We start from the raw sequence: 64,919 nt of genomic DNA on the forward strand, positions 1-64,919 counted from the left end.
TCCCATCTTCGCGCTTGACGATCAGGATTTCTTCTGTCGTGTTGTCTCCCCGCTTCTGCTTGCTCAGCCTCAGCAGAAAACTCCAGACGCAAATCAACACCTAATAAGTCGCCCATATCAGGTATTGCTCCGGGTACATTCCATTGCGGAGCAAATGGGGCGTTAGGTGTTGCCATGGGGGCATCGTGCTGCTGCGAAGGAGTCATAGTGGGCCATGAAAAATGAGCTTGTGTTTTCGCAACACCACCGAACGAATGTTCGCTCGCAGAAGTATCAGTGTGATGACCTTCAAAAGGATACTGATACATCTGTGAAGGATATTCGGAAAATGTTGCTGGCATGTAATACATTCCATGACCACGCTCCATCATTTGTTGGGAATATTGTTCCGCTTCAACAAGCTCCCTTCATCTGCCTATGCCCCGAGTTTCAACACTTGACTGAAGAATGTGAAACTCTTGTGCTGGAAATTCACGCTCTTATGCTAGACCATGTGACACTAGCTCAGTGATTCTCTCTTGCTCTTCTGATATAATCGCTAACTTATCCACATAAGGCGCGAGATCATCAACTGTCCATGTGTTCCTCCCTTGTGGTGACACCAAATACTGTAGAGTCTCCACAACGTCACCCTGTAATTAGTAGCGTCAACAAATTAATGCTCATGCTTAACAAAATAATTGCAAGTTAAACATTGAAAAATAGATACATACCAATGCAGCTGTGTTTGCATTGTTTGGGTCGACAAACATCTTTGTTTTACGCCTATACCACACCATGTAGTCCGAGTTATAACCCAGTAGGCCCTCCTGTCGAGGATAAACGTCGACCATAAACTCTGCTCGATTGTTCCACTGACTAATCATTGGGGCCAACAGGTGGAACCAATTCTCATCTTGTTTGCCTTTGAGCGTTATTCCATGGAGATTCTGCGGTTGCGAAGGACACCCGGGAATAGGTTGTTGCAATCCAAGTTGTCGTAAAACTCTATCGGGTTGGTGCCACTCAACAACATGGAAACAAATCAGTGGCACCACCGCGAACCAGACTACACTTCCAACCACACAAATTGGAGGCAACGCTGCCATCACAATTGGTGTGTATGGCTCCCAGACAAACTGCATACAACAACACACTTGTCAATTTTCAGTTAAACATAGCATATTAAAATTTCATTTAACCAATACATTACGATGTTCTTACCTCATGTCGTTTCATCAGATCCAATTTGCGACGGAAAAGTCTAAGATCATCATTGCCAATATGCTGATTTCCACGTCGCAGCCACCTACAATAAAAATTAAATCATCATTGTCAACACGTTCCATCATTAAATATTTTCAATTCAAATCTAATTTTTTAAACATCAAACCTGTGTCCCAGTGGTTTATTTTCTATGACGGGAGGCGTCCTCTTTGGAGCCAAAGTCATGCATCGTTCCCATGCCCACATTTGGATTAAGATACACATACCTCCGATTGATTTAACTTTGTAATCGGTGGCGCTGCACATCTCTCTATATAAATACGCAAGCACGGCAGGTCCCCACGCATACGTGCTGCACTGTTCAAAGTCACGTAAAAATTGTAGGTACCTTAAGGAAACTCTGCTACTGGTTTTGTTAAAAAGAGGACACCTCCTATGAATCGAAGGATCCACGCACGGGTAAACCTTTGTAATTGTTCAACGTTACCCTCATCAATATTTATGTGAGAAAAATGGTGAGCCAACCAACTTAATTTGACGACACTGCCTTCAATTTCGCCTTCCTGTGGTCTGACTCCTAATAATTCTTCACACAAATCAGCCCAAACAAGATTTGTTGAACCAATTAATGGTGCCCTGTCAATACGCAGACCTAACAAAACTGACACATCTTGAAGAGTAATGGTTGCCTCTCCACATCTCAGGTGAAACGTGTGGGTTTCGGGCCTCCATCTTTCAATGAACGCAGTAATTAAGGCCGCATTTATCTTTAGGTATCCCATCTTCATGATCCAATAAAACCCACATTGGCGAAGCAAAGGAACAATTTCCTCTAGGATTTGTTCTTCACCTTGATACGTCGGGACTGCTCGTCTGATGTGTAGTTTCCTGTCTGGTTCCCTATTCCAAACATGTTCTGAAACATGCTTGGGTTGCATCCACAACACGTCACCATCAAGTGGACCAGACCTAGTTTGTATACTTGAGGGGCATGACGACGAAGATGCCATTGATCCTACAAAATAAAATAAAATACAATTAATTGACGATAAAAATTATACATACTCTCCAAATTTCAAATAAATAACGAATTATATTTTTCTAATTCCAAATATTTCAATAAAAAAATATATTACACAATCAATAAAATTTAAATAAATTTTACAAATAAATTAAAACAATATATATATATATATATATATATACAAAATTAATAACTTAAAATACTTACGAGTCAAATAATTTAGCATCAAATATTTAAACTACATGTAATGTACCATATAAAAAATTTAAACTAAACCTAATCTAAAATTAATAAGTTACGGAACATATAAATATTTTTAATTTACTATATAAAAGATTTTAACTAAACCTAATCTACCATATAAAAATTTAAACTATTTCTAATTTATCATATCACATATTTAAACTAGATGTAATGTACCGTATCAAATTTTTTAACTAAACCTAATCTAAAATTTATAAGTTACGGAACCTATAAATATTTTTAATTTACTATATAAAAGATTTTAACTAAACCTAATCTACCATATAAAAATTTAAACTATTTTTAATTTATCATATCAAATATTTAAACTAGATGTAATGTAGCGTATAATTTTTTTTAACTAAACCTAATCTAAAATTTATAAGTTACGGAACCTATAAATATTTTTAATTTACTATATAAAAGATTTTAACTAATCCTAATCTACCATATAAAAATTTAAACTATTTTTAATTTATCATATCACATATTTAAACTAGATGTAATGCACCGTATCAAATTTTTTAACTAAACCTAATCTAAAATTTATAAGTTACGGAACCTATAAATATTTTTAATTTACTATATAAAAGATTTTAACTAAACCTAATCTACCATATAAAAATTTAAACTATTTTTAATTTATCATATCAAATATTTAAACTAGATGTAATGTAGGGTATAAATTTTTTAACTAAACCTAATCTAAAATTTATAAGTTACGGAACCTATAAATATTTTTAATTTACTATATAAAAGATTTTAACTAAACCTAATCTACCATATAAAAATTTAAACTATTTTTAATTTATCATATCAAATATTTAAACTAGATGTAATGTAGGGTATAAATTTTTTTAACCAAACCTAATCTAAAATTTATAAGTTACGGAACCTATAAATATTTTTAATTTACTATATAAAAGATTTTAACTAAACCTAATCTACCATATAAAAATTTAAACTATTTTTAATTTATCATATCAAATATTTAAACTAGATGTAATGTAGCGTATAAATTTTTTTAACTAAACCTAATCTAAAATTTATAAGTTACGGAACCTATAAATATTTTTAATTTACTATATAAAAGATTTTAACTTAACCTAATCTACCATATAAAAATTTAAACTATTTCTATTTTATCATATCAAATATTTAAATTACATGTAATGTACCATATAAAAAATTTAAACTAAACCTAATCTAAAATTAATAAGTTACGGAACATATAAATATTTTTAATTTACTATATAAAAGATTTTAACTAAACCTAATCTACCATATAAAAATTTAAACTATTTCTAATTTATCATATCACATATTTAAACTAGATGTAATGTACCGTATCAAATTTTTTAACTAAACCTAATCTAAAATTTATAAGTTACGGAACCTATAAATATTTTTAATTTACTATATAAAAGATTTTAACTAAACCTAATCTACCATATAAAAATTTAAACTATTTTTAATTTATCATATCAAATATTTAAACTAGATGTAATGTAGCGTATAAATTTTTTTAACTAAACCTAATCTAAAATTTATAAGTTACGGAACCTATAAATATTTTTAATTTACTATATAAAAGATTTTAACTAATCCTAATCTACCATATAAAAATTTAAACTATTTTTAATTTATCATATCACATATTTAAACTAGATGTAATGCACCGTATCAAATTTTTTAACTAAACCTAATCTAAAATTTATAAGTTACGGAACCTATAAATATTTTTAATTTACTATATAAAAGATTTTAACTAAACCTAATCTACCATATAAAAATTTAAACTATTTTTAATTTATCATATCAAATATTTAAACTAGATGTAATGTAGGGTATAAATTTTTTTAACCAAACCTAATCTAAAATTTATAAGTTACGGAACCTATAAATATTTTTAATTTACTATATAAAAGATTTTAACTAAACCTAATCTACCATATAAAAATTTAAACTATTTTTAATTTATCATATCAAATATTTAAACTAGATGTAATGTAGCGTATAAATTTTTTTAACTAAACCTAATCTAAAATTTATAAGTTACGGAACCTATAAATATTTTTAATTTACTATATAAAAGATTTTAACTTAACCTAATCTACCATATAAAAATTTAAACTATTTCTATTTTATCATATCAAATATTTAAACTAGATGTAATGTACCGTATCAAATTTTTTAACTAAACCTAATCTAAAATTTATAAGTTACGGAACCTATAAATATTTTTAATTTACTATATAAAAGATTTTAACTAAACCTAATCTACCATATAAAAATTTAAACTATTTTTAATTTATCATATCAAATATTTAAACTAGATGTAATGTAGGGTATAAATTTTTTTAACCAAACCTAATCTAAAATTTATAAGTTACGGAACCTATAAATATTTTTAATTTACTATATAAAAGATTTTAACTAAACCTAATCTACCATATAAAAATTTAAACTATTTTTAATTTATCATATCAAATATTTAAACTAGATGTAATGTAGCGTATAAATTTTTTTAACTAAACCTAATCTAAAATTTATAAGTTACGGAACCTATAAATATTTTTAATTTACTATATAAAAGATTTTAACTTAACCTAATCTACCATATAAAAATTTAAACTATTTCTATTTTATCATATCAAATATTTAAACTAGATGTAATGTACCGTATCAAATTTTTTAACTAAACCTAATCTAAAATTTATAAGTTACGAAACCTATAAATATTTTTAATTTACTATATAAAAGATTTTAACTAAACCTAATCAACCATATAAAAATTTAAACTATTTTTAATTTATCATATCAAATATTTAAACTAGATGTAATGTAGCGTATAAATTTTTTTAACTAAACCTAATCTAAAATTTATAAGCTACGGAACCTATAAATATTTTTAATTTACTATATAAAAGATTTTAACTAAACCTAATCTACCATATAAAAATTTAAACTATTTCTAATTTATCATATCACATATTTAAACTAGATGTAATGTACCGTATCAAATTTTTTAACTAAACCTAATCTAAAATTTATAAGTTACGGAACCTATAAATATTTTTAATTTACTATATAAAAGATTTTAACTAAACCTAATCTACCATATAAAAATTTAAACTATTTTTAATTTATCATATCAAATATTTAAACTAGATGTAATGTAGCGTATAAATTTTTTTAACTAAACCTAATCTAAAATTTATAAGTTACGGAACCTATAAATATTTTTAATTTACTATATAAAAGATTTTAACTTAACCTAATCTACCATATAAAAATTTAAACTATTTCTATTTTATCATATCAAATATTTAAACTAGATGTAATGTACCGTATCAAATTTTTTAACTAAACCTAATCTAAAATTTATAAGTTACGAAACCTATAAATATTTTTAATTTACTATATAAAAGATTTTAACTAAACCTAATCTACAATATAAAAATTTAAACTATTTCTAATTTATCATATCAAATATTTAAACTAGATGTAATGTACCGTATAAAATTTTTTAACTAAACCTAATCTAAAATTTATAAGTTACGAAACCTATAAATATTTTTTATTTACTATATAAAAGATTTTAACTAAACCTAATCTACAATATAAAAATTTAAACTATTTCTAATTTATCATATCAAATATTTAAACTAGATGTAATGTACCGTATCAATTTTTTTAACTAAACCTAATCTAAAATTTATAAGTTACGGAACCTATAAATATTTTTAATTTACTATATAAAAGATTTTAACTAAACCTAATCTACCATATAAAAATTTAAATTATTTCTAATTTATCATATCGAATATTTAAACTAAATGTAATGTATCATATACAAAATTTAAACTATACATAATCTAAAATTAATAAATTACGGAACCTAAAATTACTTTTAATCTACTATATAATTTTTTTTAATTAAACCTAATGTATCATATAAAAATTTAAACTATTTCTAATTTATCATATTAATTATTTAAACTAAATATAATTACCATACCAAAAATTTAAACTAAATATAATGTACCATAAAAAAATTTAAACTAAACCTAATCTAAAATTATATTTTTTCAAAACCTCAAACTATTCTTAATCTACTATATAAACAATTTTAACTAAACCTAATGTACCATATAAAAATTTAAACTATTCCTAATCTACCATATAAATTTTTTTAACTAAATCTAATCTACTATATAAAATACAAAACTCAAACTAATAATATTAACAAATAAACTAACTCTAATGTATCCTATAATACAAATAATATATACATATAATATAAATAATATCAATATATCAAATTACAACTTAAAATTTATAAATAGCACCTAAACATACATAACATTAACATATAAAACAAACTTAACCTAAACATATTTAACACATAACACTTAAAATTTATAACCTAAACATGCATCAATTAAAATAAACTTACCAACAAGTTCCAAGCAGCAGAAACCAAAGATGCAAAGGAAGCAAGGAACCAACCAAAGCAAGCAAGCTTGGAGAAGGCTGAGCAAACGGGTAGCACAATGCAGCACGAGAACTGCATATAAAAGGAAGAAAGCGCTCCTCGTGATGGCGCGTTGAACCTGCAAAAGCAAGCCGCAGCTTCCAATGGCGTTTCCCTGCTTCCTGCAGCTGCAACAACCTGCTGCAGCACTGTGCCCTGTCACCTTGTCACCTGCGTCAACTGCAAAGCTAAAACGCCAGTCAAACTGGCGTTTCTGGAAACCATGCCCAACGCGCCAGTGGAGGTTGCGCGTCCCACTCCACGTAAGCACAAGGCGAACCCGCTGCTGCTATTAGCGCTTCCCTCTCCACGTGGCAGCTCCTTCGCGGAAGCGCCAGTGGTGGTGGCGCCATGCATGGCGTTCACGTACCAAAAGAGCACCTGCTGGTAATTAGTTTTGGAAGAACCCCATTTGGGGAATTGGTTTGTAAAACCGCATCAGTTAAGGATTTTTGCCACTTTTGGCCTGCCTCTATCAACCTACTGCAATTCTTCTCGGTCTTGGTATATTATTTAACTTTCAAGGGTTTATTGACTCGGTTGTAGATGCCTATTCAACTCAATAAACAATAGTAAGTTATTCAACTTCAACATGAGATGTTTATGAGTTTTATATATGATTAAATGTTCGCTTAAATATATTTTTAATTTTTAATAAATACTTATTTTTTGTATTTGTTTTTTATAAAAAATTTGTTTTGGGTTGAGTTTTTAGTAAAACATATTTTTGTTTTCTTTTTGAGAAATTAATGAATTTTGATTTAATACCAACTAATTACAAATAAAAAATTATCAATAAGTAAATATAAAATTTGTTAATTTATCGGGAGTTAAAAAAGTGTCATTGACTAAAAATAAAATTATTATTTTATTAAAGACTCAACGTAAAATAAAAATTTATTAAAAAATAAATATAAAAATTGAATAATTATTATGAATTAAAACATATTTAAACCTTAAATGTTTTGAAGAAATTATAAAAATAACTTACCAGATGTCTATGAGTTGTTTTTACCTTATTTTAATAAGGTGTATTAGATTCTGGAAAAAATTAATAAATAAGGTGCATTAGAAAGTTTAAGGAAAAACTTGTAATTTATATTAAAGAGTTTAATGATTTTTTTTATCTTGTTAGAATGTAAGTTTTATTAAAAAGGATATCTTGTTAGAATGTAAGTTTTTTTTATCCTTCTTCCTTAGTCATCCAATCCATCATATATGTTCATTAAAGAATTTAATGATGATATAATTTTATATTATCAATCTAATTATAAATTATGTCATCCAATTTTTTATATATGATTGAATTATAATTTAAGGATCATATAAAACTATTTCAAAAAACTAACTTTGGTTCACATCATACTAAATCACACTCTCAATTAAAAAGAAAAAATTATCTATAAAAAAGGAAAAGATTAAAAAAAACATAAAATTAATGGATTTACTAGCTTTTTGTCCCTAAGTTTTTTCTTTATTACCAACATAAGTCTGTACTATAAATTAGAGTGATCACTCATTTATTTGATGATATGACAAGTCTTTATTAGTTGATAGTATAAATTAGATAACAAAGAAAAAGATGAAGACCTTTAACCAAGTAAAATTTTATATTAAAAACTTACTTTATAAATTCAAAATGGTGTATGCACTAAAAAGACAGACAGGAAATCCAAAATTAATCCTTAAAAATAATACAGAATACTCTAAATTGTTATAAAATACAATTAAAATATCATTAATTATTTTACACGTACCCTAACAATAGCTTCAATCATGCACTATCGACCTTCTTGATAACTGCTCTCAAACTGACCTACATCTGGTTTGCTCGAAGAGGAAGCTGAGCTAGAAAGATGCTTTTTCACAAAAAAGGTTGGCTGCGTGGGAATTGGCATGCTTGCTGCCTCTATGTCGAGCATGAACAAAACATTTGACATAGTGGGTCGATCACTTGGTTCATCTTGTACGCATAAGAGTCCAATGACTGCACACTTAATGAATTCATTTTCGTTGCATGTTTCACAAAGAGATGGGTCCATTAAATCCAGTAGCTTATTCTCTGTCCATAACTTCCATGCCTGATACAATATGTCCATAGAAATTATTGGTAAGTCAACATATCGCTAAAATATGCATAACCCAAAAGTGAAACACAAGAAACATACATGACCCAAAAGGCTAGAAATTTGCTTGGACTGATAGAATCCAGTGTTCTTTTTTCCACTAAGAATCTCTAGAAGGACTACTCCAAAGCTGAAAACGTCGGATTTGGTTGAAAAGAATCCGTCCAAGGCATACTCTGGAGCCATGTATCCACTGCCAAAAAATTATTGTTATATGCACCAAGCATGTGTAATATATTAAACTCAGTAAATAAACAACGACACATTTACAATCAAATATACTTGGTGAACTTACTAGGTTCCCACTACTCTCCCTGTACATGCTTCAGTTTCTTTTCCCCCAAATATTTTGGCAAGACCAAAGTCTGATATCTTTGGATTCATCTCCTCATCTAGAAGAATGTTGCTGGTTTTCAGGTCTCTATGAATCACTCTCAATCTGGAGTCTTGGTGAAGATACAACATGCCTCGCGCAATGCCTACGATTATCTCAAATCGTATTGGCCAATCCAGGAGTGAAGTTCGTGTCGGGTCTTTCAAGATATACATTTCACATTTCAAATTAAGAACAAGGTTAGTGAAATTATGATTGTAATGGTTGAAGAGCACTTCAGGGAAGTTGTATGATGGAATATGTGATACTGACCAAATATAAATGAGTCCAAGCTCTTGTTTGGCATGTATTCATAAAGTAGGATTTTTTCATCTCCTTCAATGCAATAGCCCCTGAGTCTAACAAGGTTTCGATGCTGAAGTTTTGCAATCAAAATAACCTCATTCTTGAATTCCTCTAAGCCTTGAGTGGAAACACTTGAAAGCCTCTTTACAGCTATGTCTTGACCTCCAGGAAACGTTCCCTGGATTAAGAAAATTCATATATCATGAGGAAATTTTGCGTGTACTCAATGCTATTGCTAGATTGGTAATGAAAGTTAAATGAACTGAATCGATCACCTTATAAACAGGTCCATAACCTCCTCTTCCAAGCTTGTTAGAATCTGAGAAATTATCTGTAGCTGCTAGAATGCTTGCATAAGTATAACAGGGTACTTCAATTCCTTCAATGTCCTTTTCTTCTAAACTTCCTAAGCCTATCAAACCTTTCACTTGTCTTTCACTCTCGTACAAGCTCTCCTGAATTTGGGTGCTTGCCCGATCTGAAATCAGACATATATACATACATACATACATATATATATATATATATATATATATATATATATATATATATATATATATATATATATATAAAACCTTGATTACATGTGTGAAGAAAAAAATATTTTAATTCAACACGAAAAACTAAACTCTTACCAGGCTTAGGGGCATTTTTCTTTCTCCGCACAATTGCAAGTACTATTATGCATGCCAGAGTAATAGTGCTTATTAAAATTATTGTAAGAATCAATTCCAGTCGTTTGTATGAACGATTGCTCGGTGGCTCTGCAGTTCATTTAACATTGTTTTAAAATTCAACGGAGTTTGGAAAATTCAGGACCAGAACTAATCTCTGCTACACTCGGAACAGTAAGATATTCATAAGCATACAGAAGAAAATCTCTAAAATGTTGCTCTTATTTGGAATTGAGAATTTGATCAACAATGCTTTCCAGGAGAAGGTAAGGCATGCTAGTTAAATAAAATAATTCTGATCTAGCAAACCTTTATGGTATTAATAGAGGAAAACAGAAAAGTGTTGAAGAGACGTTTAATAAAATGCTAACCTTGGGTGCAACTCATGATTGAGTTGTTCCACCTATATTTTAAATCACAATGGCACCTGGTTCCTCCTTCACTTGTTTCTCTGCATGTTGAATAGGGCCAATTCATGCAGTCCATAGGCCTATTACAGGGAGGTTCTGGTGCTGGTTGCCAACGGAATAAAACTCCAACATCTGGTATGCATTCAGCTACATTAAATGGAAAGTTAGGTGTGTTACTTTGATCTCTTCTGGAACTACAGGAATATGAAGCATTCGTATGAATGAAAAACGTTCTGGTATCTTCTTCGATCCTAGTAACCTGGTATGATATTCCTTTGGGTGTCATGAAGTTAACTTGGCCTGTCGATTTGGTACAATTGAACTTGTTGTACATGGGATCTCCACAGTTTGGCCCAGTGCTTAGTGGATAAGGAATCTCATATGTCCCGCAAGGTTCACACGTTTTGGCAGTTGGTGCTGCACAACAATATATGTAATTCAGTGATAATAAATCATGTGGCAATCATAATTTTCATCTGTTTTTTGCAGTATGTATTTGTGTGCGTGTGTATCCAAAATAAAAAAGTGCCCCAGCACACCGCTAATGATTTTTTGGTTTACCAAATTAGGAATTCTGTGTTATGTTACCTCCCTAGTCGCAACTATTAAGTATTAAGTTGGAAACAATGTGAATCAATATGTTTACCAAATAATAGATGAATTACCTATATCTGATCTCTTAACGAGGATAGAAAGATCACGGCCACGATCGTACTCCTCTACAAGAGAAGATAAATTCTGTGTCCAGATGTTGCATGTAAAGGGACTGCGATCACCGTATGTAGACGTATGATATGAATATGCCTGGCAAAGGGGACACTTGCTAATGCAAAAGGACTGGCATTCTGCTTCTGTTTCTGTAAAAATTTCATGGTCTGGGTTTCCTACTTTTATGTTGGTTAAGTTGAGGAATGTGACGTCGGTGTTGATACACGATGTTGATTTTCTCACACACCCATGTCCTTGGAGCTCTCCCTCAGGAATGGGAGCGAATCCTGGTAAACATTTGCAGCCAATATGGTTATTTCTGTTACATATGCCAAAGCTCCCACAATAATCATGAATGTCGCACTCGTCAGCTGGCCCCCACCAGCGCTTTTCCCATTGCCCTTCATCCTCATCCCACTTGAGAAATTGTAACTCCCCACTGGAATTCATTAGCAGCCTCGATTTCTTGTAATTGTAAGGCTTCGATGTATAGACGGTTTTGTTTGAAAAATTGTGCGACCTAGTACCCCGGGTGGTGGTGTTGCCCAACAAATTAGATACTACTTGGGAATTAACATCTCTGTCGAGTTCGTCAAGGTCCCAGTAGATTTGTGATAGCTTTTGCACTGCGAAGCTTCCCCTCTCGTCCTCTGGAGCCATCGTAAAGGTGAAGTTCCCAGGTGCCGGGTCAGTGGAGTTTCTCCATGAAGTCAATGCTACACTTGCATCCATTTTCATGCCAGGAAGAAACGTGTCTGTTGGGTGTTGAAAGCTCTGCCACGTGTAATTACTCCTTCCCAAGTTATCGTCCATAAGTACTAGGTTCCCTGATTCTAGGAGCTTCACTGTTCTGTTTGTAGACGAATATGCTTCGATTTTAGAGGACCAATAACTTTCTGATGATGCACCTTCTATCACCAGATTTCCATCCTCTGCAATTCGAAAAACACCACTAGAATCTAAAACAGGCTTGTCTCTATTGGCAACCCATACCACTGTTTGTGGTTCCAACCCGTGATACCATATCCCCAAGTAGCGTTTTACAACACTGCTGCTACCACTTAAAGGAAAGAAACCAAGCTCAAATGTGCGGTTAGATGAAACAAGGTTCTCCAATGGGTTCGTAGTTATCTTCTGGCCAGCCTTCAAAGTATCTCCAGTGGAACAGAGTTGGAAGTATAACACCAAAGAAAAAAGAGAAAAGGAGAACAGAACCTCATCAGTTCTCATGTCTAATACAAACCTTCTAATTTTGATAGCTAGTGTCCCTTTGATCCTTCTCAAACATTTGAAACCAAATGCTATCAAATCAACTAGTATTCAAACCTCTTGTTAGGTGCCATTGTTGACCCTTGCATGAGGTATACTATAAATTATAAGCGTAGTAACTACTGGTGAAAGGAGAGAGGGAGGAGAAAATAAAACAAAAGCAACGAAGAAAGAAAGCATTGCTAATTAATGTTTTCGCTTATAAAATTATTACCTGATGGCTTATAATTCAAACTATGACTTAATCAATAAATTGATAATTAATGTTTTCGCTTATTTAATTATCAATTAAATTTTGAAAGCATTGCAATTGATGATCAATATACTAATATTATAACTTAAAAAAAATTAAAGCTTAAATATGTTTTTCAAATTTAGGTCCTTTTGATTTTTATCCACTGATTTATTTATTTTATTAATTTCAAAAATATTATTTTTAGTCTATTCTATGGTAAAGAATCGCCACATTAATTATTGTACATTTAAATTGTCAAAAATCAGTCAAGAGAGACTAAAATTTGAAAGGAGTTTATTTTTAAATTGAGGGATTAAGAAAGGTAAATTTAAATTTGAGAGAACAAAACTAAAAATAACCTAATTTGAAGGACAAGAACCCAGTTAAACAAAAAATTAATAATCAAAACATTCAGGTGGAGCATCTCCTCCTAGACAATAAAGAAAAAAAAAACGAGAAATTACCAACTTCAAATGGGCAGACTAGAGAGTTTTTAATTTACACGGTGTAGTTAAGTTTTCTAATTTTTACTTCTTCCGTTTCTAATTATTAGATTTTATTAAAAAATTATATTTTTTTATAAGATTATTTTCTAATTTCTAGATATATTGATTATTTTTTTCATACATACCTTTACTTAATTATTCTTTTTCCAAATATTAATAAAAAAATTATTAAGTGAATAGAGATGAGAAAAACATAATGTTGAAATACGAGTATAAATAATTAACTAATTAATTATTTTTCTTAACTGACCTAAATTAGTTAAAAGTTCTCATAGTTAGAGATGAAGGAGTAATATATTTAGAAAAACATTTTTTATGAGTCGTATTTTTGTGTTCATGAGTTTAAAAAAATACTAAAAGAATTTTTATTAATTTAAGCTTCGAGTGAAATCGAATTTCATGAAACTTTCAACAAATAAAAAATTAGACCAAATTAAAATTTTCATCTCCTCCAAGTTGTTGACAGTGTATCGTTGCTTGAGCTTTTCCTCCCTTGTGCTAGGATGCTCGAGGTTTGTTAAAACTTTCAACGACTTTGACTTGCATGCCGGCCAGTCACCCAGTCCCGTGTGGATCAGAGCTATCTTTTTCCACACGAGTTTTTTTTTTATTTTTCCTTGTAACATCAAGGGAGTGATCAACAAATTTAATGATGCATGATAAAATCTGTCTTACACGAATCATTAAATTGTTTATTCCGACAGGAGGGGTCATATTTTGTCAAATTATAGTACTTGATAACAGAAATATTGTATATGAAGTATCAAACTGGATTTTTTATGAGAGAATTTAATATCACATTTTAACCCATACTCATAATATTTAGACTTACACTAACTAGGTACAATAGTAGTAATTTAACTCCATTTTCTTGACTCATTGTACTCGATTCTCTTGACTGGGATAGTGATGACACGGTTCAACAAAAAGGTATATTAAAGTTAAAGTCTTTCGAAAAACGTTAATAATGTCGTTATTAGTGATATCAAGTCTTTCCACAATTATCATTGATTTGAAGTGACGTGTATAAAGGAAAATCATGCATTTTTATGTGGTACTGCTAGCGTCAATGGCATCAAAGTCATCGCCCAGTTCTACGCCATTCGTCAGTACTCGTTACCTTGTTACCTCACATTCGGTTGCCTCTATCATCCTAATATTTTTCTTCTTTGTCTTAAACTTAGCGGGGGATATTCGGTGGCCTGATACCATCACATAGGATTAGAATAGGTTAGATGAGACTTTAAAAGGTATGAGTCTAATTTACAACTGGGCTTATAATTTATTAAAAACTTATTTTGATTTGATATTTCTTTTTTAAAAGTCTAACCTGATCTTATAATTTTTTTAAAAACCTTTTTCAGATTAGATTTTTAATATTTTTTTGTTCTAGAGCAGGAACCTAATAGGAAAGTTAATAAAAAAGAAAATTTTAACAAAAATAGAAAAACCAATAAAAATAATGAGTAATATGAAGGAGCACATGACTCACCCAAAAAATTAATTGTATTCAAAAAATAATATAAGTATAAATTGGTACCCAAAAAATAATATAAATATATATATATATATATATATATATATATAGGTCGATCTTTCAGGTTTATAAGGTTTTTTAACAAACCTAAGTCTGATCTATTTAATTTAATAGGTTTTTAAAAAAAATCTGAATTTAACCTTTTAATTAAATAGGTCAGTTCAAGTCAAACTTTATGTAGACCAGATTGTAGACCTCTATAGATCGACCTGACATATTCTCACCTTTACCACCACAAGATTCGTGGCCCGTGATCTAATAATCTCATATTAAGTGAATAATAAAAAATATACTCATGAACAATAACAATCTCAGACAAATTAATGGTGATACCTCATAATTTAAGGTGTCATGAAATTTTAAATTCTCCATAATCAATTTTAATATATTAAAGTATCCATGTGTAGTACAATTATTTGTTGAGATCATAAATGAAATTTTATCCTGAACCACCAAACAATTATCCTTATCAACTCGATTGGCAGCCGTATATTGAATTGAATAGTTATTGGTAGCATTTTAGTATAGCTTAATTATTATTTTGAACATTTTATTTTTTTATTTATTTAATAATTAAGACACCAAATTAAACCAAATAAGTAAATAACAAAAGTCAAGTTAAACCTTCAAATTTTTATCAGTGATGTCTTGTTCGGTCAGGGTAAAGAGCAACTTTGAAGCATAAAGGGAAATATAAAGTTCCTTAGAAACATAAATCCAAAACCACAACCAGCGTAATTATTATCTGTTAAATAATTGATCTAATCTAGAAGACTAGAACAAGAGTTATAAAAAAACATTCATGATGTGACGTATTGCTGTCACAATAAAGAATTAAATTGAAAAGGTTAAAGAAATCACAATAAAATAAACAGAAAAAAAAATCATTATTTTTTTAATTAACAGGAATAAACACCTGAAGAGTTACATTATTAAATAATAACATCATATTTTAACTCCAAACTTTAAGATTTAAATTTAAGAATCTTCTTCTTATTTATATTACACTTAATTTTTTTTATTTTTATTCAATATAAAATTTTATTTCACACTTATATTTTAATATTTTTTCCTTCTCTCATTCAAGCAGGAGCAAGCAAGAACCGAGAACCGTCGGTCGTGTACCTTTGGGAAGTAGCTGTGATATCTTAATCTTTTTTGTAATAAATTTTCTAACTTGATTTATGTATGCCAATAATTTATACTGTTGATTTTATTGGTGCCTTTGTTTGACAAAGGGAATTCTAATGAATGAACTGGATTGCTTATACATTTTAACACTTCAAGTAAGTCCAATTTGTATCATTTGGGATTGATTTTAGTTTTAGCTGTTCTCTTTTCATAAATTTCGTTAAAATTGAATTTCTATGGTGCTTTTTGAAATATACTTGACCAAATCATTTGTTGTTGATTTTACAAATTACCTAGTTGAAATGGAACAGAATATTGAGACTGATTTATATTGTTATGATTAAGTGTCCCATGTACTAGATATGTTCCAATTTCTTACTAAATTGAAGTGTGCTGAATAATTTGGATATGCACTTAATCTTGTGATTTTTTGTTGGCAGTAGATTCCAAGGGATCTCATTTTGAGTCTATACATTGCCACTCATGGAACTTATTGGCACAGCTATGGATGTTAGACAAAAATTTATCCTTTGATATTACAAACTACAAAAAGAAACACAGGTCAATACCAAAATACAAAAAAATAAAAATCAAATTATATTTTCAATTATTGTCATGAAAGAGTTGTTTTATTTTGGTTCTTCCAAACTCTCACTCTTTCTCTACATGGTGTATCATATGAATTGGAAGAGATGAACTCAGATACATGTGCTATATATAAACATTATATCATTAAGAATGCATTTAGTAACCATTACCACTCATTAATGGTCTTTCAATAACGTTAAGACCAAAATTATTACATTCTTCCACTTGGTCCAAACATTTTGACTCAATGATTAAGTCAATGATCAATCTTCTTGAGAAATGAATATACCAATTATGGTGATAGTTCTTCTTATAAATAGTAATATCATTCATGTATTACAATATGCTCAATTTCCCAAGCAGTATACTCAAAGTGTTGATAAAACTTAATGAACAAACCCAATGTTTATTCTTGAATCAAAACATAATTTTTTTTTCAAATAAATCAATGTGCACCTAAATATGAGAAAATACCACAATATAAAAGTTTCAATTTTAACTTGTATGTATACAATCATAAAGTGGAACCAAGTCTCATTCTTTCTACATGATCCTTAAATTTAAACGATGACATGCCCTTAGTTAAAGGATCATCCATCATCAACTCTTTCTCTAATAGTTAAGTACTTAATGTCGATGTGCTTACTTCGACTTCCACTTTTGTTATTCTTAGCCATAAAGACAACAACTAAGTTATTACAGGAAATTCTCAAAGGTCTTGAAATAGTGTCAACTATCTTCAGTCCATAAATAAAACTTTTAAGTCATACACCATGTGATGTAGCCTTAAAACAAGAAACAAACTCAGCTTCCATGGTAGAAGTACAAAATTGATAAGTGTTTATATAGCTGGGTAGGTTACCTCCTTATGAATGAGTTTTTAAGGGGACATTTCGGATGTCTTTGCTGCACTTTAACATAATATCCCTCACTTTGTAGTGACAAGCCCTAGGACCTTTTGGATGTCTTTGTTACACTTTAACAATCATTGAAAATATAATTAAAATTAAATAAATGATGTTTTAAGAAAAATAACATTAAATAAGATAAAATTAATTAAATTTGTTTATATTTAAATTTAACTTGTAAGATTATTATTATTTTATTTATTTATATATATATATATATATATATATATATATATATATATATATATATATATATATAAGAGTCCAGAGAGAATTAATCAATGAATCCAATTATTAACAAACTAAGACATATGTAACTTACAGTCCTGTCAACAATCACAAATCGACCTAACCAGTGGCACAAGCAAACGAATCCAAAGGCATGCACAACATAGAATTAGCCAAAGCACTTAAGGTCTACGCATTTCGTCAGTACTCTCCCGGTCGTTATACCTTCGTCACTTCATTTCACTTTTGGCCAAGCATCACTATCAGCCTACTGCGTTTCTTCTTTGTCTTGGAATATTATTAAACAAAGTGAGGGTATCAACTTGTTGTAGCAGTCTACATTAAGTTGAATAGTTATTAGTATTTCAGTATCTGTATTGTACGTATAGCATAAATGTTTATTTACTTATAATTAAATGTGGGACTTTGAAAAAAATCAAAATATATAAAACCAATTCATATCTAATCCAATTCAATCCCCTTTAAATCCATTTAAATGGATTGATTTCATATTCAAATTCAATTTTTTAGATTTTAAATCCAATTCAATTAATTAGTTATTTATTTGGATTTTTAAATCCAATCTAATTTTTAGACGACAGCTGAAATGTTTTGGACAACTTTGATAGGGATTTTTTTTGTCAATATCATTAAGAGTTTTTTTTGTCAACATTGGTTGAAACCATTTCTTTATCGATGTCATCCAAAGTTTTACAACCAATATCAATCAAGGTTATTTTTCGATTAACATCAGTTAGAATTTTTTTGTGTAAATGTTTGTTGATGTTATTTTTTGGTCCACGAATGATAAGATTTTTTTATCGACCTTGGCTAGATTTGTTTGTCGACGTCACATGAGACTACTTCTGGCCGACTCAGCTCGAGCTATTTTTTGTCCAAAAACATCAACAAAAAATCTTATATATCTTTTGGCCCTAGAATAAAGTTTTTTACTTGTTCATCAAATTTTTGGGTGAATAAATGTCATAAGAAAAGAAACTTTATTAAAATAAATAAATAAATTTTTTTTTTTGTAATTACATTTTTAATAAAACATTCATTAAGGGATATATTTTTATGAATGATAAAATCTTGTATTTTCATTTACAAGATCTAAATTTTAGTATAATAAAAAATGTTATTAAATAATTTTGTATAATTATTTTATAATAATTTATTAAATATTTTTCATGACTAAAATGTCAAAATAAATGTAACTTTATTAAAATAAATAAATATTTTTTCTTGATTAAATTTCAACCAAATATTCATGGACCGGAAGAATATATATTCATCAATGATAAAATCTTATATAATTTATGGTATTTTACATAAAAATGTTATTGAATAATTTTGTATAATAATCATTATAAATGTTATAATAATTTGTCATGTTCTTTTCGAAGTAAAATATACATCAAATAAATTTTATATAAGAAAATAAAATAAAAATTAAATTCATATAATAATTAGTGTAAAAAATAAATTGCAAACGGTTGAAATAAATATATTATAATTAATGTAACAATTTAAAAAGATAAATATTATTAATGAACAATAAATAAAAATGATATTGATTGCATTTATTATATTTATAATTAATTAAGTTTTTAGTCCCTCAAATTTTTTATATTCCAATTTTAGTTCTTTAAATTCTTTTTGTTTAAATTTTTTGTTTCTTATTTATTTTTATTACTCAATATTAGTTCATGTTTTGTCCATTTTTAATCCTTCATTTATTTTGTATTTGAAATTAATTTTGAACAATAAAAATAAATAAGACTAAAAATAGATAAAACAAATTAAAGAGACTAAAAATGATGACAAAAAGTTAATGGATGATAAAAGTTGTCAAAAAAATTGAGGGACTACAAATATAATTAATCATTATTTATTATTTTAAAAGATTAATAAATATGAAATTATTATGTCACATCATTCTATATTATAAAATCTTATTTTTATTTATATTTAGAGATAGAATATATCATATAATAATAATAATCTTATGTGAGAATGATAATAATTAATTTTAATAGTTAAATTAATATAAAAATTAAAATTAAAATATATTAAATTCAAATTAAAACTCAAAAACAATACTATCCTTCTTCTCAAACATTTGAAATCAAATGCTAGTGAATCAAAGTAGTATTCGAATCACACATTTATTGGGTGCCATTAATTGCTGGCCACCTATACGATAGATAGACTTTACAATGGTCGTAACTTAACTCCGTTCACTTGACTCGAATGATTGATGATACATAATGTTCAACCAAAAAAAAAAAGTAAAGTTAAAGTAAAACGAAAAACTTTAATGGTGTCGTTATTAGTGATATCGAGTCTTTCCACAATAATCGTTAATGTTGGGTCGGGTATATAATGGAAATCTGCTATGATTAATACACATGTTTGATAGAACAAAGGAGAAAATGGGTGAAAGTTTTAAAAAAAAGGAGAGAAAAAAAAAAGGATTCCACATAGAATAAATACTTGAATAATATTTCACTCCTTATATATAAAGAACTCATTTTTTTGTTTTTTCTTGTCCTAGTTGAGAAGCATTTCCTCAACTTTTCTTTCTCTCTCTCATATTTCAGTCGATGCATTTTCGACAAACTTCTTCTTCTTTCTTTTTGTCGCTTTAAAATTTCGATTGGTTATAAGAATGACTTTTTAAGTCATACTTTTCGGTTGACTATAAGAGTGACTTTAAGTCATATTTTCGGTTGGCTATAATAGTGACTTTTCAAGTCATATTTTTCGGTTGGTTATTAGAGTGACATTTCAAGTCATATTTATTTTCGATTGGCTGTTAGAGTGACTTTTCAAGTCATATTTTCGAGTGGCTTTAGAGTGACTTTTCAAGTCATACAAAAAGGTGTAATTCTAGAAAAGGTTCCCTCAATGCAGTGGGAATCTTTTACAATGATTTGGGCTGTTTTATCCTGTGGACTTCGTGTTGATGGTCTGTTTGCACAATTTTTGACAGTGCCACGAAACATCTTAAAGAAAACGATATTGTCTACAACTCAATTAATAATTTTTTCGGTTTGCCATAAATTATTGTTATAACACATACATACTTATGTGATACTCCGAGTGTTAATGGCATATATATCTAAGTCATCGTCAAGACTCAAGACTGAAGGGCCACGCCATTTATCAGTACTCTCCAGGTCGCTATACCTTCATCGCTCTCACTTTTGGCCTGCCTCTATCAACCTACTGCAATTCTTCTCGGTCTTGGTATATTATTTAACTTTCAAGGGTTTATTGACTCGGTTGTAGATGCCTATTCAACTCAATAAACAATAGTAAGTTATTCAACTTCAACATGAGATGTTTATGAGTTTTATATATGATTAAATGTTCGCTTAAATATATTTTTAATTTTTAATAAATATTTATTTTTTGTATTTGTTTTTTATAAAAAAATTGTTTTGGGTTGAGTTTTTAGTAAAACATATTTTTGTTTTCTTTTTGAGATATTAATGAATTTTGATTTAATACCAACTAATTACAAATAAAAAATTATCAATAAGTAAATATAAAATTTGTTAATTTATCAGGAGCTAAAAAAGTGTCAATGACTAAAAATAAAATTATTATTTTATTAAAGACTCAACGTAAAACAAAAATTTATTAAAAAATAAATATAAAAATTGAATAATTATTATGAATTAAAACATATTTAAACCTTAAATGTTTTGAAGAAATTATAGAAATAACTTACCAGATGTCTATGAGTTGTTTTTACCTTATTTTAATAAGGTGTATTAGATTCTGGAAAAAATTAATAAATAAGGTGCATTAGAAAATTTAAGGAAAAACTTGTAATTTATATTAAAGAGTTTAATGATTTTTTTATCTTGTTAGAATGTAAGTTTTATTAAAAAGGATATCTTGTTAGAATGTAAGTTTTTTTTATCCTTCTTCCTTAGTCATCCAATCCATCATATATGTTCATTAAAGAATTTAATGATGATATAATTTTATATTATCAATCTAATTATAAATTATGTCATCCAATTTTTTATATATGATTGAATTATAATTTAAGGATCATATAAAACTATTTCAAAAAACTAACTTTGGTTCACATCATACTAAATCACACTCTCAATTAAAAAGAAAAAATTATCTATAAAAAAGGAAAAGATTAAAAAAAACATAAAATTAATGGATTTACTAGCTTTTTGTCCCTAAGTTTTTTCTTTATTACCAACATAAGTCTGTACTATAAATTAGAGTGATCACTCATTTATTTGATGATATGACAAGTCTTTATTAGTTGATAGTATAAATTAGATAACAAAGAAAAAGATGAAGACCTTTAACCAAGTAAAATTTTATATTAAAAACTTACTTTATAAATTCAAAATGGTGTATGCACTAAAAAGACAGACAGGAAATCCAAAATTAATCCTTAAAAATAATACAGAATACTCTAAATTGTTATAAAATACAATTAAAATATCATTAATTATTTTACACGTACCCTAACAATAGCTTCAATCATGCACTATCGACCTTCTTGATAACTGCTCTCAAACTGACCTACATCTGGTTTGCTCGAAGAGGAAGCTGAGCTAGAAAGATGCTTTTTCACAAAAAAGGTTGGCTGCGTGGGAATTGGCATGCTTGCTGCCTCTATGTCGAGCATGAACAAAACATTTGACATAGTGGGTCGATCACTTGGTTCATCTTGTACGCATAAGAGTCCAATGACTGCACACTTAATGAATTCATTTTCGTTGCATGTTTCACAAAGAGATGGGTCCATTAAATCCAGTAGCTTATTCTCTGTCCATAACTTCCATGCCTGATACAATATGTCCATAGAAATTATTGGTAAGTCAACATATCGCTAAAATATGCATAACCCAAAAGTGAAACACAAGAAACATACATGACCCAAAAGGCTAGAAATTTGCTTGGACTGATAGAATCCAGTGTTCTTTTTTCCACTAAGAATCTCTAGAAGGACTACTCCAAAGCTGAAAACGTCGGATTTGGTTGAAAAGAATCCGTCCAAGGCATACTCTGGAGCCATGTATCCACTGCCAAAAAATTATTGTTATATGCACCAAGCATGTGTAATATATTAAACTCAGTAAATAAACAACGACACATTTACAATCAAATATACTTGGTGAACTTACTAGGTTCCCACTACTCTCCCTGTACATGCTTCAGTTTCTTTTCCCCCAAATATTTTGGCAAGACCAAAGTCTGATATCTTTGGATTCATCTCCTCATCTAGAAGAATGTTGCTGGTTTTCAGGTCTCTATGAATCACTCTCAATCTGGAGTCTTGGTGAAGATACAACATGCCTCGCGCAATGCCTACGATTATCTCAAATCGTATTGGCCAATCCAGGAGTGAAGTTCGTGTCGGGTCTTTCAAGATATACATTTCACATTTCAAATTAAGAACAAGGTTAGTGAAATTATGATTGTAATGGTTGAAGAGCACTTCAGGGAAGTTGTATGATGGAATATGTGATACTGACCAAATATAAATGAGTCCAAGCTCTTGTTTGGCATGTATTCATAAAGTAGGATTTTTTCATCTCCTTCAATGCAATAGCCCCTGAGTCTAACAAGGTTTCGATGCTGAAGTTTTGCAATCAAAATAACCTCATTCTTGAATTCCTCTAAGCCTTGAGTGGAAACACTTGAAAGCCTCTTTACAGCTATGTCTTGACCTCCAGGAAACGTTCCCTGGATTAAGAAAATTCATATATCATGAGGAAATTTTGCGTGTACTCAATGCTATTGCTAGATTGGTAATGAAAGTTAAATGAACTGAATCGATCACCTTATAAACAGGTCCATAACCTCCTCTTCCAAGCTTGTTAGAATCTGAGAAATTATCTGTAGCTGCTAGAATGCTTGCATAAGTATAACAGGGTACTTCAATTCCTTCAATGTCCTTTTCTTCTAAACTTCCTAAGCCAATCAAACCTTTCACGTGTCTTTCACTCTCGTACAAGCTCTCCTGAATTTGGGTGCTTGCCCGATCTGAAATCAGACATATAAATATATATATATATATATATATAAAACCTTGATTACATGTGTGAAGAAAAAATATTTTAATTCAACACGAAAAACTAAACTCTTACCAGGCTTAGGGGCATTTTTCTTTCTCCGCACAATTGCAAGTACTATTATGCATGCCAGAGTAATAATGCTTATTAAAATTATTGTAAGAATCAATGCCAGTCGTTTGTATGAACGATTGCTCGGTGGCTCTGCAGTTCATTTAACATTGTTTTAAAATTCAACGGAGTTTGGAAAATTCAGGACCAGAACTAATCTCTGCTACACTCGGAACAGTAAGATATTCATAAGCATACGGAAGAAAATCTCTAAAATGTTGCTCTTATTTGGAATTGAGAATTTGATCAACAATGCTTTCCAGGAGAAGGTAAGACATGCTAGTTAAATAAAATAATTCTGATCTAGCAAACCTTTATGGTATTAATAGAGAAAAACAGAAAAGTGTTGAAGAGACGTTTAATAAAATGCTAACCTTGGGTGCAACTCATGATTGAGTTGTTCCACCTATATTTTAAATCACAATGGCACCTGGTTCCTCCTTCACTTGTTTCTCTGCATGTTGAATGGGGCCAATTCATGCAGTCCATAGGCCTATTACAGGGAGGTTCTGGTGCTGGTTGCCAACTGAATTTAACTATTCCAAAATCTTGTATGCAATCAACTACATTAAATGGAAAATTAGGTGTGTTATTTTGATCTCTTTTGGAACTACAGGAATATGAAGCATCCGTATGAATGAAAAACGTTCTGGTATCTTCTTCGATCCTAGTAACCTGGTATGATATTCCTTTGGGCATCATGAAGTTAACGTGGCCTGTCGATTTGGTACAATTGAACTTGCTGTACATGGGATCTCCACAGTTTGGCCCAGTGCTTAGTGGATAAGGAATCTCATATGTTCCGCAAGGTTCACACGTTTTTGCAGTTGGTGCTGCACAACAATATATGTAATTCAGTGATAATAAATCATGTGGCAATCATAATTTCCATCTGCTTTTGCAGTATGTATTTGTGCGTGTGTATACAAAATAAAAAAGTGCCCCAGCACACCGCTAATTATTTTTTGGTTCACCAAATTAGGAATTCGGTGTTATGTTACCTCCCTAGTCGCAACTATTAAGTTGGAAACAACGTGAATCAATATGTTTACCAAATAAGAGATGAATTAAGAAGATAGGAATTACCTATATCTGATCTCTTAACGAGGATAGAAAGATCACGGCCACGATCGTACTCCTCTACAAGAGAAGATAAAGTCTGTGTCCAGATTTTGCATGTAAAGTAACCGCGATCACTGTATGTAGACGTATTATATGAATATGCCTGGCATTGCGAATCGGGACACATGCTAATGCAAATGGACTGGCATTCTGCTTCTGATTCTGTAAAAATTTCATTGTCTGGGTGTTTACGCTGGAATTTGGTAAACAACCGCTAGTCTAAGTTAATTGATTGCGAGACCAACTAGTGAATCTCAGGAGCATGCCATTTGTGTGTATTTGCATAAAATGTCAAGTTTTTGATGTTCATCGTTGCAACGAACACTTGATGGTTTTGAGGTTTGCAGAAAGTAAAATTATTTAACAGAAATCGAAATGCTGGAAGTAACTTGGCAAGGAAAGGAAAATTGCAGAATGTAGAGGAGCAGTGAGTTCATTCGATCGAATGAACCATTTAAAAGACAGGAATTATATAAAATGAAACGAAAATTGCATTCGAAATGTAAAGTTTACAGAAATTTAAAATGGTTCACAAACAAACATACATTCTCCTTGTGTACTCGTTTCTCTCTGCGCTGGGTACTTTGAGTGTATAAGGATTTGTATAAATGATTTGCGACCCTGAAATCTGACTAAAAAACTGTTATATATAGACATTCGAAAATAAACTGCCCTAACGGTCGAACACTATCCTAATGCCAAGTGTCCTGCCACGTACACCTTGCATGCACATAACTGCTCCTTAGAACGGTTACCCACATTGCTCGAAGTCGAACTGATTTTGTGAAGTTTTGTCAGAAATTGCGCTAAGTCCAGAAATCTGGCTGCCTTGACTTCGACTCGAGTATACACCAGTTCGAATCGCCCAATGATTCGAAGCCCTCTTTCTTGTCTTAGTCTTGTACTTCGTAAATACTTCCTTGCACCTGGGAATCTCTTTCAAAAAACTCTTTTTCCGATTCGAACAGAATCTAACCAAATTCGAATTTAGAGCATATTTTTAGCTCATAAAAAATATGGGCTAACAAATTGCCCACAAAAAATGTCTGCTTCGATTTGAGATCGAAGGAAGATGAGAAGTTGACATTTTTTCCCTCTTCTAACAGTTTCCCTGGAATGGCAACACGATGGCACGTTTAATGGTAACCGTCGCCTCGATCTCCCACTACCCATCATTAATTCCACCTTTCTAGGCAGAGTGGGACACGTGTCACGCTGGGGAGTTAAAAGGGAAATCTGATGTGATTGATTTCTGACCCTTGATTCTTATTATATTGTTTTTCCCCTTTTAAAGGCGTAACTCCATGAATAGCGCCAGAACTCCAAACAAAAAACCCCCTCAGCTTCTTCCAAAACCCTTCTTCTTCCTTGCTTCTGAAACCTTTCTTCTTCCTGATTCGTATCCATTATCTCCGGCGAGGCTTCCTTATTTTCAGATAACAACTTGCTACTCCTTTCATCATCAAACTCACCGAATCTCTGAGCTTTGACATTGTTCTCCGTGAGTCCAAGCTTTTACTCACTGATTCCATCAGTTATCAAAACCCTTCACGAGAAAATCGCCCCTTTTCAGATTTCTTATAATGTCGCAAGAATCAGCAGTTCCGTTTGCTGGGAAATGGCACCGTTTTACAGTCAGGAATGACGGAGAGAAGGTGGTCCCAGAACCACATGGTGACGCCGAACAAACAGAAACCTGGGAATCAGAGGTGATGATCCCTTTTGCAGTGGAAAGGACAGTTTACGCTTTCGGTGGACCTCTGCCAGACCAAGAGTCACTTTCGAGTTCAATGAACAAGGTATTTCCCTGCTACCCAACTTGCGAACCTAGGATTTTTGATAGTGAGCCTTATAACTTTAGTTGTTTAAGCAAACCCCACAAACTCTTTCGATCCGCCCCGTCAATAGCCCATAGGGATTACCTACCTTGGCTTGATCGAGTCGAACAAGCGTATGAAGATTTCTGGAAGACATATGGCATTTTTGATTTGATACAATTCTCTCGATCTGGTCCTGAATATCGACCAGAAATGCTGATAGCAGCTATGCACTTTTTCGAGTCTTCCACCAACACCTTTCAGTTTAAATGTGGTATGATGACCCCCACTCTCTTAGACGTAGCCGCCCTTACAGGCCTTAGGCCTAGCGGAGAAACGTATGATCCCACTAAATCTAGTGATAATATCAAGCTAGTATATAAGGAGAACACCTTTTCCAAATATATAGCTGAACACAAAGGACCGGTCGAAGAGGAAGTCTCTGATGAAGAGCATGTAGCCTTCTTGACCCTATGGCTATCTCACTACGTCTTTTTGCACAAAATCCTTGCAAGTAGCCAAAAGGTTTATCCCAATGGCATTACAAATTCATGAAGGTCAGAACTTTGGATTTGGACGCCTCTTGTTAGCAGTACTATACGAATCGCTTGGTGAGGCATGCGATGACCTGAAGAAATCGAAGGATGGGTCTTCCTTCTTAGTATCTGGGCCTATGTGGCTTCTCCAGTTGTGGCTTAATGCCACTTTCGAACAAGAAATGGGATTAATAATCCCACAAGATTATGCTGAAGAAGTTGCAAATCGCTCGATCGAAGGCCAGAGAGCACTTCGATTAACACCCAAGACCTTCGATCAAAACCCACAAAAGCTGTTCCTAAAGTACATGAGGATTTTTCTGAGCTTTGACAAGTTTCTTCCCCAACATGCTCCATTCATTAGTCGAGAGGTCGGCCCGGCCTGGTTCACTGACTATTTTCCTGATGTCGATCCGGACAATGAAGAAGAAGTGAACGAAATATGGTCATTTTACTTGAATCCACAGATCCTGTCTTGTCGTACAGGTGTTCAATCGAACTATTTAGGCTTGGTTGGATACCAGCCTAATTTGGTTTCAAGACAATTTGGCCTCTCGCAAATCCGTCCTAAAAGCTTGTTCGAAGATCCTCGAGATGTTATAAGAGGAGCCAATCTTTCAGAAAAAACTTTCAAGAAGTTTTTGAAGATTTCTCTAGATGAAAACTATAACCTGCATCCTTTTGAGTTCAACCATTCCCACTTCTGCACCATAGGGTTTGTTACCTGGTGGGAGAAATATTATTCGGGCCGTTCAGTTGGAGACACTACTATCATGATCTCCAGACTTGAGAGTGGTTTTACACAACCAACGGTCGAAAATATCCGCTCAAACCTTCAAGCTCGAGGTACTAACTTACTTTTGATTTTTCTAAATTGATATGTATTTTTGCCTTTTCTAATATTCTTACTTTCAGGCAAAACAATCATGACAAAGAAAATTGCTGAAACGTCTCGAGCTGATGTGAGACCCAAGAAACCCACTGGGGTGAAGATCCAAGAATGGAAACAAGAAGAGAAGGTAACTCTTCTGAACTTATCTTTTACTCTTAACGTCTTTGCCTCATATTTCTTTATTTTTTTTCAGAGTCAAAAGAAAGATGATAGCACTGAGACTACCACGACCTCAAAACGCTCGAAGCGTGTGGTCATCGAATTAGACGAAGAGAAAGATGCAAGTTTTATTTCTAATGTCAATATTATAACTCTCTTTCAAGTCTATATTCTGACATTTCTTTACCATCATAACACAGGAAGAAGAGGAAAGACCTCTCATAAGAAAAAGAAAATCACCTGCGACTTCGACCAAATCTGCTGACCAAACAGAGGCAGGCAATTCCCAGGCTCAAATGCCTAAGAAGAAAAAGAAAGTGAAGCAGGTCGAGCTTGAACCTTCTGTGACTGTCGAGGGTGGCGAGCCAGCCAGGAAGAAAAAGAAAAAGACCAAGTCTTCAAAAGAACAAGGTGAGAATCAACCTGTTGACGTCCAACCACCTTCGACTGATGTTGACGGCACTGAAGCAGAAACTACTCCCTCTATTGCTGAGATGGGCAACCCTGTCGAGCAACCGGACTTACCACAAGAACAACCTACCGTCGAGGTATCATTCTTAATGTAATTTTAATCATAGCTTATACGAAACTATTTGTTAACCTTTTCCATGACAATTCGAATCAGGTACAACAAAATGTTTCTGTAGAAGAAATACCCTCATGTGCTCGAACCTCTCCTGCTCCTGAGACGGATGCAGTGAATGTTGAGAAACAGGGTGAAGGTCAAGGTATTCGATCCAGCAGTCCTCATGGATCGAGTCAGAAAAGTTCATCTGAAGAAAACTTCTCCGATGAAGAGGCCATACAAGAGGCTGAAGCTGGAGGTTCGGACATTTACCCGGCGTCTTCAACCTCTAAGCTTTCCGCCAGCGTCAGGATCGCAGAAGAAACGTTCATTAAAATGCAAGACGAAGACCCAGCTGCAGCCCTTCGACTCCTGCTGAACACCAGTCAAGCCCACACCTCAAGTGAAAAGATTCCTGGTGCTTCGTCCTCATCTGATGCTGAAATAAACTCTTCAGTACGCCAAGATTGCCTGCTCTTGAGGTTATCAATGGAATACGCACGGGCAGACGTACTTAAATCCATTGAAGAGAACCCCTCTGCTGCTTTTGGGCACCTGAACTTTTTGAAGAAATTGCACAACCCCCTTACCTCTGATGAGATTCTAGGCAAAGTTATCCAAATCGAGTCCATTATCAATCAATTTGCAAGTACTGTGCAGAAAAAGCGCGAAAATGACGCCAGACTAGATGCCCAGAAACAGGCACATATCCTTTTGCTCGAGAAAGCCCAAACTGCTCAACATGAAGTCGAACGTCTCACCAAAGAGGCGAAAGAAGGATCTTCTGAGATCAAAGCCTGTGATGATAACATCTCTTCCTGGGAGGCAACTATTATGGATTTGCTGTCTCAGGTTGATGATTTAAGGCAGAAAATTGTGACAGAGCAGGCCAAACGCAAGGAACTCCAGGAGAAGGCCGCTCACTCGATTCAGAAACTGATTGCTGAAAAAGGGAGGGAAGGCCTGAAGGCCTTTAGCGCATCTCAAGCTGTAGCAGATGAGACAAGAGTTATGGAGGGTGCTGACCAGGTCTTAACTAAAGAAATGGCCACCTTGAAGAAGCTATATGAGGATTTGATCATGACTTAGTAGAACTTATGATTTTTTTTTTATTTCGAATTCTGTATTTCGATTCTACTCTTGATGTAATATTGACACATGCCCTTTCGTGGCAATTTTACTGTTATCGCCATTTTTATGTTTCCATTATTTCTGTCTATTCTATGCTTATTTTAACTTCGAGCAATGTTGGTTTATATTTTTTCAAATATTTACCATTTATACTCAAAGTACGTTTCTGAGGGGTTAATTCCTCTAATTCATAAGCACCATTCGAATAGATCTGAATTATTTTAAACGGTCCTTCCCAATTTGGGGACCATTTGCCCAAGGCTCGATCCTTACTATCCATGGGCAGGATAACCTTCCAAACTAAATCTCCAACATTAAAAGTTTTTGACTTCACTTTCTTATTATAAGCTTTAGCAACTCTTTCTTTTTGTTTAGTCAAATCTTCTAATGCTCTTAATCTCTCCTCGTCTAAATCAACTAACTCATCTGACATCATTTTCCAATAATGGTCGATTGGAATGTCCATTTGTTTTTGTACTCTGGCTGATTGCAAATGTATTTCGACCGGAAGTACAGCATCGTGCCCATAAGTCAGTCGAAATGGGGTAGTATTAGTTGATTCCTTAGGAGAATTTCTACATGCCCATAGAACTTGATCTAACGTTTTATTCCAATTTCTTGGCTTTTGGGCAATGTGTTTTTTAATCAAGTTAATTACAATCTTATTGGCTGCTTCGACCTGACCATTTGCTTGCGCGTAATATGGTGTTGAGGTTAATAATCGAAAGCCAGTTTTTTGGGCAAATTCTTTCATTTTTCGTCCAGTAAAAACTGAACCTTGATCAGTGGTAATTGTTTCGGGAATACCAAACCTATAAATAATATAATTTTGAATGAAACTAATTACTGCTTCCTGATCAACATTTGGCAAAGGGACTGCTTCGATCCATTTTGTAAAGTAATCGATACCAACTATAATATAACGCTGGTTCTTAGAAGAGGCAGGCTTGATTTCACCAATTAAGTCCAAAGCCCATCCTCTGAAAGGCCAAGGTTTGATTATGGAGTGTAACTCACTAGCAGGTAAATGCTGTATCCCTGCATGCTTTTGGCATTCCTGACAGCCTTTAGCAAATTCTATACAGTCTTTTAACATCGAAGGCCAATACAAACCTTGTCGAAATAAAAGCCATTTCATTTTATGGCCTGCTTGATGTGATCCACAAGCCCCACTGTGAACATGGGAAACTGCCAAGTATGCTTCTGATTCACTTAGACATTTTAGCAACACTCCTTCTGCAGTCTTTTTAAACAAATCATTTCCCACAATCACGTAATTTAAAGCCCTATATTTGATCTTTCGAGCCACATTGCCTATTGGATTTTCCAAATATTCAATAATGGACTTTCTCCAATCATTATCTAACATATTGTCAATGGCCAAAATTTGAATTTTTTCCTGAAGATCATTCATACTTTCATCTTCATTATTTTGTGGTATACTTGCCCCCACAAGTTTTGGCATTGGCAATTTAGTGCTTAATGGCTCTGGTAACACCAGTTTATCTCTTATTTCGATCAACTGAGTTAACTTTTCCTTCGACATTTTGTACCCTGAAGCTATTTGGGCTAAATCATTTGCTTCTCGGTTTTCTTGTCGAGGTACATGCTCAATGTTAATATAATCGAAATGATTCAGAAGAGAACTTGCTATAACAAAATATTTTGCTAAGTGTTCATTAACACATTTGTATTCTTGTGTTAATTGCCTCAACACTAATTCTGAATCACCTCTTATATTAACATTTCTTGCCCCCAGGCTAATTAAAATTTCAAGGCCTGTAATTAGAGCTTCATACTCAGCCTCATTATTAGAACAAAGCCCTTTGATTTTATATTTGAACTTAGTTGGAACTTTATTGGGGGATATTATTAAAACTCCAATTCCAGTTCCATGTTTGTGTTTCGATCCATCGAAATACAAAATCCAAGGCTCTGTATCGACATAATCTTGCGGCATCTCGATCAATGAATGATCTACAATAAAATCAGCCACAATCTGACCCTTAACAGATTTCAAAGGCTTGTACGTTAAAGAATATTCTGTTAATGCTAAAGCCCATTTTCCAATTCTACTGTGTAAAATCGGTTTTGACAACATGTGCTTAATAATATCATAATGAGAATACACATAAACATCAACAGGCTTTATATATTGCTTAAGTTTTGCACAAGAGAAATACAAACAAAGACAAAGTTTTTCTATGGCAGTATATCTAGTTTCTGCATCATTTAGTACACGACTAAGATAATAAATTGCATGTTCTATGCCATCATCATCTTCCTGAGCCAACATGCTACCAATGGTCTTGTCAGACGCAGCAATATACAACTTCATAGACTTGTTTCGACTAGGAGGCATTAACACAGGAGGCTTGATCAGATATTCTTTAATTTCATCGAAAGCCTTTTGATGCTCTTCATTCCATTTGAATGGTTCATCTTTCTTGAGTCGAAGTAATGGCGAAAAAATCTGAGCTTTGCCACTTAGATTCGAAATGAATCGCCTCAAGAAGTTGATTTTTCCTAGCAAAGACTGAAGCTGTTTTTTGGTCGAAGGAGGCTTCGTCTCAAGAATAGCCTTTGTCTTATTTTGATTTATCTCAATGCCTTTTTTATGCACCACAAAACCAAGGAAATCTCCTGCACGCACACAAAAAGCACACTTTAATGGATTCATTTTTAATCCATGTTTCCTCATTCGTTCGAAAGATTGCCTAAGATAATCCAAATGGCTATCTTCTGAGGAGGATTTGATGATTATATCATCAATATAAATTTGCATAAATGTGTCAATAAAATCATGAAACATGGAATTCATGGCCCTTTGATAAGTGGCCCCAGCATTTTTCAACCCAAAGGGCATAACCACCCATTCATAAGTGCCTAAAGCACCAGGGCATCGAAATGCTGTTTTCGACACATCATTTTCAGCAATAAATATTTGGTTATAACCAGAATAACCATCTAACATGCTTAAAAATTCGAAACCAGCTGCCGAATCTACCAACATTTCCGCTACTGGCATAGCATATTCATCTTTAGGTGTAGCATTATTTAAATCCCTAAAATCTATGCATACTCTAAGAGTTCCATTCTTTTTAATGACAGGGACTATATTTGCTAACCATTCGACATACCTGGCAGCCCTGATGAATTTACACCTCAGCAGCCTTTCGATCTCTTCCTTAATCTTGGACATGATTTCTGGTGCGAATCTTCTTGGTAGTTGTTTTACTGGTCTTTTTCCCTCCTTAATAGGTAACTTCATTTCGACCATTTCTCTGCTTAACCCAGGCATTTCGTGGTAATCCCAAGCAAAACAGTCTTTAAACTCTCTAAGAAGAGGCACCAGCTTTTCTTTTAAACTTGAGGTGATATTTGCACTGATATAAGTTGGCCTTTTAATCGAGCCATCTCCAATATCGACCTCTTCCAAAGGATCTTGAGCCTGCATCTTTGGCGCCTCACTTATGGGATTTTTCTCAAAACCCAGCGGCTCATCATCATAAATACAATCCAGTCTTCGATCCTTTGTTTCTTTGTTTTCATGATCTTCGATCTTGGCTTCAACTGCCATATTTTGTTGAGATTCAGCCTCAAAGGCCGTATTTAGTCTATTTTCGGCCATATAAGCCGTAATTCTGGCCCATGCAGTGACCTCAGTCATATTAATCTTCATATGTATTCCACCCAGTTGGTGGAATGACTCCATCTTCAGAGGGAACAGCATCAATTTCCTCCCTCTCCCATATAAACCCATAGGTAGGATGGAGTTTGACAGAGTGGACAACATTGTCACTCGATTCGACAACAGCCTCCTTGTCACCACAAGGTGCTATGTTAGCCAACTTTTTGTCAAAGGTTTGTGCAGTAACATTATCGACCTCTGACTTATAGAAGCTTTGATCCGCCTCTATATTTTCAACAATCCCATCCTCCCTCCAGATAATGAGCTTCTGGTGAAGGGTAGATGGCACAGCCCCAACTCCATGAATCCACTCCCTTCCTAATAGCAAGTTAAAATTAGCCTTAGACTGTATCACCAGGAAAAGAGTTGGTCGAACTATACTGCCTACAGCAACATCTACTTGAATGGCTCCCAAAGAATAGCCAGTTTTACCCTCATAATTCGAAAGCACAATGTTGTGGGCAGATAGATCAGTGTCATGTTTCCCGATCTTGTAGAGCATAGATCGAGGCATTAAGTTGACAGCCGCTCCTCCATCAATGAGCACTTTGTTGATTCCAACATTCTCAACTTTTGCTCTGATGAAAAGAGGTTTGAGATGACTTTTCATCTGAAAATCTGGCTTTTCGAAATAAGCTAATTGCTCTTCCACACAGCCATTATTCATAACATAGTAACATATTGGCTTTGGGTCAGCCATATCAAAATGATCGAACTCACTTTCGATCTCAGTAACTTCAGATTGGACATCATATTCAGATGGCAAGATAGATACCACACAGATGACATCGAAATCTGGCTCAGAATCCAGTAGATCCTCATCCTCCATCTTGTCTTCATCCACTGGAGGCAGGAGTCTCTCCTTTACCGGCCTCCTAGATACTTCTTTATACTGGCCCGTTTGTAGATTCTGTTGGGCCAATTTCTTCTGACGCTGGAACCTGCGCCATTGGGTCCTCGTCATAGGATTCTTTCCTTTGTAATTGTTCCTATAAGAGTACCTATTGGCCTCCTGTGGGCCAATTTGCTTCGTTCCACTCGAACCACCTACTTCCATAATCCCTTTGTTGAACCTTATAAGTCCCTGGTGCATCCATTTTTCGACCGGAATTGAACCAGGAGGAGCGAAAGTATTCCTTCGACCAGATTTCTGATTAGTATTCGACTGCACCATAACTCTTTTACCTTTATCGAAACGTTGGTTCTGCTTTGCCCCCTTGTTAACAACTTGGTATTTCTTGAGGCCCTCAGTAGCCTCCTTATCACATATTGCACTGCAGCGAGGGCAGAGCATCACAATCTTGTTTTCAAGTTTGCATCTGTTCAAGAAATCAATTAACTCCTCCTCAGCCTGAGGATACACAACCTTCATTTGTTCGTTGTAATCCTCTTCAGATATGTCCTGAACTTGCACATGGGACACCTCCATTGTTTCGACCATCATTATTTCTTGAGGTTCTGCATAAAGAGTTTCAGCAGCTTTGGATATTTCCGCATTTGCCTGAGCAACCTTTGGTTTCTCACCAAATTTGAGCCTCCCTTCGTCGAGAGCCTTTTGAACCAAATCCCTGAAAAGAACACAACGTGAGGTTTTATGGCCAAGGAAATTATGAAATTTACAATAACCCCTTTTCTTCTGTTGTTCGATTTGGGGTACTTTCAAGCCCTTAGGAACAACAATCTGGCCATCTGTGACTAATAAATCAAATATTTCATCACATTTAGTTATGTCAAATGTATAAGTTTTAGACACAAATTTATCATTTTTAGGTTCAACAGGGTTTTTTCCATTGGAAGGTCTAAGGAGTTTACAAACATAAGGAGGTCCAGGTTTTAATTCTGCTAAATCAACCTCATTGTCTTCGATATCTTCATAAATAATATCGAACTCCTGGTCACTGTCATTGGTTTCGACATATGCGACTTTTTCCTTCTTGTGGAATTTAGAATTTCTAGCCTTTTCAGCCTTTAATCGTTCGAGTTGTCGAACTCTATCAGCCAATTGAGCCATATCCCTTAAATACTGGGTATCTAATTTCTTTCTAATCGAATAATCTAGGCCACCAGCAGCCATTTCGACTAATTCATGTTCAGGGACTTGGGTGAAACACCTTGCCTTTAAGAGTCTGAATCTGTTCAAATAATCATCAATTGATTCAGGTGCCTTGCATCGAACGCTAGCTAACTCTTTAAGGCTGATCTTAGACTGTCCCATATAAAATTGCTCATGGAAAATCCTTTCCAATTGGTTCCAATTATGTATGGAATGAGGAGGAAGGGTTGTAAACCATGTAAAAGCATTTTTAGTCAAGGAATTAGGGAAAAATTTCATTCTTAAATTTTCATTATTAGCCAAATCCCCTGCCTCGACCAAATACCTAGCAATGTGTTCGACAGTGGACTCATTTGTCTCTCCTGCAAACTTAGTAAACTTAGGAATTTTTACACCCCTTGGTAATTCTGTCTGTAACACATACTCAGATAATGGAGACACAAAATTAGGCCTGTGTAAGCCTAAGTTCAAACCATTCTGCACCAAAATCGTTTCGACCATTTGGGCCAGGTTATTCTGCCTATCGAAACGGTTTTGTTGAATATTCCCTATTACTTCATCAGCATTTTGGTTCCTATTTACCAATACTATATCAGGGTTTGGTTCGACCTGTTGGACTGGTGGCTCTATGCGTGCCGCTGGTTGTGGTGCTTGAGCCATTTGTATCCCTGGGTTATTAGGCATCTGTATCTCTTGGACAGGCGCCTGTATTTGGATCTGTCGAATTGGTAGTTGCTGTATGGGTGGTGCCCCAAAAAAGTCAGCAATTCGACTTATTTGATTTGTTAACATTTGGTAACTGTCATTTGTATTTTGAATTAAGGGGTTAATAACAGTTCCTATTTGTTGTGTTAACATGTTAACCATATCATGGTTACTTTCATCCATTTGTTGTCTAAGTGACAAAACGGATGTATTGGTTAAATGTTGAGGAATTACCCTACCTTGATTGCCCGCTACAGATCCTGATGGAGAGGACATATTAAGATTCTCTATATTTGGTTGAGAGTTTTGCAACCCTGCCATCAAAGATGTAGGCATGCCATATAGAGGGTTTTGAGGCGGTCGAAAGGGACTCCCACTGGGATTCCCTAAACTAGGGTTATTCCATGGGGCAAAAGCAGACGCTGACGTGGTCGAACTTGCCAACGTCATGTTGGTCATAAGAGAAGTTACCCCCGTCTGATTCATAACCGTCGAAGCGGTCGAACTTATCGTGCCAACAGTTTGGTCAGGAATTGCTCCTATGCCAGAATTTATATTGGCATTACTGACAGATGTCTGCGTTGGTTGTCCCTCCATATTTGGAAGGTCATTGTTTCGATTACTTGGGGGTGGTCTAGTCATCCTTGTACGAGTTTTGAATTCTGTTAAGTGTGGAACAGATTTCCCACTTCTTAAATGCATACAAGATCAAAACAAGTAAGAATGCAATAAACCAACTGTTCTAAACAAAACTTTTTTAAAAAATAATTTTAAGCAAAACACAATTGACCGGTCCCACCGGGCGTGCCAATTTGTTTACGCTGGAATTTGGTAAACAACCGCTAGTCTAAGTTAATTGCTTGCGAGACCAACTAGTGAATCTCAGGAGCATGCCATTTGTGTGTATTTGCATAAAATGTCAAGTTTTTGATGTTCATCGTTGCAACGAACACTTGATGGTTTTGAGGTTTGCAGAAAGTAAAATTATTTAACAGAAATCGAAATGCTGGAAGTAACTTGGCAAGGAAAGGAAAATTGCAGAATGTAGAGGAGCAGTGAGTTCATTCGATCGAATGAACCATTTAAAAGACAGGAATTATATAAAATGAAACGAAAATTGCATTCGAAATGTAAAGTTTACAGAAATTTAAAATGGTTCACAAACAAACATACATTCTCCTTGTGTACTCGTTTCTCTCTGCGCTGGGTACTTTGAGTGTATAAGGATTTGTATAAATGATTTGCGACCCTGAAATCTGACTAAAAAACTGCTATATATAGACATTCGAAAATAAACTGCCCTAACGGTCGAACACTATCCTAATGCCAAGTGTCCTGCCACGTACACCTTGCATGCACATAACTGCTCCTTAGAACGGTTACCCACATTGCTCGAAGTCGAACTGATTTTGTGAAGTTTTGTCAGAAATTGCGCTAAGTCCAGAAATCTGGCTGCCTTGACTTCGACTCGAGTATACACCAGTTCGAATCGCCCAATGATTCGAAGCCCTCTTTCTTGTCTTAGCCTTGTACTTCGTAAATACTTCCTTGCACCTGGGAATCTCTTTCAAAAAACTCTTTTTCCGATTCGAACAGAATCTAACCAAATTCGAATTTAGAGCATATTTTTAGCTCATCAAAAATATGGGCTAACACTGGGTTTCGTACTTTTATGTTGGTTAAGTTGAGGAATGTGACGTCGGTGTTGATACACGATATTGATTTTCTCACACACCCATGTCCTTGGAGCTCTCCCTCAGACTGATCAGAACTGGGAGCGAATCCCGGCAAACATTTGCAGCTAATATTGTTATTTCTGTTACATATGCCAAAGCTCCCGCAATAATCATGAATGTCGCACTCGTCAGCTGGCCCCCACCAGCGCTTTTCCCATTGCCCTTTGTCCCACTTGAGAAATTGTAACTCCCCACTGGAATTCATTACCAGCCTCGATTTCTTGTAATTGTAAGGCTTCGATGTAAAGATGGTTTGGTCTGAAAAATTGTGCGACCCAGTACCCCGGGTGGTGGTGTTGCCCAACAAATTAGATACTACTTGGGAATCAGCATCTCTGTCGAGTCCATCAGCTGTCCAGTAAAGTTGTGAATGGTTAATCACTGCGTAGTTTAGTCTCTCATCATTGTGAAGCAGCTTAAAGGTGAAGTTCCCAGTTGCCGGGTCAGTGGAGTTTCTCCATGAAGTCAATGCTAAACTTGCATCCATTTTCATGCCAGGAAGAAACGTGTCTGTTGGGTTCTTGAAACTCTGCCACAGGTAATTATTGGTTCCCGAGTTATCGTCCATTAGTACTAGGTTCCCTGATTCTAGGAGCTTCAGTGTTCTGTTTGTGGACGAGGGTGCTTCAATTACAGAGGACCAATGCCTTTTTGACGCACCTTCTACCACCAGATTTCCATCCTCTGCAATTCGAAAAACACCACTAGAATCTAAAACAGGCTTGTCTCTATTGGCAACCCATACCACTGTTTGTGGGTTGAACTGATACCATATCCCCAAGTAGTAGTAGCTTTTTACAACACGGCTGCTATCATTTAAAGAAAAGAAGCCAAGCTCAAATGTGCGACTTGATGAAACAAGGTTCTCCATTGAGTTCAGAGTTATCTTCTGGCCAGTCTTCAAAGTATCTCCAGCGGAACAGAGTTGGAAGCATAACACCAAAGCAAGAAGAAGGAAGAAGGAGAACAGAACCTCATTACTGCTTCTCATATCTAATACAAACCTTCTTCTGCTAGCTGTTGTTCTTAATTGTGATCCTTCTCGTGCATTTGAAATCCATGAATGCTATCGACTAGTATATATTCGAACCTCACACGTTAATGTCATTGTTGATCACCTATACGATAGACTTACACTAGCTAGGTACAATAGTAGTAATTTAACTCCATTTTCTTGACTCATTCTACCGTGATGCTAACTCGATTCTCTTGACGGGTATAGTGATGATACGATTCAACAAAAAAGTATATTAAAGTTAAAGTCTTTCGAAAAACGTTAATAATGTCGTTATTAGTGATATCAAGTCTTTCGACAATTATCATTAATTTGAAGTGACGTGTATAAAGGAAAATTTGCGATGATGAATACATGCATGCATACAATAGTAGTAATTTAACTCCATTTTCTTGACTCATTGTACTCGATTCTCTTGACTGGGATAGTGATGACACGGTTCAACAAAAAGGTATATTAAAGTTAAAGTCTTTCGAAAAACGTTAATAATGTCGTTATTAGTGATATCAAGTCTTTCCACAATTATCATTGATTTGAAGTGACGTGTATAAAGGAAAATCATGCATTTTTATGTGGTACTGCTAGCGTCAATGGCATCAAAGTCATCGCCCAGGTCTACGCCATTCGTCAGTACTCGTTACCTTGTTACCTCACATTCGGTTGCCTCTATCACCCTAATATTTTTCTTCTTTGTCTTAAGTTAACTTAGTGGGGGGTATTCGGTGGTCTGATACCACCACAGGATCCGTGGCCGTGGTCTAATAATCGCATATTAATTGAATAATAAAAAATATACTCATTAACAATAACAACCTCAGAAGAATTAATAGTGATACCTCATAATTTAAGGTGTTATGAAATCTTAAATTCTCCTTAATCAATTTTAATATATTAAAGTATTCATGTATAATACGATTATTTGTTGAGATCATAAATGAGATTTTATCCTGAACCACCTAAAAATTATCCTTATCAACTCAATTGGCAGCTGTATATTGAGGTGAATAGTTATTGGTAGTATTTTAGTATAGTTTAATTATTATTTTGAACATTTTATTTATTTATTTATTTATTTATTTATTTAATAATTAAGACACCAAATTAAAGCAAATAAGTAAATAACAAAAGTCAAATTAAACCTTCAAATTTTTATCAGTGATGTCTTGTTCGGTCAGGGTAAAGAGCAACTTTGAAGCATAAAGAGAAATATAAAGTTCCTTAGAAACATAAATTCAAAACCACAACCAGCTTAATTATTATCTGTTACATAATTAATCTAAAAGACTAGAACAAGAGTTATAAAAAAAAACATTCATCATGTGACGTATTGCTGTCACAATAAACAATTAAATTGGAAAGTTACACTAATGAATAAACACCATGGAGAGTTACACGAATCATGACATTATATTTTAATCCAAAACTTTAAGATTCAAGTTTAAGGATTTTCTCCTCATTTATATTACGCTTAATTTTTTCACTTTTACTCGATGTAAGACTTCACCTCACATTTGTATTCCAACATTTTTTTCCTCTCTCATTCAAGTAGAGCAAGCAAGAACCGTCGGTCGTGTACCTTAGGGAAGTAGCTGTGATATCTTAATCTTTTTTGTAATAAATTTTCTAACTTGATTTATGTATGCCAATAATTTCTACTGTTGATTTTATTGAAGGTGCTTATAGCGTGCCTTTGTTTGACAAAGGGAATTAGGATGAATGAACTCGATTGGTTATACATTTTAACACTTCAAGTAAGTCCAATCCCTTTTCCATCATCGCTTCTATCCAATTTGTATCATTAGGGATTGATTTTAGTTTTAGCTGTTCTCTTTTCATAAATTTCGTTAAAATTGAATTTCTGTGGTGCTTTTTGAAATATACTTGACCAAATCATTTGCTGTTAATTTTACAAATTACCTAGTTGAAATGGAACAGAATATTGAGACTGATTTATATTGTTATGATTAAGTGTCCCATGTACTAGATATGTTCCAATTTCTTACTAAATTGAAGTGTGCTGAATAATTTGCATATGCACTTAATCTTGTGATTTTTTTATTGGCAGTAGATTCCTAGGGATCTCATTTTGAGTCTATACATTGCCACTGTTGGAACTTATTGGCGCAGCTATAGATGTTAGACTAAAATTTTTAACCTTTGATATTACAAACTACAAAAAGAAACATGGATCATTAACAAAATACGAAAAAACAAAAATCAAATTATACTTTCAGCCATTGTCATGAAAGAGTTATCTTGTTTTAGTTCTTCCAAACTCTCACTCTCTCTCTAGATGGTATATCATATGAATTGGAAGAGATGAGCTCAGGGACCAAATACACGTGCTATATATAGGCATTCTACCATCAAGAATGCGTTTAGTAACCATTACCACTCATTAATGGTCATTGCCACCCATTAGTAGTCATTCAATTTGGCTTCCCAATTCCAAAACTGATGGAGCTTTTTATTTTCCAAAACGTTCAGACCAAAATTATTATATTCTCCCAGTTTGTCCAAACATTTTGACTCAATGATTAAGTCAATGATCAATCTTCACTACTACAAAGCACACTTTTTACATCGGTCAAAAACAGCATTATACATCGGTGGTCAACCGATGTAGAATACGACGTCGTTGTTAGTGTTATGTTTCAACATCGTTCCAAAATCCACCGTTGTAGAAATACAACGTTTTCTACATCGGTCCTAACCCCACCACCGTCTTTGAAAAGTATTTATTGAAGACGTTGATGGATTCAAAATGACTTAGAAAGTGCTTAATTTACATCGTTGCAAAATTTGCGCACGTTGTTGAAGGTCGCATTTTTACATCGGTGATATTCAGGCCACCGATGTAGAAATTACATCTTCTAAGTCGGTCGTCCCTTGTTAAACGATGTAGAATATGTCCATTTCCGCATCGATGCTGACGTTAGAAACGATGTAGAAATATGGAGTTTCTAAGACGGTGCTGACGTCAGCACCGTCTTAGAAACTCCATATTTTTACATCGTTTCTAACATTAGCATCGATGTTAAATGTTGAATTACATGCAAATAAATTTTAGGTAAATTAAATCAATATTACAATATTATCAATATTGCTAATAATCAATAAATATTATTATATAATATTAAAATCAATATTTATAATTAGAAAACTATTTTATATGTTACTAATAATCAATAAATATATTTATTGATTATTAGTAACATATAAAATATTTTTCTAATTATAAATATTGATTTTAATATGAAAAGCTGCGTATTTATAATTACAATATTATCTAAGTAATAATAAACAAATATAAATAAACATTCATGAAACTAAGTATATAGTTGCTCAATTGAAAGATCCAAATAAAGTGTTTAATTACTAGTTTACATTTTAATAAGGATACATGTATGAGCCCCCCAATATTAACTTTGGCCGCATGCAACCTGAGTTCCCCATCATAATGCATCACAATACACTTCAATGTATGCAAAATTTATGATAATATTACACATGAAAACAATAATAAAGTCAGGTAACTTTATAATTACCAACTGGAGGTGTTCAGAATACTGTAAGGGCAATTGTATCATTGACCTAACGAATCACAAATCCACGATCCTTGAGATTCTCAAAAAGCTTCTCTAACTTTGTTGTCCTAGTACTTGGTGAAAAGTCAGCCAGAACAAGAACATGACTGGTCCCATAGTTTGCTGAATTGAAGAAACAATAATTATAACCCAAGTGTTTCAATACAATATCTTGTACAGACAAAACCTATCAGACATAATAGAGATGTTCACTTCAGGATAGAGATGTTCAATTCAAAATTAGAGTATGAATTGAATGCAATGCAGAGAAAATCATGCACGTTCCTATATATGCCTAAAAGGAAGAGAAGAAAAAGGGTACTATGGTTGGGCTAGTGAATGTCTAGAATATGGCATGGGGCAGTATATGTTGTGTCCTCGGAAAAATAGAGACCCAAGAACCGCAAACATCTCAATGTTAGTAATAGTTTTTATGGCTTTTTCTTTTGCATGCATCAACCTTTATTCCTATTCTATTTTATGGGCAGTGAGGAAAGCAAATTAAGGCTATGAAAGTTGTAAAAGGACAAGACATCATGCAGAGAGAGAGATACTTACAAAACGGAAACTGTTATGAGATTAGAGAGAATTTTGTCCTTAGAGAAAAGAACAAGTGAAACCACTACAAGAGGATATTAAGTAAGAAGAAGCTTCCATATAAGTCATTCAATAGGATTTACAAAATAAATTCTTTGCATATTGAGGAGATATTTCAAAGATATTATAAATACTTTGAATATTAAAAAAAGAACTATATATGATAGAATTTATGATGTAATAAAAAACTAAAAATATAAATAGAATGTTTAAAATAAAAAATAATTGTATGTATTTTTACTCAAAATATAAAGTATATTTTGAATTAAAGGCTTATCATTCAGTATGCTTTATATCTTAAACTACCTGGTCATGTGGTACGGATGATATGATAAGAGTCTAGCACAAATTAAAAAAAATACTAATTTACAATGACATGCACTTTTTTTTTTCCTCTGTTGTATCTTACACTAGTACTCATTTTGTTAAAACTTTGCAAGTTGCAGGTAAAGATTGGGAATTTCTTACAAGATTCTTTGTGTCTCCCTCTCTACCAAAACAAGCTCTGAGGTATGCATCTTTTTGGTGTTGGCAACAACTAGGGTGGTTGCAACATGCTCATTTATATCAGACACCAACAGTGGTGTGTTCATGCTCCCACTCTTTCTAAAGGCTGCTACAGACAACACTTGAGGATGGGACTTATTAGGAGTTAAAGAGGTAGCTTTTCCCAAAACATACAAAAATCAAACACAAAAGTCCAAATATAAATCTATTTAATGGTTGGTTTGATATTTAATATTGTTTAACAATAGAATTCCAAAGAAGCAATAAGAATCTATTTCAACATCATTAAATAATATTTGGTTGCTCAAAAAAGTAGAATGAAATAATAAAAACATAATCAAACAGAACATGGATGCCAAAACATCATTATACCAAAAGGGGTCACAGTAGAGTTGTGCAAAAGCAATCAATCAAGGATCAGATGAGAAGGTACCAACCAACCGATCAACTGTGATAGAACCAGACCCACAACAAACTTGTCAGGCCGAACACCTAGATCAAGCAAACAAATAGAGAGGGTGTTAATACTTGTATAAACATGTGTAGCAGGATCATAAACTACGTAATTTCAACCTTGTGCATTGCCCGTGACAGCAGTGACTGACACCCAATGGGATCATCAACATATGAACAAGATCCAACCTTTCTTTTGATGAAAAGAATACTAGAATTAAATGGACTATTCTTGTCTCCAAAATTAAATGACCTTATGTGTGAATTATTCAGCAGAATCAAGTTGCAAGTGAAAAATTGAAATGAGAATAGATATAACTAAATGGTTAAAAGTATATTAATATAAAATGATATACGAGTAATAAAGTACATGCTTGTTTAGTGTTGTGTTATTCAATAAGAATTATAGAATCTTACCTTATTCTTTCATTTTATTTGTTTCTTTAAAAGATAAATCACTCATTAAAATAATTAAAAAAAATTATGAATTTGCAAAATAATTAAACTTATTTAATTTTATATAAGTTCTTAGATTGTAATTTCAGTGTTATGTTACTGGTGTACAGTAAAAAGAAAAGGATATATTACCATGTATTTTATTAGTTTTAAATAGTAATAATTTACTTTCTAAAAAAACATTTTACCGTTGGATCCCCCTGCAGATAGCATCACAATGTTAGACCTTCATGATGTTCATAATCACTAAAAAGGCCAACTCAATTAATCACTCAAGTAGTGTAGTTGAAAATGATTTTTCACATAAACTGAAAATGTTACAGTCCATATACATACATTACTCAATTGATATATAGTAAGAATGATTTAGATATAATGACGTGAGGTTTAATTTACAATAAAGAAAACATGTAGTTTCTACTAAAGTAGCTAAAAACGAAGATGAATTAATTTGTGTACCTTGTGGTTGCGGTGGAGGTGGTGAAATATTGGAAGAAGACCTTGGGCGACAAGCACCTAGGAAAGCCGGATTGCAATTCGCTCGACAGCCATTGATATTGAGAGTTGTTGAATCCTCACAAGCCTTCTTAGTAGCCTCAGCCTCCTTGAAAGTCACCTTTTATATATATATTTACCACAAAGATTACAACATTAATTGATTAACATTTCTGATTACTATAGCTAGCTAGCTTTCAATATATGAGTCATGAATTAATTAATTTAATTACTTACAAAGCCATAGCCTTTGGATTTGCCAGTGTTTTTCCTCTCTAATTCTGCACCATTCAGTGTAGCTAGCTAGACTTAGATAAAAACAGGGCAACCCAATGGCCTCTACAATAAGGATAAATTATTAAACAACTGGATCTTACATTAATTTTCAGTTGATGCAACGCATCAAACATCTGATAGACGTCAAACATAGAGTAGCAAATTATCATGTCCGATACTTTTTTGAGCATATGATCAGCCTAAAACACAGATCATTAAAATCAGCTTTAAGTCAGGTTGGATCAAACAATATACCATAAGTCTCTAGTCAAAGTAACCTGATTGCCAAAAACATATTTTACTCCACAAGGATTTCCCAATATGGGGGCAAGTGACAGGTACTCCAATTTGATAAAAAGGGCAGGAGTAGGGATCAAAATGTAAGTATTAGTAAATGTTTGTTCATGTTCACAGATAATCTGATGGTTATAGCCTCCACAACTCAAACAATTTTTCAAACACAAATCTAGTGATGAATATTAGTAAATGTGAGTAAACATGACAATTGACACGAGAATGAGAGAAAATTATACCAATCAATAAACTAGACAGTCCTCTTAGTCTTGATGGTGGCAAAAGCAGCATTGACATCCTTAGGGACAACATCACCACGGTACATCAAGCAGCAAGCCATGTACCTGTCGTGCCTTGGATCACACTTGGCCATCATGCTGGCGGGATCGAACACGGCATTGGTGATCTCCGGCACCGACAACTGCTCATGGAAGAACTTGGTGGCAGAGATAACCGGAGCATAGGATGAAAGCATGAAGTGGATCCTAGGGTACTTGCCACCGCCGACGGCGTTGAAGACGAGGAAGCCTTGTAGGCCGGTGCAGTTGTCGACGAGCTTATGGATGCGATCCAAGCACAGATCTACGATCTCTTTGCCAACTGAAATAGGGGAAAATAAAAATTAGGTCAGAGAAATTGAAATTGAAATTGAGGGAGGGAAAGAGGGAGGAACGAACCGGTGTAGTGGCCGCAGGCGAAGTTGTTGGCGGCGTCTTCCTTGTCGGAGATGAGTTGTTCGGGGTGGAAGAGTTGGCGGTAGGTGCCGCAGCGGACCTCGTCGATGACAGTGGGTTCGAGGTCGACAAAGACAACACGGGGGGCATGCTTGCCAGATCCAATTTCACTGAAGAATGTGTTGAAGGCGTCGTGGGTTACATCGAAGGTGGAGTCAGAAGGCATCATGTCGTCGGGCTGGATGCCATGTTCGAGGCAGTAGAGTTCCCAACAGGAGTTTCCCACCTGGATCCACATGACGACCTAGAAAGCCTTCACGAGGACAAGCACGGCAGTGTTGGAAAGCCTTCCTGTCGAGAAACAAACGACACAAAATGAGTGAGGTAACTAGGGTATAGTGCAACTGTGCAAAAGGGAAAAAGATTTAACCCCCTTCAAGGACGGTGTTTATAAAACCCGTCTTTGAATAATTGAACTCAACAACAGTGTGTTGAGCACGTCTTTGTAATATAAATACAACATCGTTTCCCTTGTAAACGTCATTGAAATACATCTATTATTTACTAAAATGTCACCGCGTTTAAAACAACATCATTTTTAAAGCACAGTAGTTGAAGCCGCGTTGTAGAATAAGTTTTTTGTAGTAGTGCTTCTTGAGAAATGAATATACCAATCATGGTTATAGTTCTTCTTATAACGATTAATATCATCCATGTATTATAATATGCTCAATTTTCCAAGCAATATACTTAAACTGGCAATAAAACTTAATGAATAAACCCAATGTTTATTCTTGGTCCAAAACATAATTTTTCTCAAATAAATCAATGTGCACCTAAATATGAGAAAATATCACAATATAAAAGTTTTAATTTTAACATGTATGTATACAATCATAAAGTGGAACCAAGTCCCATTCTTTCTACATGATCCTTAAATTTAAACGATGGCATGTCCTTAATTAAAGGATCAGCGATCATCAACTCAGTGCTTATATGCACAATGACCACTTTCTTGCCTTTTACTCTTTCTCTAATGGCTAAGTACTTAATGTTGATGTGCTTACTTCGACTTCTACTTTTGTTATTCTTAGCCATAAAGACAGCAGCTAAGTTATCGCAGAAAATTCTCAAAGGTCTTGAAATAGTGTCAACTATCTTCAGCCCATAAATGAAACTCTTAAGCCATACATCATGTGATGTAGCCTCAAAACAAGAGACAAACTCAACTAAATGCAAGTAAAATATCTACATATAAAACAAGAAAACATATTTTACTCCCACTGATCTTATGGTATATTCATTGATCCATAGGGTTTTCATCAAAACCAAATGAAAAAATTATCCCATGAAACTTAAGGTACCACTGACGGGAGGCTTGTTTTAAACCATATATAGATTTATTAAGCTTGCAAACCAAATGCTCACCAATACTAGAGGAGAAGCCTTCAGGTTGTTTCATATAAACCTCTTCCTCTAAATCACCATTAAGAAAATTTGTTTTTACATCCATTTATTACAACTCAAGGTTAAAATGAGCAACTTATACCAAGATAATGCGAAGAGAATCTTTCTTAGATAATGGAGAAAAAGTCCATTGTAGTTAATTCCTTCTTTTTGAGTTAATCCCTTAGCAACTAGTCTTGCCTTGTATCTCTCAATGTTGCCTAATGAATCCCTTTTGGTCTTAAAGACTCATTTACATCCAATGGCCTTTTCCCCCATTAGGCAACTCTACAAGGTTCCAAACTCTATTACTCTGCATGGAATTCATCTCATCCTTCATGGCATCATACCATAAATTTGACTCTTTACAACTTATGGCTTGATCAAAAGTTTCGGGATCATTTTCAACTCCAATATTATAGTCAGATTCTTGCAAATATACAATATAATCACTAGGAATAGCTGATTTTCTTACTCTAGTAGACCTCCTTAATGTTGTATCAACATTTTCTTGGGGATCATGTTGTTCAACTGGTTGTTCATCATTTTCAGGAATTTGATTATCAATTTGATCTACTGGATTATCAGCAACAGTTTGTGGAATGCCAATCATGTGTTCTCCATCATCCCTTTGAACTTGAGAGATATGAATTACAACCAATCTTTCACTTAATGTGGAAGGTTGAGACTCTATATAATCAATTTCAGAACCTAAGTCCCTCAATTGATCACTCCCACTGATCAAGTCATTTTCAACAAACTTGGCATTTCTTGATTCCACAATCCTAGTAATATGATATGGACAATAAAACCTATAACCTTTAGACCTTTCGGCATATCCAATGAAATACCCACTAATAGTCCTCGAGTCAAGTTTCTTCTCTTGTGTTATATATTTTCACCTCAAATGGACAATCCCAAACGCGCATATGTTTCAAACTCATAATTTTCAGAATGAGTATGGTAGACGAAAATTTTAGACTCACCGTAAATATCAGAGGATGATGTGTCCAGTCATCAGTCCAACAATGGTGTCTACATAGATGATGTTGGAGGTATGAACAAGAAAAGACAGATATTTGGTCTAAGTTCAGAGGCTGGGAAATTCAGACCTTCCTCTTGCACAAATGGTATCTCACGGTCTGAATTTGAGCAACTGAGAGCTCTAGTTTTCCATCTTTTATGAAAATAAGATCCTTAAGGAGCAACTGAAGACACTACAAGAAAAGTCACGTCTAGTTCGAGAGTAATGGCGTCAGTTTATGGAGAGTTTTTCTTTGAGTCCTCCATTTGGACCAGTTTGAGGATCAAGATGATGAGAAAGATGACAATGAATCAGATGATGACTTTAATAGAGATGTTTAAAAATTTATTCTAATTTGTAATTGTATTTTTAACCTAGCTAGACAAGTTTAACACTGTTAGGTTGAGCTGAAAAGTTGAGGATATGAAAGAGGGGTGAAAGTTTTAGAATCCTAAGCATAATTATGATATAATACCCTATTGGCTATTACAAATTACACCAAGTATTCTATGCTACAAAATTTCTTCAAGCTATAATCGTTTTCAGTTTAAAAAATATTAGGATAAAGCTCACTAACTTGTATCATTTTCAAATGGATATTACAAATTTAAGTTCAAGTCTTGGTCTTAGATCGCTCAGAGAATGAAACATTACAAGAAATAGCTAGTTTGTCAATCAAGAGTTCCCATAATCTTCACTTCTCTAGTATATAAAGGCTTCTTAAAAAGTAGTCGTTGTAAGTTTGCAAGTCTTCATCTTTCTTTTCTTCGTGAGTGTCCAAGTGAATGTTGAGGTATTAATGCAACATTTAATGTCTTTCGCTGACTCGTCACTTTGATAAGATGAAGAACTAAACTTATCTACCTTATCTCATACTTCTATTGTGCAACAAAGGATATAAAATAACGTTTGTGTGAAAAAGTACATACAGTATTGTGCTTTGTAAAATAGGTAGGAATGCCTTTTGAAATATAAAGAAGACTTTCTTCATTTGACTTCTACAAAGCTTTCTTGATATGTTTTTCGTGTTATGCTCTGAGTTTATATGCATTTTGTTCCAACTAGGAGATGAGACCATGCACATATTTTTATAAGACTAAGAAATGAAACACTGTTTAACTATTGTATAATTAGACTCTTCATAAGACTTTGTTTGTTTAGTCAAAACCCTTGAGAGTTGTAAAAACATTATTTGCCCTAACAAACATTAAACATTATGTTGAATTAAATATTAAACATTTAAATCTCCATAAAATATTAAATACTTTCAAGACTAATATTCAACAAAAAAAAAACACTTGAGAGTTGTAAAAACATTATTTGCCCTAACAAATATTAAACATTATGTTGAATTAAATATTAAACATTTAAATCTCCATAAAATATTAAATACTTTCAAGACTAATATTCAATAAAAAAAATATAAATATTCAATTAAACATTAAACATTTAACTCAAAATAAAATATCAAATATTACTAAAACTAATAATTAATAATAAAATATCAGTCTTAACACTTCAAACGTCAAGTGTAAAATGATTTTTGTGTTATGCAATTCTGCCCGTGGGCCAAAAATCCTTTACTATTATCAGATAAATTGTGCTAAGACCGTAATCTGTGGGCTTCGCAGGCTGGTTGGGGGCTCGAGTACATACACTCACCCTAATGTCATGTGGACTGCTTGCCAGTCCAATTTTTTAAGAATAAATTAAAATATTGATATAACATTCAACTCTTTAATTTAACTAACGAATTAACCTATTAATTGATCAAAACAATCCTAATTTAATAATATAATTCAAAAATAACCCTTTTTAATAAATTTCGAAATAAACGTCCTACTTATCAATCAGCCAATAAAGGATACATATAGTGTATAACCAAAAAAAAAAAAAAAAATCATCCCAAATCCATGGTCCATCAACATGAAACCTCCTACAGTGACTAGAATTCACAAACAAAGCTATTTCTTTTTGCCCTCTGCAACGTCCATTCAGGAATGGAATATTCAATTCTCTAGCAAGAGGAACCCCGCCAATGTTGACCTAGTGGCGTACTTGGGGCAGTAAACCTTCCTTCCCCGGAGTCATATTCAGAGAGAAAGCGATCACAAAAACGGTGTTGAACAAACTTTTTTTTAAAAAAAAAAGTGTACATAGTTTGGAAGAAAGATAGTTAAATTAATTTTTCCTCTAATTTATTTGTTAAATTTAATTTATTCTTTTAATTTTTTTAAAGATAATTTAATCCTCTTAATTGCTTAAATTAATTTAATTTAATTTAATTATCTAAATTAAGTCATCATGATCGAGAAATCATATTTGATGAGAATTTAACATTGTCTTATTTTAAACGATTATAAAATATATATTTTTTAATATTATTAATTTAATTTAGACAAAAAAAAGATAAAATGAAATCAATTTAAAAATCATAATTTAAAATTTTTAATAAAAAATTAAAACATCAAATAAAAAAAGAAAAACTAATTTAACTTTGAAATGCTAAAAGGAGGAGAATTGAATAATAAGGAATAGGAGTGGCAAGGGAAATCAAATCATGAAAACATCAGCACATATAAAATGGACCAAGTGGATGAAATGGAGGCACCTAAGCAAATAGGAATCTCCATGATGCCTAAGCGCCACGTGGAAGGACTCATTCCTTGTTCCTTCTTTCTTCCCAAAAAAGCAAAAACCACAAAGAAAAAGAAAGGAAAAATATCCGTTTATGCTATTGATGTTTTTATAAGGCAACACCACACAAAACCCAAACCCTTCTTGTTCCCTTTCCAGCAGACACCTGGCGTCCCCGCACACCACAAAACCACTCCTCCCTTTGCTTCCTACTTCTTCCTTCTCCAATTTAAATTCGGTCATTCTTCTAATACTTCCTCCTTCTATCAAAAATTTATTTCTCTTCTTCTTTACATCTATTAATTTTTTTTTAATTATTCTTTCTCTAAATATTAATGAAAAATATTTAAGTGGATAAAGAAAAAAATTTAAAATAATAATACAATTAATTAATAAATTTAATATGATTAAAAATATCTTAATTGACCAATAGAATAACTTGTATATATTTTATTATTGTTAACTTATAAAATTATGCAACTATTTGTTTTGTGTTGGAATATCACAAAATTTCACCAAAGTGATATAGAATAAATATATTTATTTTATCTTAAACGGGTGATATCCAGTTCAAATAATAGAAAATATTAGGTGTGATAAGAGGGTGAGTTTTATAATTTAGAATAGTTTTATAAAAAAAATTATTTCTCAAGTAAAATATGTGTAGTATCTACCAAAAACTATAAAAAAATATGGAAAAGATTGTGCATATGAATATATATATATATATATATATAATGTTATCCGAATAATAATTGCGTTTTTCTTTCGGTGACTTCTATTTTTGAAAGTAAAATGCTACATTATTTCTAATTTATATATTTCTATCAGTTTAAAACTACATTATTTGTTTGATAAAAAAATGCATTTTATTCTATAATTTTTTTTAAGAAAAAAACACTATATGTCTATATGTAGTAATGAAGATAAAGTTTTAAATATGCACGCAAATTAAATTCTATTATGTGTGTGAATTGTATTCACTGAGAAAAACTTTGACTTCCGTTATTGAACATTAAGATGATAATTAAACAGGAAAGACATCACATGTAAATATATATAATGTTAGGAAATATGCTCTGTAAGCCTTTTTAAGAAATAAGAAGTAAAAGTGAATAACACCGAATTTCTTTTTATATTACAAATAAATTGAGCTAATGCAGCATAGAGCAAAGATGTTTAATTGTTATAAGACCTTCCATACATAAGGTCCACATATATTGCACCTGGTATGGACCTATGACATTATTTTTTTTTTCTAGTTAATTTAAACGTGTGTTTACGTAAGTAATTGATTAATTATTTATAAGTAATTAAGTTTAATGGGGAAATTTATTTAAATAATTTTGAAGAGTTTGTTGCACAGTTTATTGAAATAAGTCAATAGTATGTATATCCTATTTTTTAAAGTTAACTAAGAATTTCATACTCTTCATTTTCCTTTTTTTTTTTTTAAAAGTAATACTTGGAATAGGATAATACAGCTAACAACTAATTTTTAAAACGTCAATCTACACAAAAACTGTAAGCAATTAAACTAAACAATAGCAAAATTATAAAGTAATATACGTGAAAGTTGCACTTGTATCTAAACATTATTAGCAAGATATATCTACTAAACTGTACAAAATTAAAGAATATGTTGGACAATTTAGTTAGTTTTTAATAAAAAAATGTTTGATTATTTGATAAATAAGTTTTTTTTAATATTTTTTAAAAGATTAATTTTTAATTTTTATATTTTTTTAATTTTTATTCTCAATATATTTATTTAATTTTTTATTTATTTTTCATAAATAAATTAGAATTATTATTATTATTTTACATTTTTTAAATATTTTAAGAGTTAATTTAATAAATTAATTCTTTAACTTTCTAGCTACCAACTCATTTTTCTAACTTTTTAAGCTAATTATAATAAACATAAAAATAACTTGGTAGAATAGAGCTTGGCATCATTGTATATATGAAAAATAAAAGAAGACAGAAAGAAAACAAGTAGATTAAACAAATTTCCTTATTCACGCATAATCCAAAAAGGCACAAAGCCAACCCAACCAACGATGGAAACATTTCTATAATGTTATTTACGCGCTGTTCCATTCTACAAAATCAAAGGCAGATAGGATTCGGAGTGAAAATTACTCTGGTATTTATGGACTTACTAAATACAAGAGGGCAGTTTCGGGTTTTGACTATAAACCTAGGATATATATATATATATATATATAGAGAGAGAGAGAGAGAGAGAGAGAGAGAGAGAAGAAAAGCTAAAGAGAAGAGTCTGAAATCTGAATCATAAATCATTGGTTTTGAGATGAAGAACTGCGAGCTATGCAAGCTTCCAGCTAGGACCTTCTGCGAGTCGGACCAGGCTAGCTTATGCTGGGACTGCGACGCCAAGGTCCACGGAGCGAACTTCCTCGTCGCGAGACACACGCGCACGCTCCTCTGCCACGCGTGCCAGTCACTCACGCCGTGGAAGGCCTCCGGCTCTGCCCTCGGCAACACCGTCTCGCTGTGCCAGAGTTGCGCCGGCGGAACCACCGAACAGGGCCCAGAGAGCCAAGGAGGGAATGACGACGACGACATAGACACCGACGATGAGGATGACTACGATGACGATGGTGAGAGCGAGGAGAACGAGGTTGCAGCCGACGAGGAGGACGGAGACAACCAGGTTGTCCCTTGGTCCTCCGAGCCGCCGCCACCGTCCCCAAGCTCTTCCAGCAGCGAAGAGTCGATTAGCCGGTGCAACAACGTGGACGAGGTTTCAACCACATTGAAACGACGTCGCGAGAACGACGATTTTCAGGTTTACAAAAACTAATATTTTTTCAATGCATTACACTAATTAAATTCAATATATGAATATTTCTCTGAAACGAAAAATTCAATATATAAATATTTATCCTACAAGAGAAGAAAAATCATTCATTTATTCATGCCATCTATCATTAAAGTGAATTTGTTTATTTATTTTGTCGATTTTACCAATTTTTGCGTTTCCAAACTTATTCAAATTAAACGGGTCTATTTAACTGCATGAGGGTTGTAAACATCGATTTCTACAGATAAAAAAATCCTTAACAAAGTCCGGTGAGTTTTCTTTTATTTAAAATTAATTCATTGGTTTTACAGGGTTCGAATTCGAATAATTGGAAATGTGAACGGAGCGAAGTGGACAGAGGATGTTGGTTGGCTCGGTTGCGGCGGAGAACCGCCGATGATGTGGCGGTTGAGCGACGGAGGGCTAGAGCGGCGTTTCCGTACGGTTGTTGTGATGATAGAGCATCTGAAGACGTTTGATCTGAAGGGGCACGAGGAATCTCAACCGCGTGATCTACGGGGCCGTACCATTGGATATTATTTATGGGCTCTTTGATTATTAACTTTCTCTAACACATCTCGGGTTTTGATAATGACAATCAAGTGTGTGGATCGTTTTTTTTTTATTATTCCTATTAATTTTTGTTTTGATATTTTGAGGGTCAAGGTGGTGGGGGTGATGTAACTTTTTTACTTCTATTTCATTATTATTGTAAAATAACATTTTTTTTCTGTTTATAAGTAGGTGAGGATGCTTAATGTTGTGATGAATTGATAGGAAAAACTACGAAGCAAAGGAATGTGATTCCTGATTCATGATATCAAATTCTCTAACTACATGCTTTTATCTTTTCTTAGGGTGTTTTGCTTCTCTTGATTCATTGGAAGGCAATTAATTAGATTTTTTTTGTGGAAAGTCAATTAATTAGGTAATAATGATGTGCAGGAAACATTGAATTTTGACACGTAGAGATGATTCAGGCTGCAATTCGCGCCCAAAAGTAAAAATTATGCTGAATTTATTGAAGCTGTCAATCTTTTAAGATATTTCCTTTTGACTTGTAAATAAATTTTAAGCCACTGATTAGGAGTTTTCTTGCGACACATTTATATGTATCTCAATTCGATTTGAAACTTCAATAAGGTTATTTAAATTCAAATTTAACTTTTTTGTTTTGATAACATGAGATGGAAAGTTATTTCGGTTTGTAATGTGATACATTAATTTTAATTTTAATATTATATAAAGTTAAGTAATAGAATAATTATATAATAATAGTTAGGGTATATTTTATAATACTTATTTCAAGATAAATGATATAAATATAAATATAGTATCATATTAAAATATTATCCATTAAACTAAGAAGTTTTATTATTATATAAATGTTTAAAGTTTTCTACTCTTTTAAAATATGACATTGAACTGAATTATAAATATAAAGACTTAAAGTGCAGTTCAAACTCATTTTTAGAATATATTAGTGTAATTTCTTAAACACAAACTTATCCAAAGTTTCTTTACTTGGTCTTTCTCAATGGAGCAAAGATTTCAACCCAAATAAGATGAAGATGACACACACCTAAACGTGGATTCACATCTTTGATCTGCCTCAGTAGTATTGGAGGCCCCAAATCTTACTTAGGATCACTGCTGAAGTTACACCCATTGCCATGGATGCTTCCACCAAAAATAGAGTCTTCGGGCATTATGCTAGGATTCTTGTAGATGTCGACCTTGCTGGCCTTTTACCAGGTGAGATTATGGTTGAAAGGGATCATTTTGCTTTTATCATCTCCGTTGAATATGAAAAGCTCTCGTTGTTTTGCAGTCACTGCACTATATATCAAAGGAGATTCTTCAAAAGCTATATAACTTCAGAGCCTCAGTAGAATATGATTTGGCTCGATCAGTGTAATAGAAAAGGGAAAAATAATGGTGACAAAGCCAAGCATACTCCAATGCTAGCCAAGAAAAACTCTATATATCAAAGGAGATTCTTCAAAAGCTAAGAAACCACAGGCCAATATAACTTCAGAGCCTCAGCTAGAGACTATTGTTGCTAATATGGCAGATGAAACTGAAGAAGAAATTTCAGATCCTGATGAAACAACAGTAGCAGTGGAGAAAGAGCCTCCGTTTATCAATGTGGTTTCTAAATCTCAAAAGAAAAAGATGAAGAAAAATGGAAAGTCTCCTCAGGGCGCAACCTCAAAAAAATTCCAAAGAGGAAGCCTTCAAAATAGTTTCCTAATGAAGATCTACGACCGTTTTCATTGAAACTGTCTTCGTCGTATTGAAAGTCTTTACATGGTTTCAGATAAAATTGTCATTAGCGCGTTCCATACATTACAAAATTGACACCGACCGGAGATTTGAAGACGATTTTTCATACAACCGTCCTTGTTCCAACATCACTAAATGCTTTATTTGTAGTGAAATGACGACAGTTTTTTTTAAACCGTTATCATTTTCAGGTTTCAACAATATTTTGATGGAACCCGTCATTGAAATGTTAGCTTATTTACAAAATTGTCATTGCTACTCAAAGACAACAATTTTTGGAGAATTGTCATTGAGCTTATGTGGTACAAAATATTTTTTTAGTAGTGTAAGCCTGATATTATTTTCATTGCTGAACCTTGGGTGGACATGTCTAAAATCTTTTCCTTCTTTTGGAATAGCTTATCTCTAAAAGTTTTTGCAGTCAAATCAACATATGGCTTCTCTATTAACTAGAATCAGCAGCTAGTTTTCTTTTCAACAATTTGTGCCAACTCTTCCCACATAAGCCACAGGTCCCTTAGGGCAGAATCCAGCAAAATAACCCTAGACCTTGGGGCTTCTTCGGAGATTTCAATTGTGTGTTAAAAGCTCAAGAAAAAAGAGGTCTCTTATGTAGACTTCAGGTCTTGGACTGACCAAAATTCTCTAGTTCACATTCCTGCCAAAGGGTCCCTTCTTTACTTGACGAATGGCAGAGGGGAAAATAACAGAACAGACATGAGACTGGATAGGCTGATTTGTAATAATACAGGGGTGAACCTGTGGCTCTCTTATGAATCGGTTGAAGTCTGAGTTGCTTGAAGCGAGGTGCAATGAGATTTGTTATCAACCAAGAAAGAGAAAAGCGTGTGAGAAAATGCGATGACCCAGGGTTAGACACGCAGCTGAACCTGTGGCTCTGGAAAGCAAAAATTCTGCTCTCTCTTTCATTCAAAGCTGTGAGGAAGTTGCTTCGATATAGCAATTTGTGCTAATGCGTTACGACCTATCAACAAGTATATGAATTAACGAATTAATAAGAATCTCCCAGTTTCAAATTACCATGCCATGCTTCATGTGTCACGTTTTTAAGTTGCACCATGTTATTTATTTATAAACTATCATTAGGATCTTTTGTTTAATTTACTTTTTGTTAGATTATCACAATCTTGAGTTTTTGGTAGATATATTATGAGTATTTCGGACTTCAAAACTTAATTTTACTTGAAGTCCTTTATTTTTTTCAAAGATTTTATTTTATTTGCACCAAAGATATTCCCTTAATATAGTCGAAAATTAATTTCTTTTGAAATATAGAGACAACTAAAATAAATTTTCTTTTTTCTAACAAATTTTTTTTTCATACATATATGACAAGAACTAAAACTCATTCGAGATGTTTTCAGAAGCTTTCACCTTTTGATGGTTATGGACTAATTCTTTTAGTTGTTGGCTTTTCGGTAAAGAGAGATAACATTGCACTAAAAAACCAAAAAAGGGAATTACATTCTAACAAAAGGTGCCCCTCTGCATTAGCTAAGAGGTGGTAAGTCAACTCGTTTGTTTTTTTTACTTTAAGTTCTTTACTTTTTTGTAATAAAAAAAAATTATTATTATTTGCATCAAAGATAGTAGGAGATTAACTTCTTTTAAGATGTAAAGATTATTAAAATTGAATTTATCTCTTTTAACTTATTCTATTGAAAAATGCTAAAAGTTAAAAAAAAATTGTCAAAAACGCAGGAAGGTTGATTTTCGTGAAATTCTTCTTTAATTTTATAATTATCTTCACCAAGATTTGTTTTAAAAAATCACCACCAGAGATGTTATAATTCTTATGATTCATCCCAAAAAAAAATCATACTAAATAATACTGCTCTATTTTGATACACATAATAAGAAATCAAATCCTTAGTAAAGAACTGAACCCTAAATAATATATTTAAAAATTTAACTATTTATAAACTGTGTTGAAATTTATTGGTCTCTTTCTCCAAGATGTATTTTGCAAAAAATAGAATTCAAATTTCTTCTATATATTTAAACATGTGTTGTAATTTATAAACTTAGAGCATTTCTAATGGGATTTTTTTACGTGAAAAAATTATTTCTTACCATTTTTTTTATTAAAGTGAAATTGAAAGTTTTTTAAAAATAAGATTTATATTTTTTGTAAGAAATTATTTTTTAATAATAAAAAATAATATTTATCTGATATATAACAATACCATAATTAAATGAAAATAAAAAAATATAAAAGTGAATTTTTTAAAGTTTCTTAAAAAAATATTATCATTTTTAAAAAAATTATACATGAATTTTTTTATAATAAAATGAAAATTTAGTACTACAAAAATTACTATAGAAAAAAAAAACTTAAAAAATTCAGTTAACAAATTTCCATCGATGATGCTTTTTAAGTACAAACTATAAAACTGGCACCAAGTTGCTTGATTTGCTTAATATCTACTGTCACCAACTGATAGTAGAATGTCGTAACTGCACTGCCTACGCCTAGCCACATTTTGATATGCTCTAACCATAATACATTATTTTAAGAGAGATTTTTTCATTAAATGTGTGGCCAAATATCTGGGAGCTAGTCGCCTTGGCCCAAGATTAGTTGGCTGGGTTAGTATTACCATCATTATAAAAATGCAATTAACAATTACTAATTAATTAACACAATTAAATACTGATTCGCTTTGCATGAGCATGATCCTCAATCATGGCTGGCGCGGCAGGCAATCACAACAAGTGGGGCAAAGCTTTCTACATGGAATTTACCTTTATTGAAATCAGGTACAAAAAAAATCTGCTAACTGTATAATAAAACAGGAAAACTATACCTATAAGTTAAGAATTTATGTTGAAACGAGGTTGACTCAAATATTTATTTGTTTTTTATTTTTTTTAGTGTATTACTGATTTTTTAATTAGAAGCAGATCCACATCAGGTGTTTAAAGAAAATTTTATTGTCTGACTATAATAAACAAGCTGATTTTTGAAGATTATTAATTTTCTATAATAAAAGTTATTAGCAAGATTAAGTTTCTTATGTATAGACAAGCGTACATGTTGCATTTGTTCTAACATCTTGATATAGGTCTTCTTGTATTAGAGAGACTTTTGATTTTCTCTAGTTGTGGGGTATGTCCCGTTTATTGTTTTATCATTTTAGGTTTAATATAATTTATATTTTTCCAAAAAAAAGTTAAAAATTATAACACTAAACACTCTAATCAAGTCTATTAAGTGGATGGAATTATTCTTACTTAATTAAAAATTTTGAGTTTGAATTTTAGTTATAATTATATTAAATATTTAAAAAAGAATTTTATGTCTCATGATTCAAATATAAACATAATTATTTTTAATAAAAAAATAATAACACAAATTAAAAAAAAAAAGTCGTACGAAACAAGAAAAGCTATTTTAATAGAGCCTCAAGAGAGGTTGTGGCTGACGGGGGTTCTGAAACAAAATCTCAGCCAATCAACCAACCATTTGAAGAAGGAGGAAGCAACCTAGTCTAATCACATAATTTAATCGGATTGGTGATTTTAATTTAGGCGATGTAATCAAGTCACCCACAACCGCAAATGGGAAGATGATAAAGGAATTACTATTGTATAATGTTCACAAAGAAGAAAAATAAAGAAACTACATAATATAATAATGAAAAAAAAGGAGATATGTATGAGGGTAGTGGCTAGTTTTTATCTTGTGGTGGAGAATTGTTGGGGGGGTGTGTACAGTGTGTATGGGGTGTGTGGTGGTGGTTTGGCGCTTTTGTTTCTACTCGATTTATTTTCTCATATTTGGCCACTATGCTATTGACGATGGGATTCTGATCCTCTATCTCTCTTTGTGGTTTATTTTCTTGTCGTTTGATGCATAACATTTTGCAAAATTGCGCTGACCAACGACCACGTGGCGCCAAAACGACAATAGAATTTTTACCAATAACTATTCATTTCTTCCCGTATTTGTAGTACAGTACAGTGTTGAGGGTTTCTCTTGGTACGTTATGCTTTACAAACGTCCAATGCCTATTGTTTTTAATTTTATCTCCATGTATTCTTTGAACAGGTTACATGATTAATTTTTTATCCGAAATTTAATTATATTTAAAGTTCTTTATCTCTCAAAAAATATATTTTCTATGAAGATTAAAATTAAATTTTTTTCTCACAAACGCAAATGTCAACCGAACTACACTTATTAAGTATTTTATTTCATGTTTGATAATGTTAACGTTTATTTGAGTATGAATATTAATTAATTATTTAGAAGAATATTTTTAAACTATTAAATACTATAATTTAAATGTTTATGATAATTCACGATGACCTGATGTGGAGTTAGTATACGACTCATGCCATGTTTATTGAGAATTCTTTATTTTCATCTGGTGCGACTATAAAAGCTATTCTTAATTAAGTATTTTTAGTGTGGAAATTTTATCTGTTAGAGAATAATAGTTCTCACTTTCTTTTTTATCCCATTAATTATATATGTTTAACAATAATTTCTTAAAGATGAATTTTCTCTAGTATTAAGTACACAATTCGAATATTTGATATTGTATCCCCTAAGTATCATTAACTGAACAATATCCTGGACATGAGTCTTTTCGTGTTATTTGACTTGGGGTTGGAGCACTATGCATTCTGTGTAGTCTTTTATCGAGCTTTCATGTAAGTTGTTCGGTTATGAACCAATTAATTACAGACCAACTAATTAATTACAATAATGGTAAAATATTTTTTAAAAGATATATTCTTGTTTGTACGTAGGTCTCGTGTTTTTGTTTGAAATCATAATAATTAGAGTTTTTGACTCTTGGATAGGATCGATTTGAATGTGTTTTTATAAGTTTTAATTTAGGAATTAGGCATGTGTTTTAATTGATATACCGTTTTGATGTGATCTTGTCTAAGATGCACAATGTTTGATTATGTACTGGTAATGGAGAGATATGCATGTGTTTGCTGTTTGTTAGTAAAAAGCATGTTTGTAAGAAAATTGGAAACTGTTCAAAGTATAGGAATTATATATGCTGCTGATTTATTTTTTTCAAATTTATGTAATACTCTTGTTGGATTGTAATTCCATGTTTCCATATAAAGAATGGATCTTAGTTGGATGTGTGAATGTGTAAATACTAATAGGAGAGGGTTGAAAAATGAGTTTGTTATATTAGTAGAGTTACAAAGATTATTAGGAAGGCAACAGCCCTACTTTTCTCAGTTTTTGTTTGAGGGACCAATCAAGTGTCTTTTGTACAAAGTGTATGAGGGTTGATTGATAGTATGATGTTAATGCTAATGTGAGAGTTGAGTCAACATATATGGAAGAGTTACTCAATCCACAACTTGAATGATTTTTAATATGTTGATAAATGTAAATATGTTCATCCATGATATGTTGATAAATGCAAATATGTTCATCCATGTATGATTATGAGCAAATTTATTGTTCTTATTCTCACCTAAGAAAATAATTCACATAAGATACACCTTGTTGACCAAAATAGAATTTTGATATTTTTGTTTATATTTTAGGTTTGAATTTAGTTCTTTAAGTTAAAAAAATATATTTTAGTTTCTTAAAATTTTTCTGTTAAACCAAATTAATCATTTAGTTAATTTATCACACTATTTTGATCAGTATGATAAGTGACAAATTGTAATAGATAACACATCAACCAAAATTAATATTTTTAGTATCAAAAGCTGATTGAAATTAGACCAATTTAATTTAGCATAAATACTATAGAGAATTAAAGTGAAATTTTTAAAATTTAAAGATCAATCTGAATCCTAAAATATTGATAAAAGACACAAATTATATTTTAGTGTGTATAATAGATATGGACAAAATCTATATATTGAGAGAGAGATGATTCATAAATTAAATACATGATATCTTAAAGACTGGCTCATGTATATCATATTTACAAGTCAGATATTTTAATTTATATATTGTGGATGTAGCTTATGTAGTTGACTTATCAATTAAAAAATAGAATATGGTGATTGAGTTGTCCAATTCATTTTCAGCCATACCGTTAGTCCGTTGGTTCATAATCATGTCTCCACCATTGCTCCCATTCGAGTAATTAATTTAAAGATGAAATGAGTCTTTCAACATGCATGTCTGCTCGGCTGGTACACGTTTGGAACTGACGGAGGTTGCAAGCCAAAATAAATTTCCTTCTATTTTTACTTACGAGCTAGGAATTAGGGTAAATTAAGAAGCTATACAAGGATGAGTTTTTGCCCCCATAAATTAGGAGGTCAATAAGGATAAACTTGAAAATTTGATGACAGAAGATAGTTGGGCAGTGGATAAGTCAATTTGCAAGCTCTCATTGCTATATTATCTATCACCATAAAAAGAAAATAATCATTTAATAAGGATTTAATGTTAGAATAGCCTATGTTAGTGTAACATTTTGTTTTAAAAAAATTAATTTATTACCATATAGATACTTTGAGTATATATTAGAAATATAATATACTGTACTAATAAATATTATTATCAGTATAGAATATTAATATATATTATTATTACATAAATTAATGTTATAATATAATATATTATTTATGTAAACTAGTAATACTTATAATATCAGTTTAACTTTTTATTGGATAATGGTTATACTAACGAAGATATTTTTTTAAAAAAAATTACAGTAATATTTTCTATATTATACTACTATTATTATGTAAAAAAATTTGGAAGATTTTTAAAAAATTTAGAGTAGATTTCAAAAAAAATCTAAGTCTGTTAGATCTTATATTTTTTAGGATAATATTGAGTATCATTATGTATTTCAAACATGCCTCATGTTGTGATAGACTTGAGCCTTCATATTTGATTTTCTCAAGTTGTTCTCGTGATTTGACATTAAGAATCCACAAACGCACAAAGACTTTGAAATATTTTAAGATAAATTATAATACGGGATGGAGATTCTTCGTATCATGATTGAAAACTTGTTTCTTTATTAAAAAAAGTTTAATATTTATACATAGTGTAAAACAATTTTTTTAAAATATTATCATATATGATGATATCTATCATAAAATTTATGAGCATTATCAAATAGTAAGAAGTAAAAAAAAAAATTCATTCTATATGTATTCAAACCAATGTTGATCATTCTTCTTTTTATTAAGAAATCGAAAAAGCTATATAAGGTTTTTATCAAGCCTATTCATATGATATATAATCATGTAAATGTAAATCATATAAATGGTTGGTATCTAAAATAAGCAAATTTATGATACTGTATAAATTCAAGTCTTCATGATTTAACAAAGATCATAATTTTTCAATTTCTAAACAAATCAAGATAAAGAAAAGACAATTTTTTAATCATTGATGAGTTGTGATCGATGATTATGTAAATTTTTTTATATTAGTACCTAATCATTTTTCTCTCAAAAAAACTATTTTCATATTCATATTATTAATTTCTATACAGATCTTTATAATTCTTGATCACTTCATTCTACATCATATACATGATTTTTTTACGGGACATCACATATATGATAAAAAAATTATGATATATTTTAAATGACTTATTTTCATATATTATTAGTATAAAATTGTTTGCATTGTTTATTTATTGAAAATTACTTATAATTTTTATAATAATTATTAAAAAAATAAAAGTTTACTATACAAAATAATATACAATTAAATAATAACATAAAAAACTTTGATACTATCAATAAATTATGATTAAATGTCAAATATATA

At 32.4% G+C, this 64,919-nt stretch overlaps 5 protein-coding genes across 5 annotated transcripts in view; 1 reads left to right on the forward strand and 4 right to left on the reverse strand.

Moving 5' to 3' along the window:
• Window positions 1–1,110, reverse strand: part of LOC114378476 (serine/threonine-protein phosphatase 7 long form homolog) — a 1,219-nt gene extending 109 nt beyond the window's left edge. The window contains exons 1-2 of the mRNA XM_028337073.1: window positions 714–1,110; window positions 1–632 (exon numbers count right to left, since the gene is read on the reverse strand). The exon at window positions 1–632 is cut by the window's left edge and continues 109 nt beyond it. Coding sequence (XP_028192874.1) covers window positions 480–632; window positions 714–1,088 — 528 coding nt within the window. The 5' untranslated portion in view covers window positions 1,089–1,110 and the 3' untranslated portion in view covers window positions 1–479. The remainder of the gene's footprint in view (window positions 633–713) is intronic.
• Window positions 1,111–8,655: 7,545 nt separating this feature from the next.
• LOC114378468 (G-type lectin S-receptor-like serine/threonine-protein kinase At4g03230) lies at window positions 8,656–13,010 on the reverse strand. Its single transcript, XM_028337064.1, has 8 exons — window positions 11,565–13,010; window positions 10,861–11,316; window positions 10,451–10,579; window positions 10,091–10,293; window positions 9,783–9,993; window positions 9,432–9,669; window positions 9,179–9,329; window positions 8,656–9,091 (listed from the first exon to the last, which is right to left on the reverse strand). The coding sequence occupies exons 1-8, from the start codon at window positions 12,835–12,837 to the stop codon at window positions 8,792–8,794; spliced, it is 2,961 nt and encodes a 986-aa protein (XP_028192865.1). The 5' UTR covers window positions 12,838–13,010; the 3' UTR covers window positions 8,656–8,791.
• Window positions 13,011–22,401: 9,391 nt separating this feature from the next.
• On the reverse strand, window positions 22,402–39,752 carry LOC114378467 (G-type lectin S-receptor-like serine/threonine-protein kinase At4g03230). Its single transcript, XM_028337063.1, has 9 exons — window positions 38,512–39,752; window positions 25,266–25,487; window positions 24,554–25,012; window positions 24,144–24,272; window positions 23,837–24,039; window positions 23,529–23,739; window positions 23,178–23,415; window positions 22,925–23,075; window positions 22,402–22,837 (listed from the first exon to the last, which is right to left on the reverse strand). Exons 1-9 carry the CDS (start codon window positions 39,575–39,577, stop codon window positions 22,538–22,540), a joined length of 2,979 nt encoding a protein of 992 aa, XP_028192864.1. The 5' UTR covers window positions 39,578–39,752; the 3' UTR covers window positions 22,402–22,537.
• Window positions 39,753–46,516: 6,764 nt separating this feature from the next.
• LOC114379028 (tubulin alpha-2 chain-like) lies at window positions 46,517–47,238 on the reverse strand. The gene is made up of 2 exons (XM_028337588.1): window positions 46,944–47,238; window positions 46,517–46,866 (listed from the first exon to the last, which is right to left on the reverse strand). Exons 1-2 carry the CDS (start codon window positions 47,236–47,238, stop codon window positions 46,517–46,519), a joined length of 645 nt encoding a protein of 214 aa, XP_028193389.1.
• Window positions 47,239–54,283: 7,045 nt separating this feature from the next.
• On the forward strand, window positions 54,284–55,728 carry LOC114378475 (zinc finger protein CONSTANS-LIKE 3-like). The gene is made up of 2 exons (XM_028337072.1): window positions 54,284–54,862; window positions 55,189–55,728. Exons 1-2 carry the CDS (start codon window positions 54,365–54,367, stop codon window positions 55,354–55,356), a joined length of 666 nt encoding a protein of 221 aa, XP_028192873.1. The 5' UTR covers window positions 54,284–54,364; the 3' UTR covers window positions 55,357–55,728.
• The last annotated feature ends 9,191 nt before the right edge of the window (window positions 55,729–64,919 follow it).

This window comes from Glycine soja, chromosome 12 (assembly GCF_004193775.1).
Source record: "Glycine soja cultivar W05 chromosome 12, ASM419377v2, whole genome shotgun sequence".
NCBI classification, from domain to species: domain Eukaryota; kingdom Viridiplantae; phylum Streptophyta; class Magnoliopsida; order Fabales; family Fabaceae; genus Glycine; species Glycine soja.

Excerpts from the sequence above, each read along its gene's own strand:
- LOC114378475 (XM_028337072.1), top strand. The coding sequence starts at position 54,365 with ATGAAGAACTGCGAGCTATGCAAGCTTCCAGCTAGGACCTTCTGCGAG. Across the intron at positions 54,863-55,188 it reads GCGAGAACGACGATTTTCAG|GGTTCGAATTCGAATAATTG; the intron begins GTTTACAAAAAC and ends TTGGTTTTACAG.
- LOC114378467 (XM_028337063.1), bottom strand. The coding sequence starts at position 39,577 with ATGAGAAGCAGTAATGAGGTTCTGTTCTCCTTCTTCCTTCTTCTTGCT. Across the intron at positions 25,013-25,265 it reads CGTTAAGAGATCAGATATAG|CACCAACTGCAAAAACGTGT; the intron begins GTAATTCCTATC and ends ATTGTTGTGCAG. Across the intron at positions 24,273-24,553 it reads AATCATGAGTTGCACCCAAG|AGCCACCGAGCAATCGTTCA; the intron begins GTTAGCATTTTA and ends AATGAACTGCAG.
- LOC114379028 (XM_028337588.1), bottom strand. The coding sequence starts at position 47,238 with ATGTGGATCCAGGTGGGAAACTCCTGTTGGGAACTCTACTGCCTCGAA. Across the intron at positions 46,867-46,943 it reads CGCCTGCGGCCACTACACCG|TTGGCAAAGAGATCGTAGAT; the intron begins GTTCGTTCCTCC and ends CCCCTATTTCAG.
- LOC114378468 (XM_028337064.1), bottom strand. The coding sequence starts at position 12,837 with ATGAGAACTGATGAGGTTCTGTTCTCCTTTTCTCTTTTTTCTTTGGTG. Across the intron at positions 10,580-10,860 it reads AATCATGAGTTGCACCCAAG|AGCCACCGAGCAATCGTTCA; the intron begins GTTAGCATTTTA and ends AATGAACTGCAG. Across the intron at positions 9,994-10,090 it reads GTTATGGACCTGTTTATAAG|GGAACGTTTCCTGGAGGTCA; the intron begins GTGATCGATTCA and ends TTCTTAATCCAG.